Below are 72,089 nucleotides of genomic sequence, written 5' to 3' on the forward strand. Positions count from 1 at the left end.
GGGTCAGAAGGCAGTAAGATAACATATTTAAAGTACTGAAACAAAAAGAATGCCAATCAAGAATTTTATGTACTATAAAACTATCCTTCAAAAATGAAAAAGAAATTAAGACATTACCAGTTATTTTTAAAACTGAAAGAACTCATTGCTAGCACACATTCTCTGAAAAGAAATGCTAAAGGGAGTACTTCAGGCTCAAATGAAAGAATTAGAGACAGAATTTCAAATCTACATGAAGAAATTAAAAGGACTGATAAAAGTAACCACAAAATTTTATGTAAAAACAGTATAAATGTATTTTGTTTTTAACATTTTTTCTTCTAGTTGATCTGAGATAACTACATAAGCAAGAATTATAAAAATGTGTTGATGGACTTATAATGTATAACAATATAATTTGCATAGATAATCACAGCAGAAAGGAGTTGGCTAGGAGCAGAGCAATACTGAATACTAATTTTTGTATATTACTAAAATTAAATTGGTGGCTTTTTATTGAGGTAACATTGATTTATAACATCATATAAGTTTTATGTGTGCAACATTGCAATTTGACTTCTGTATACATGACAGCATGCTCACAGGAAAAGTTGTTTCTGCTGGTCACCACAGAGTTGATCCCCTTTATACATTTCCCTTCTCCATCCTCCTTCCCCTCTGGCAACCACTGCTCTCTTCTCTGAATCTGTGTGCTTGCTTTCGTTTTGTTTTGTTTGCTTGTTTGTTTTCTACATATGAGTAAAATCATATAATATTTGTCTTTCTCCATCTGACTTATTTCACCTAGCAAATACCCTCCAACCCTATCTATATTATCACAAATGGCAAGATTTCATCTTTTCTAAGGCTGAGTAGTATTTTGTTGTGTGTGAATTGATGCTTTTGAACTGTGGTGTTGGAGAAGACTCTTGAGAGTACCTTGGAATGCAAGGAGAGCCAAGCAATCGATCCTAAAGGAAATCAGTCCTGGGTGTTCATTGGAAGGGCTGATGTTGAAGCTGAAACTCCAATACTTTGGTCACCTGACGCGAAGAGCTGACTCACTGGAAAAGACCCTGATGCTGGGAATAGAGGGTAAAAAAGACATAGGCAAATAGAAAGCAATAACAAAATGGCAGACTAAATCCTGCATTATTAGTAATTACATTAAATGTAAATGGATCAAATACCCAATCAAAAGGCCAAGATTAAACATATATCTGTATATTGGTGTTTGTGTATAATACATTCCCTACCAGAGATTCACCTTAGATTTGAACACACACATAGATTAAAGTTAAAAGACAGGAAAAGATACCATGCAAACAATTACAAAAAGAAAGCTGGAGTAATTTTACTAATATCAGACAAAGTAGAATTTGAAACAAAAAACTGTTACTAGAGGTGAAATCCACTTTACAATGATAAAAAGATCAATCCTCTAGGAATACACCATAATTATAAACAGCTATAAACAAATATGCACTTAACAACAGAGCCAAAAACAAACAAAAATAAAGTGAAACCTGGCTGAATTGAAGGGTTAAATAGGTAATTGACCAGTAATAGTCAGAGACTTCAATTTTCCACATTCGATAATGGGCAGAACAACAAGGCAGAAGACTGACAAGGAAATAGAAAACTGAACAACAGTATAAAGCAACCAGATCTAACAGACATCTATAAGCACTTTACCTAACAAAAGCAAAATACATTCTTCTCAAGTGCCCACAGAATATTCTCCCACAGACTATACGTTAGGCATAAAATGAGCTTTACTAAGTTAAAAAATATTGAAATCATTCAAAGTATATTCTCTGACCACAGTGGAATTCAATTCGAAATAAGTAACAGAAGGAAATTTGGGAACATTCATATAGTGTGAAAATTAAACAAATGGCTAAGGAATCCATGTGTCAAACAAGAAATCCCAAGAAAATAAAAAATGCCGGGGAATTTATAAAGTGAAAACACAGTATGTCAAACTTAGATGATGCAGCTAAGGCATGTATCACAATGGGTAATAATTATCTGACAATGTTTTATCTTTTCCAAAGAAATGAAGGTTGAAAAATCCCAGAGATATTAGCTCTCCCTGTCGTTACTTTATGGAATGCAAGTACTGTACTTAAGAGAAAGTAGTCCCATCACTTCATGGCAAATAGATGGGGAAACAGTGGAAACAGTGTCAGACTTTATTTTGGGGGGCTCCAAAATCACTGCAGATGGTGATTGCAGCCATGAAATTAAAAGATGCTTACTCCTTGGAAGAAAAGTTATGCCCAACCTAGATAGTATATTCAAAAGCAGAGACATTACTTTGCCGACTAAGGTCCATCTAATCAAGGCTATGGTTTTTCCTGTGGTCATGTATGGATGTGAGAGTTGGACTGTGAAGAAGGCTGAGCACCGAAGAATTGATGCTTTTTAACTGTGGTGTTGGGGAAGACTCTTGAGAGTCCCTTGGACTGCAAGGAGATCCAACCAGTCCATTCTTAAGGAGATCAGCCCTGGAATTTCTTTGGAAGGAATGATGCTAAAGCTGAAACTCCAGTACTTTGGCCACCTCATGCGAAGAGTTGACTCATTGGAAAAGACTCTAATGCTGGGAGGGATTGGGGGCAGGAGGAGAAGGGGACAACAGAGGATGAGATGGCTGGATGGCATCACTGACTCGATGGCCGTGAGTCTGAGTGAACTCTGGGAGTTGGTGATGGACAGGGAGGCCTGGTGTGCTGCGATTCATGGGGTCGCAAAGAGTTGGACACGACTGAGCGACTGAACTGAACTGAATACTTCTAAGTAGAATTATCTATCATTGTAATAATGTGTTTATATTAATTCTTGAGATAAAATTTAAAAATTTTAAGAGGAAAAAAATATATCTATTTAACCCACAAGTTCAGTTCAGTTCAGTTCAGTCACTCAGTCATGTCCGACTCTTTGTGACCCCATGAATCACAGCACGCCAGGCCTTCCTGTCCATCACCAACTCCCGGAGCTCACTCAGACTCATGTCCATCGAGTCAGTGATGCCATCCAGCCATCTCATCCTCTGTCGTCCCCTTCTCCTCCTGCCCCCAATCCCTCCCAGCATTAGAGTCTTTTCCAATGAGTCAACTCTTCGCATGAGGTGGCCAAAGTACTGGAGTTTCAGCTTTAGCATCATTGCTTCCAAAGAAATTCCAGGGCTTATCTTCTTTAAAATGGACTGGTTGGATCTCCTTGCAGTCCAAGGGACTCTCAAGAGTCTTCTCCAACACCACAGTTCAAACGCATCAATTCTTCGGTGCTCAGCTTTCTTCACAGTTCAACTCTCACATCCATACATGACTACTGGAAAAACCATAGCCTTGACTAGATGAAACTTTGTTGGCAAAGTAATGTCTCTGCTTTTGAATATGCTATCTGGGTTGGGCACAAGAGAAGGTATTAACAAAGGAACAGAGGAGAAAGAAAGATACAAGGCAAATAGAAAACAATAACAAAATGGCAGATGTAAAACATATTATTAGTAATAACATGAAATGTAAATGAATTAAGCATCCAATCAAAAGATCAAAATCAAAATGTATATATGTATATTTGTGTGTATATGAACATAATATCCACAGAAGACCCACTTTAGATTCAAACACATAGATTATAGTGAAAGGACAGAAAAAGATTAAAAAGAAATTTTAACTATAAATGTATATACTAAAAAAAATTGAAAATAAATAACCTGATTTCTAACTTCTTTCTAATTAACAAATTTGAAAAATGCAAGAAAGCTAAATAAGCCCAAAGTAAACAAAAAATAAAGATTAGAGCAGACAGAAATAAAATAGAGATTAGAAAAATAATAGAGAAAATCAAAGAAAAACAAACATTCATTCTTTGAAAAGATCAACAAAATTGACAAACTTTTTGCTACACTGACCAAAAGAAAAGAGAGAGGACTCAAATTACCAAAATCAGAGATGAAAGGAGGACTTTATTATTGATCTTACAAAAATAATTTTAAAAGATCATAAGAGAATACTATAAACAACTGTATGCCAACAAATTGGAAATCTAGATGAAACTGCCAATTTCTTAGTAAAACACAAAATACAAGAACTGGCTGAAGAAGTAGAAAGTCTGACTAGATTCAAAATAATAAAGGAAACTAAATTGATAATCAGAAAACTACACAAAGGGAAAAGCTCAGATCCAGATGATTTCACTGCTGAATTCTACCAAACATGTGAAGAAGAATTTATGTCAATTCTTCTCAACTTCCTGCAAAATATAGATGGGGCCACTTTATACTCATTTGATAAGACCAGCATTGTTGTTGGTGGTGTTCAGTTGCTAAATTGTGTCCAACTCTTTGCAACCCCATGGACTCCAGCATGCCAGGCTTCCTTGTCCTTCCCTGTCCTTCCTGGAGTTTGCTCAAACTCTTGTCCATTGAGTCAGTGATGCTATCTAACCATCTCAGTCTCTGCTGCCCCCTTCTCTTCTTGCCCTCAATCTTTCCTATCATCAGCGTCTTTTCAAATGAGTAGGCTCTTCACATCAGGTGGCCAAAGTATTGGAGCTTCAGCATCAGTTCTTCCAAAGAATATTCAGGGTTGATTTCCATTGGGGTTGACTGGTTTGATCTCCTTGCAGTCCAAGAACTCTCAAGTCTTCTCTAGCACCACGATTTGAAAGTATCTATTCTTTGGAAGTCAGCCTTCTTTATGGTCTAACTCTCACATCCACACATGATTACTGGAAAAACCATAGCTTTGACTAGATGGACCTTTGTCAACAAAGTGATGTCTCTGCTTTTTAATACACTGTCTAGGTTTGCCATAGCTTTTCTTCCAAGGACCTAGCATCTTTTAACTTCGTGGCTGCAGTCACTGTCTGCAGTGATTTTGGAGCTCAAGAAAAGAAAATCTGTCACTGTTTCCACATTTTCCCCACCTATTTGAAGTGATGGGACCAGATGCCATAATTTTCTTTTTTGGAATGTTGAGTTTTAAATCAGTTTTTTCGCTCTCTCTTTCACCTTCATCAAGAGGCTCTTTAGTTTCCCCTCACTTTCTGCCATTAAAGTGGTATCATCTGCATATCTGAGGTTGTTGATATTTCTCTCAGCAATCTTGATACCAGCTTCTGAGTCATTCATTTCCTTCAGTCATGCATTTCACATGATGTACTCTGTATATAAGCTACATAAGCAGGATGACAATATAAAGCCTTGACATAGTCCTTTCCCAATTTTGAATGAGCTCCATGGAAGAGCATAGGGCAGCAGAAGGCACAGGTTTGAAAACAGAGTGAGCTTGGAGAAGCTGTCTGTACATTCTGAACCATCCAAATTGCCAGCTAAAACCCATCAGGACCCTAGAGTCAAGCTTACACAAACATGAGCATCACTGTGCACACGGAGTTTCCTATTCCTTTTTAGAACTACTCTTAAATATGAATATATTTATAAATTAAAAATACATTTATTACTATATAGGAATGTTAGAGGAAAACTTCTGACATGAATATACTAAAATAAACCAAAATGAAGGGGATTTGGAAAAAAATATACATAATGCAGAAAAGAGAGGTAATAGAGACAAAATTTTAAAACTTCAAGATGTTTTTAGGGAACAAAGTAGAGGAATGACACTACACATAAAACAAGAGCAGGAGGAGATATATATATATTTATATATATTAAGAAGCATAACTGATTAAGGAAGTGCTTTTAGAAATTAAATAAATATGATAGACAACATAAAAAATTAAGGAAAAGGGGAGCTAGAGGCTAAATATAAGGAAATTCCCCATAAAACAGAACAAAGAGAAAAGAAAATAGATTGGACAATATGAGAAATTAGAGGATAAATTCTGCAGGTCTAATATCTCATTGGAGTTTCAGAAGGAGATTGAAGGAGAGGAGATTATCAAAGAAATAAGGCAAAAGATCTTCTAAAAGTGAAAGACAGGAATCTCAAGTCTGAAAGCATTCTCAAGAGGCCAAAAAATCAATGACAGGAATTAAGCATGAAATCAGAACAATAGAGATAAAAGATTCTCAAAGCTTATAAACAATACACACAGGGATCTATTCTGAGAATCAGTGTTTCATCAGATTTCTCAGCAGCAGTGCTTGAAGCCAGGGTCTTCCCTGGTGGGCCAGTGATTAAGAATGAAAACTTTCATTGCAGGGAGTACGGGTTTGATTCTTGGTAGAGGAGCTAAGATCCCACATGCCATGAAGCATGGCCAATAAATAAACAAATAATAAATTAGCAGTACTGGAAGCCAGAAGACAATGAGTCAATGCCTCCCAAATCTGAAAGAAAATATTTTTTAATGTAGAAAATAGTACCCAACCAAAATAATCTATCAAGTATGGCAGTAAACAAAAATATTTTAAAGTATGGAAGAACTCATAAAATTTACCTGTCATACGCCGTTTCTTGGGAAGTTACTGGAGTATGTTCTGTACCATTGCAAGGGAGTAAGCCAGTGAAAGAGGCATGAAAATAGACGATCCAACATACAGAAGGTACAAAAGAAAGAACCTGGACAAAAGCCAGGCAACAGGCCTAGAAAACAACCAGCTCAGGCGAGGAAGTGGAAGGGAGGTCTGATGTGTTTGAGAACATTTAAAATACTGCTGCTTTGTATTTGACAGATCTTTTGGAGCATTTGGATAAAACAGCAGTAGGTAAACAGAAAGAAAAGCAAATGGAAAAAAGGAAATCATTGACCCTAGATTTACAAAAAGTTATGTATAAAAGAAAGCATAATCACAGCACACTACTTAGAACAATTGCAGGACATATTTATACCATTATGATACTATAAACGCTAATATTGATTTGACCAAATGCTGTGATGTAACATTAGGACATTAAGAGGATGAAGGAGAGATAGCTAAAAGAGGGCATTAGAAAGCTGATTATCCATCTATCAAAACAGGAGGTTAATAGATAACATCTAGAATTGCTAAATTAATAAATCAGAGTGTATATATATATATATATATATATATATATATATATATATATATATACACACACACACACACACATGTGCAGATGGTCCTTGACTTGCTAATTCAACCTAAAATTTTTCAAAATTAGGAAGGTACAAAAGCAATATGCATTCAGTAGAAATCATACTTTGAATCTGGAATTTTTTTTTTTTTTTTCCCAGCTAGCAACATGGGATATAATACTCTCTTGTGATGTTGGGAGGCAATAGCAGCCATAGCTCCCAGTCAGTCACACAATCACGAAGGTAAACAACTGATATACTTATAACCAATCTGTACCCCAACAACCGTTCTGTTTCCATTTTCAGTATAGTATTCGATAAATTACATGAGATATTCAACATTTGACTATAAAACAGGCTTTGAGTTAGATGACTTTACCCAACTGCGGGCTAATGTAAGTGCTTTGAGCACGTTTAAAGTAGGTAGCATTAAGCTATGATATTCAGTAGATTAGTTGTATTACATGCACTTAGACTTATATTTTCAACTGAGATGGGACATTGCCGCATTGTAAGTTGAGGAAGATCCATATATGGAAATATGGAAGTAAATATCAGAAGAAAAAGCTACAGGAGTTTAAAGTGGTTACTTCTACAGAACAGGACTGAGAAGAAGTTGAATAGAAGTGGGGTAGAGGATTAGTATTGTTTTATTAATCCTTTATATATTATTTAACTTTCTAAACCCAAGATAAGTAACAGATTTAATCTGTGAAGCATCATTTTAGTATTAATAAATTTATCAGATACTTTTTGCAAAAGGGCTTTTTGAGTGAAATCTGGAGAAAGCATGCAAAAATAAAAATTTTTACTAATTTCTTTAATCCATACCATTGGTACTATTTGGGTCCAGGGTCCCATTCTACCCTGCCCTTCCCTGTCTTACTCTATAGTCTCTAACATTTTATCCACATCTAGGCTTCCCTGGTAGCTCAGCTGGTAAAGAATCTGCCTGCAATGCGGGAGACCTGGGTTGGATCCCTGGGTTGCGAAGATCCACTGGAGAAGGAAAAGGCTACCCATGCCAGTATTCTGGCCTAGAGAATGCCATGGACTGTATAGTCCATGGGGTCGCAAAGAGTCAGACACAACCGAGCAACTTTCACTTCACTTCACTTTAGACCTTTAATTGCTCTCAGTAAATTCATGCCCCCAAATCCTAACTCCAGCACAGACCTAGAATCTAGTCTGAACCTTGTTACTAACAAGCTGTGTGACTTTGAGGGAGTCATTCCTTTTTGGCCCTCCGTTCTCTGTAAGTGAAGTACTCATGTAAGTAATCTCAAGTCTTTTGTGATGAAAGTCGTACTGAAAGTGACATGTTTGTGTGGGTCTGGGCGTGGTAGGACTCCTCCTGAAATCTTGATCCAGAGTGGAAAGAGGGATTATGGAACATTTATGCTGGCATTCTGAGATACATATACATATCCTAGTACTCTCAAATGTCAAGTTCCCACCTTTCTCCTAATGGCTAAGCATTTGAAAATGCTACCCTCTACTGCACAGAAATAACCCTACCAGGAAGGCTAAAGAAAGAAAGAATTTTTTCCATACAATACTGGAGTGGCTGGCCATTTCCTTCTCCAGGGGATCTTCCTGATCCAGTGACTGAACCCGGGTCTCCCGCACAGCAGGCAGACTCTACCATTTGAGCTACCAGGGAAGCCCCTCAGGAAGGCTGGGAGGTTTCCAGTAACCAAAGCTAGCCAGGACAATGCCCCCAGGGAAGTAGCTTAGTCACAGGAACTAGCCTAATTCAGTTAGAAAGTAAGTGAAAAATCAAGCCATAAAAATTCGCTTAAGTAAATACATTCTGCTCTAGGACTTCAGATATGACCTCATCATTACCCTCAAGTTTTGCTTACGCAGCCCCCCTGACACCAAGGCAGGTTAAGGTAGGGCAAGCAAAGTAGACCAAGGGCTGCTGCAATATCCGGATGACCCCAAAAATCTCCAGAAACAAGTCCCTGAGAGGGTTATTGTTGGAGGCCAATTAATATGGACACAAGGATAGTGGAAGGCAAAAAAAAAAAAAAAAGCTTTTTCCTAATAGCTGTTAGTTGAAAGAGTATTGAGCCTTTAATTTGATCACCATTTGGATATTTTCATCTCTGACCAAGAACAGGCCAATAAGCAAAGCAGTTAGTCTTACAGCTTTGTTCTCTGCAGGGGTCCAAGGCCCAATTGCAGTTTGTGCTTTTTTCTCCTTACTCCCCAGCAGCAAGCTATGAAGATTCCTATTCCATGTTCCAGTGGCTCACTAAATGCGATTGAATAGAATTTAGTGTCCTGTGGCCTTTTTCTCTACTCAGACAATCCACACAGTGCCAAATTCAGCCTGCCGAATGCACTGCCCCTCAGTATGTCTTGTATAAGCAGTTGGATAGATGTGTGCTGAGAATACCAGAGAGGGAGGGGGGGAAGTATGAGAAAAACTTTTCCACTGAAACAACTACACTTATCTAAATATAGCCCAATTCTACTCTCGAATGTTGATTAGTTATTCCCATAATCTCTCTTTGCTATTCCCTGAAACTACACACACACACACACACACACACACACACACACATACACACACACACACATTTTCCTATGAAGAGGAAACATAGTGTAGACTCAAGAACATTAACTGGCTTGGGACTGGTGTTGCATAATCTTGTTGTGATTCCCCTTATTTCACGTTGACTTGAGCATGGCCCTGGCAGTAGCCATCTGGTCCTGATCATCATATTGTATCTTGTGCTTGAAACCCTTCCTCCTTTGAAACTGCAGGCCAAATCCGTCTCTTAACCAAGTTGCCTTTCACTTGAACTGCTAACTGTGAACTTCACTGAGAGAAACTGCTTTCCCTTCACTATTATTTTTTTTCCATTCCTCCTCAACTCGGGCAGCTTAAGAATTGCAACACACAACGATTACATTCCTTTTCTCTTTCAAAATATAGTTAGTGCATATAGCATTCTTTTTAGAATGTTGTTGGGATTAGGAGAAGGCATGGCAGGCAGCAGACAGATTAGTAATGAAAAACAGGGATTTTAGAGTGAGATAGAATTCCCTACTATTCTACTACATTATGGAATTTTAGGTAGGTTATTTAAACTTTCTCTTTGATCAGTGAATTATTTCTAAATATATTTTAAAACTTCAAAATGCATAGGGCGAAAGATATTTACTTTTTCTTCCTGAGGTACAACTTTGAAGAATAAACCAATGTATTAGTTCTAATGACTTTTACATAGATCCCATAGGATTTTATTGGTAGATGGTCATGTCATCTACAAATACAGGTTTCTTTCACCCTTTCCAAACTGGATGCCTTCTATATCTTTTTCTTGCCTTATCATACTGGCTAAACCTTCCATACAACATTGAGGTGGCAATGACTAACACACTGTCTTGTTCCTGATTTGGAATATATAATCTTTCACCATTGCCATATGAAACTGTAGATTCTACATGCGTGACATTTACCACACTTACCTTTTCTATTCCTACCTAGTGCCGTCACACTTTGCATCAGGAAAAGATGTTATATTTTGTGAAATGCATTTTCTTAATCTATGAAAGTGAAAAGTGGTTCAGTCCTGTCAGGCTCTTTGGGATCCCATGGACTGTAGCCCACCAGGCTACACCAAGAATACTGGAGTAGGTTGCTGTTCCCTTCTCCAGGGGATCTTCCCAACCCAGGGATGGAACCAAGGTCTCCCGCATTGCAGGCTTACTTTTTATCATCTGAGACACCAGGGAAGCCCAAGAAAACTTGTGTGGGTAGCCTATCCCTTCTCCAGAGGATCTTTCTAACCCAGGGATCAAAGTGGGGTCTCCTGCATTGCAGGCAAATTCTTTACCATCTGTGACGTGAAAGTCCCTCAGTCGTGTCTGACTCTTTGAGACCCCATGGAATTCTCCAGGCCAGAATACTGGAGTAGGTAGCCTTTCCTTTCTCCAGGGAAGTCTGCCCAACCCAGGGATCAAACTGAGGCCTTCTGCTTCACAGGTGGATTCTTTACCAGCTGAACCACAAGGGAAGTGTTGCCAAAGGGCACGTTGCCCCCCTGTCGGGGAATTGAACCCCAGTCTCCTGCATGACAGGTGGGGAAACTCACCACTATACTAACAAGGATAGCATTTACCAGCTGAGCTACCATCTATAATTTGTCTTTTTTAGGCCAATATGGTGAATCACATTGATTAATTTTCAAATGTTAAACCAATCATAAATTCCCAAGATAAACCTGTTATAATACATTATCCATTTTATATATCATTGGATTCAACTTGCTAAAGTATTGTTAAGAATTTTATATCTATGTTCATGGTAGTCAGCCTCTAAGATGGCCCCCAATGATCTCGTCCACCTTTAAACAGCCCCTTCCCACGCTGCACAATAAATGACCAGTACAGTATTCTCTAAATGTTGCTATTTCATTCCTGAGATTAGCTTTCAGAAGCTGTGGCTTCCATCTTGCTTGCTCTCTCTTGCTTGGATCACTTGTGCTGAGGAAAGCCAGTTTCCATGTTATAACCAGCCCTCTGGGAGAGGCCCCAAAGCAAAGGAACTGAGGCCTCTTGCCAATGGCCACATGAATGAGTTTAGCATCAGATTCCCCAGCCTTAGGCAAGACTTCAGATGATTTTGACCTTAGATGATGGACTGATTGCAACCTGTTGAGACAACCTTAACCAGAACCATCCAGCTAAATTCTAAGTTCCAAATCCTCAGAAACTCCAAGAAAATATATATGTTTTTGTTAGGCAGCAGTAAAAAATAATACAGACATCTTTATATGGAGACAGTTCGATCCATTCCAGTCTTGCTTTTAAACGTTGTTAGGCTGCATAAGAATTGTAGTTAGTCCAAGCAAGATCTTCCTTAGTACCTTACCCAGTATTCTGTGAATTATAAGGTTTTCCACTTCTTTCTTTCAAGTGGTTCTTTCCTCAGTCTCAGGTAGTTTCTCTGCATACATGTGTGCTGATCATACATAACTGAATACTCACAGGAGTGCCTTTGCAGATCTTGTTTTCTGTGTGCAGTTCTCTTTTCTCCAGTAGTCTGTCCAATGAACTCCAGCTACCTTGGCGTTCCCTAACTCCTAGCTTCATCTCCTCAAATTTCCTGGTTCCTCCTTTCTGCAAATTCCCTTCAGGCAACCAGCTGGGACAATCACTGGACTTACTTATTTGTCTCCTGTCTCCCAGGGATCACTGACGTTCATTGCCTGATGGCCAGTGTTTTCAGTGCCATCGTTTCATTTATTTAATTTGGTTTTCAACTGTTTCAGGTAGGAACGGCCAACCCAATCAGTCTCTCTTAAGCTCCAGAGAAACAGAACCAATAGGATATGTGTATTTAAAGGGAGATTTCTTTTAAGGAATTAGCTCATGCAATTGTAGAGACTGGCAAGTCCAAAATCTATAGGGTAAGCCAGAAGTCTGGAGACTTGAGGGAAGACCCAAGGTTGCAATTCAAGTTCAAAGGCCATCTTCTGGCAGAATTCCTACTTGCCCAGGAGAGATCAGTCTTGTTCTGTCAGGGACTTCAGCTGAGATTGGAGTTGAAACAATTGCCTCTATAATGAAGGGCAATCTCCTTTACTCAAAGTACAACAATGTAAAGGTTAATCTTACCCAGAAACACCTTCACAGAAACATCCAAAATAATGCTTTACCAAATAACTGGGCACCATGGCCCAGACAAGTTGACACATAAAATTAACTATAATAGTAATATAATGAAAATGAATAATTACATTGATTGTTAGGAAGCAAGATTTTCAGCTTAAGAGACACAGAGTCTAAAAAGTACCTGTTTTTTTTAAATTTGGAATTATCAGTATAATTATATTTTTCTTTTTCATAACCAACAAAATATATTTTCTAGCTCAGTGCCCTAAAAAGGTCCAGAACCTCTAGCAATAAATACTACCAGGGCCTATAGTATCTAGACATCATTTCTTATTAAAAGGAAAAAGACTTCTTGAAGAAAAGGCTTCGTTTGACAGGTTGGACCCATTTCCCACTGCTAGGCACCACTGTGTGCCTCTCTTTAAAGGACCTGCAATCTCATTTGAAGGTGACCTCAGTGGCGTCTGTAGGAATCATACAGATTTAACTTGTATTAGGTGAGTCACGGCTCCTAGGAACATGCAGAGAGAGTGCAGGTGCCAAAGCTCCTAGGACTCTGACTCCTGGCCCATCTCTTGACTCTACTCAACTCTCATCCCAGAGAGGATTCAGTCTTTCTAGCATGTAATCTCATCCCTTGGATCAAGAGTATAGGCTTGATTCCATGGATAAACTTAGACTTACAAACCTAAATTTTTGTTACAAGGATTTTTCCAAATTAAAGTCAGGAAAATAAATGTGTCACAATAAATGAGTTAGTAAACATATTTTATAAAACATCTAAAGTGGTATTTTTTAAAAATTTGTCTAGAGTAGGGCTAGAAATAATTAATTTTTGTCCTGAGACACCTTGTGATATCAGAAAGCAAAGAAGCTATCAATACAAAAGAATATTATGAGTTATGTCAGAAGAACATAGGAGACAATTCAAAGGGGCTCACTGGCCAAAACTAATAATGAGTGTAATGGATGGAAACACATCAAGTATTTTTTTTTAAACCCATGAATTCACAATGATATTTAGAGTTGGAGAGGATTTCATTATCTTGGGAGTTTTGCTAAGATATAACTAATTCTGGAAACTAGTAAAGGAAAAAGCAGTTATAACTGCTTTTGTTGTAACTAATCAAATAATTGATGACAATGTTTCTTTACAAATAATCTTGCTAATAAATACAAAAGAAATACTAATGAAATTGCCATTTTTCATCCCTTAATGAAATAATGACTCTAGGAAACAGTCATCAATATCTGCTAAGACATTAAATAAATGCAGAACCACCTACAAAGTATTTTTCATCAAAAGAAAAGAGGAGAGCCTGAATCTGATCAAACTTCCGATTCAATGACAGTTTTTCGGAAATAAGGAAGACAGAGGAAAATGTTAAAGGATACCACGAACATGAATTCCAAAATCTACAAAGTGAAATGGAAAAATAACTGATTTTTTCCAACAAATATTTTTAGAAAGGAGGACATGGATAGGCTAAAAACCATTTAAGAGTCTTAACAAAGAACCTGATTCAGCAGTTCTAATGAGGTGGATGAAACTGGGGCCTATTATACAGACTGAAGTAAGTCAGAAAGAAAAACACCAATACAGTATATTAACACATATATATGGAATTTAGAAAGATGGTAATGATGACCCTATATGCAAGACAGCAAAAAAGACACAGATGTAAAGAACAGACTTTTGGGCTCTGTGGGAGAAGGCGAGGGTGGGATGATTTGAGAGAATAGCACTGAAACATGTATATTACCATATGTGAAACAGATCGCCAGTCCAGGTTGGATGCATGAGACAGGTTGCTCGGGGCTGGTGCACTGGGATGACCCAGAGGGATGGGATGGGGAGGGAGGTGGGATGGGGGTTCAGGATGGGGGACACATGTATACCCATGGCTGATTCATGTCAGTGTATGGCAAAAACCACCACAATATTGTTAAGTAATTAGCCTCTCCAATTAAAATTAAAAAAAAAAAAAAGAACCTGATTCAGATACATCAATATTCGGTTCAGTTCAGTCGCTCAGTCATGTCCAACCCCATGAACCACAGCACGCCAGGCCTCCCTGTCCATCACTAACTCCCGGAGTTTATCCAAACTCATGTCCATTGATTCGGTGATGCCATCCAACCATCTCATACTCTGTTGTTCCTTTCTCCTCCTGCCCTTAATCTTTCCTAACATCAGGGTCTTTTCAAATGAGTCAGCTCTTCACATCAGGTAGCCAAAGTATTGGAGTTTCAGCTTCAACATCAGTCCTTCCAATGAACACCCAGGACTGATCTCCTTTAGGATGGACTGGTTGGATCTCCTCACAGTCCAAAGGACTCTCAAGAGTCTTCTCCAACACCACAGTTCAAAAGCATCAATTCTTCAGTGCTCAACTTTCTTTATAGTCCAACTCTCACATCCATACATGACCACTGGAAAAACCATAGCCTCAACTAGATGGACTTTTGTTGACCAAGTAATGTCTCTGCTTTTTAATATTAGAAAGATGTATATGTGATAGTTGGGGAAATCTGAACATTGGCTGGATATTAGATAACATCTTAGTCTGTTCAGGCTACTATGACAAAAATACCATAGACTATGTGACTTATAAAAAATAGAAATTTCTTTTTCACATTTCTGAAGGTTGGGAAGTCCAAGATCAAAGTGCTGGCAGATTTGGTGTCTGGTGAGTTCCTACTTACTGGTCCATAGATGAATGTCTATCCTTTTTTTCCCTGTATCCTCGCAATATGGCAGGGGCAAGGGAAATCTCTGGGGTCTCTTTTATAAAGGCACTAATCCTACTCATGAGGACTACACCTTCATGACCTAATCACCCCCTAAAGGTCTCATTTCCTGATATTATCACATTGAGGGTTAGCTTTCAAAATATGAATCCTGAGAAGACATAAACATCCCACCGATAGCAGATGACATTAAATAATTATTTTTAAGGTATGGGGTTATATATATATATATATATACACATACATATATCAAAGTGTTAGTCACTCAGTGGTGTCAGACTCTTTGCAACTCCACAGAATGCAGCCCACCAGTCTCCTCTGTCCATGGAATTCTCCAGGCAAGAATACTGGAATGGGTAACCATTCCCTTCTCCAGGGGATCTTCCCAATCCAGAAATTGAACTTGAGTCTCCTGCATTGCAGGCAGACTCTTTGCTGTTGGAGCTACCAGGGAAGCCCATATATAATAGATTGATTATAAACACACACACACACACACACACACACACATATACATATGTATAACAGAAATCTCTCTCAGATATAATCTGAAGTATAACATCCAATATGTAGAATTACTTTTAAAGTAATTCCCTGGAGGCTTGGGAGGTGGGCATTAAATGAAACAGTATCAGCCAATGTTAGTTGTTAGAAACTAAGGAACAGGCTGTCATTATTCTGTTCTCTACTACTGGGTATGTTCGAAAATTTTAAAGAAAAATATTAACAAAAAGAGGTCTCTGGATTCAGACTCTGGGTTCACTTTCCAGCTTTGCCTCTTACTAGTCATATAATCTTAAAAAATTTACTTAACTTCTAAGCCTCAGTTTCCTTAAGGACTGAACAGTAAGAGTTCTCATCTCATAGGAAAGTAACAAGGATTACATGAGACAGTGTACATACAACATGCTTAACACAATGCCTGGCTCACAGGTAAGCCCCATTATAAGATGCTGGGCATAGTCATCATTACTTAATTACTTTTTATGTTCATGAGATTTAATTTCCTTTCTGTCAAATTTCAGATCTTTCAAAAATATATACGTTAGGAGAAATTTTAAACTTTAAAAGGAAATCTATCAAATCTCCTTATAATCTTATTCATACCACCTATATTATATATTTTACCATATAATATATATACATGAAGAGTTCTACACATAATTTTGTCAATTAAAAAAAAAAAACAATGTTGTCCACCAGAACAAAATCTGCAAAGGAACATTTCCTAAGAAGTAGAATCACTGAGATAGAAATAAGAAACTGATGTGGAAACAATGAGTCATGAAGTTATAATGATAGACTTTCCATTCTTACATTGTCCTCATTTTGTGCAGGACTTTGAAAACACTATGCCTATATAAACATCTTTGGTGTCACTACTGACTCACTGAGCTTTTGGCTAGCCTACTAGGCCTCTCATCTTTAAGAGGCCATAATAAAATACTCAATTCATGTATTACATCAGAGGACTCATATTAAGCCTCTTGCAGAAAGGTTTTAACTCCAAGTGTGTTACCCAGAATTCTTACAGCAAATTTGCTTCATACACCCTTCCGAATTAAGACATTATCATTTTCCACAAAGAAGTTCCAAGTAATGCCCAAGCTCAGTTGTTCAGTTAAGTCGTATCTTACTCTGTAACCCCATGGACTGCAGCACTTCAGGCTTCCTTGCCCTGCACTATCTCCCAGAATTTGCTCAAACTCAGGTCCGTCTGAGTCAGTGATGCCATCCAACCATCTCATCCTCTGTTGCTCCCTTCTCCTCATGCCCTCAATCATTCCCAGCAGCAGGGGCTTTTCCAATGAGTCAGTTCTGCACATCAGGTGGCCAAAGTATTGGAGCTTCAGCTTCAGCATCAGTCCTTTCAATGAATATTCAGGGTTGATTTCCTTTAGGAATGACTGATTTGATCTCCTTGCTGTACAAGGGACTCTCAAGAGTCTCCTCCAGCATCGCAATTTGAAAGTATCAATTCTTCAGCCCTCAATCTTCTTTATAGTTCAACTGTAACATCCATACATGACTACTGGAAAAACCATAACTTTGACTACATGGACCTTTGTCCTCAAAGTGATGTCTATACTTTTTAAAACACTGTCTAGGTTTGTCTTAGCTTTTCTTCCAAGGAGCAAGTGTCTTTTAATCTCCTGGCTGAAGTCACCATCTGCAGTGATTTTGGAGCCCAAGAAAATCTGTCACTGTTTCCACTGTTTCCCCATCTATTTGCCATGAAGTGATGGGACTGGATGCCATGACCTTAGTTTTCTGAATGTTGAGTTTTAAGCCAGCTTTTTCACTCTCCTCTTTCACTTTCAAGAGGCTCTTTAGCTCCTCTTCACTTCTGCCATAAGGGTGGTGTCATCTGTATGTCTGAGGTTATTGATATTTCTCCCAGAAAACTTGATTCCAGCTTGTGCTTCATCCACCCTGGCATTTCACATGATGTACTCTGCATCATGTGAAGGCAATGGCAACCCACTCCAGTACTCTTGCCTGGAAAATCCCATGGACAGAGGAGCCTGGCAGGCTGCAGTCCACGGGGTCGCACAGAGTCGGACATGACTGAAACGACTTAGCAGTAGCAGCAACTCTGCATATAAGTTAAATAAACAGGGTGACAATATACAACTTTGATGTACTCCTTTCCCAGTTTTGAACCAGTCTATTGTTCCATGTCTGGTTCTAACTGTTGTTTCTTGTCCTGCATACAGGTTTCTCAGGAGACAGGTAAGGTGGTCTGGTATTCCCATCTCTCAGAATTTTCCAATTTGTGATCCACACAAAGGCTTTAGCGTAGTCAATGAAGCAGATGTTTTTTGGAGTTCCTTGCTTTTTCTATGATCCAATGGATGTTGGCAATTTGATTTGTGGTTTCTGTCTTTTCTAAATCCAACTGGTACATCTGGAAATTCTTCACATATTGTTGAAGCTCAGCTTGAAGGATTCTGAGCATTATCTTGCTAGTAGCATATGAAGATCGTGTTGTCTTACATGACAGTGGTACACTGTCGACATTCTATTATCTGAAAGTATGGTTATATTCCCCTAAGTTTACCACAGCCAATTTTACCTCCAAGTTTTCTCACAGCTGTACCTAACTAGTTAACGTGGATACCCATCGTTTGACTCTTGAGCCTTCATAAGAGGTAAAACTTTTTATCATAAAACTACTAATAATGCATTATCCAAAAATTTATGCAACATTAGAAAAAGAAACCCATCCATTACACCATCACCTTAACACATTATTTTAGTTTTTACTTCTCATTCAGCCTGAAACATATTTTTAACCAAATTATGAAATAACTTTCCCTTGCCCCCTACCATTCCTTGTTTTAGGAAATGCTAAGTCAATGAGGGATAAAATTTAGGAAGAACACTATTTAGGGTGGTTCCTTTCTAGCAGTGTGAGATATCTGCAAAGTCAAATCACCTCCAGAGCACTTGTATCCGGGCCCCATCTGCCCATTCTGTCTGTGCTTTGCACTCTTCGCCCCACCCCTTGTCTATTTTTCCAAAGCCAGAACACATTCAAACTTTTCCCATCTCAGCCTTGGTTGTTGATCTCTGCACTAAGTACACATCTCCAAGTCAGTGATTCTCACTTCTAGCTGCCATTTACAATCGTCAAATGCTTTTTATAATCAGCCACCCAGGCCTTCCACCAGACAGAATCATAACCTCTAGGACTGAAGTATGTTTTTCTTAAGGCCCTCCAAGTAATTCAGAGACTCCACAGGACTTGGAAACCACTATTCTAACAATTATAATTGTCCTGATCAGGTCTTACAAATTCCATCCTCTATTCTTCTGCCAGTATCAGTACATTCCCTTGGCATTTTAAAGAATAAAGCTCACAAAGGACATATCTATTTGGCTTCTGGCTTAACTATTCTAGATCAACTACTCTTGCTCTAGGAACACTGACCTCTGTTTCTCCCCCTAATTTATGTTCTTTATGGTACCATCTGTGAACTTTTGATTAGCTATTCTGAATTCTCTTATGGTAGTTATTCTCTAGGTATACAGCAGAATCACCTGAAGGGTTTGTTAAAACACAAATTTCTGGGCCCCATCCACAAACGTCTACTACGGCAGTGCTCAGAATTTGCATTTCAAACAAGTTTCCAGGGGTACTGGAAACTGATGAACCTCATCAGGGGACTACACTGAGAAAATCACTGTCACAGATTTTCCTATTAACCCTTAACTTGGGCATAACCTGACAACGTAACAAGGCAAGTGACTCCTTCTTCCCATAATAACAATATCCCTTTAATCCATTTCTGAGTCATTTGCATTTTAAGGTAATTAAAATTAATAAATCAGCGTTAACTTACTTGAGTGCTTACTAGGAGCAAAACAGGATTCCAACAACTAAAAACCTCACTGATTTTTCATAACACATGTTGAAATGATTGAAGTACATCTTTTTAGAACACAAACCTCTGCTCCCCAATTTGAGAAGGAAATAGCTCTATTCTCAAAATGATGAGGTTTGTTGGGGAGTTCTGCCACACCAAACTACAGGTCATAATGACCTTTAACTGTTACTGGACTTGATTTCATTCCGAGTATTTTAGTACTAGAGTATCTTCCTATTGTGTTAAGCGAGTTAATTTTACCTCTTTAAGCAGCATTCAAACTTTGTAAGACCCTATGTTACACTTTCTGTCCCCTAGTGGTGCCGGATACACGACAGGCACTCAACCTTTACTAGCTGACTCATTCATTCATCACTTCCCAACCTGCTTTTCCTAAACTGGAGCTCTAAAGAGGGCCATGAATTGTAAAAGCATCAGTCTCAGTCTGAGCAGAAACAGATTTCCAAGCCAACTGAATGATCTGTGTTTTAGTCACTCTCCTGGGTTATGCATGATTCTTCCTTGCCTCTTTTTACCTGAATAATCGAGATCTTACCGCACCATGAAGAATCATCAACAGAAAATGCTGGAGAGAGTAAGTTAGGGTTAGAAGTGAAATCACATATTACCAGCAACAGCCCAAACTTCCAGGAATAGAAGGGCTAGAAATTGAAAATGGAATTCTTTTTGCTCCCCTTCCTATATACTTCACTAGTAATTCCTTTTTAGGCATCAAAACTGGATCGATTTTGAGAAGCAAGAAGGAAATGAAGAAAAAAATCAAGTATTCAAATAACACACTTAGTTGGACTTAGATGTTCATTTGTGACTATCAGCAAAGTTGTTAACACATAGTACGGGTGATTTTGACCAAACTCAGTGGTTACTAACTCTCACATAAATTCTACCATGCTGTTGCCAAGTGATTCCAATATACATTTTAGTAAACATTTTACCTGGTTCTATATTTGCTGAATTAGAACAATAACTTGACAAGGACTCATGAAGATATACAATGCTATTACCTTAAGATTTCATGGCTCAGAGGCTCTTAAACTCTTTAGCCTTACATCCAGTGTTGCCCAACCATTGCTCTTCTATAGTGAAACCACTGCCACAACCCCACACTGCCAGAGCTCCCCTGCCCAGCAGTATTAGTATATGATTTTAAAACAGGGAGACAGAAAATAGGAGATGAAGGTTCAGAAAAAGGAAAAGCAAGCATACCATTCAGAGGCTAAAGACTCTGCAGATCTGTCCTCAACAATCCATTTTAGAGCTTACTCTGATGAAGAATTCAAATCCTACATCCTTTTGAGAAATGGAATGGATAACAACAGCAAAATTAAGCTATTATTTTGAAATAGAACAGAAAATATGCTAGACACACTATTTAAACTTTAGCACAAACACTATGAATAGATATAAATATCATACAGTTTAAAGGAAAAACCACTAGACCATTCAGTTCAGTTCAGTCGCTCAGTCGTGTCCGACTCTTTGCGACCCCATGAATCACGGCACGCCAGGCCTCCCTGTCCATCACCAACTCCCGCAGTTCACTCAGACTCACATCCATCGAATCAGTGATGCCATCCAGCCATCTCATCCTCTGTCGTTCCCTTCTCCTCCTGCCCCTCAGTCCCTCCCAGCATCAGAGTCTTTTCCAATGAGTCAACTCTTTGCATGAGGTGGCCAAAGTACTGGAGTTTCAGCTTTAGCATCATTCCTTCCAAAGAAATCCCAGGGCTGATCTCCTTCAGAATGGACTGGTTGGATCTCCTTGCAGTCCAAGGGACTCTCAAGAGTCTTCTCCAACACCACAGTTCAAAAGCATCAATTCTTCGGTGCTCAGCTTTCTTCACAGTCCAACTCTCACATCCATACATGACCACTGGAAAAACCACACCCTTGACTAGACCTTAATCGGCAAAGTAATGTCTCTGCTTTTCAATATGCTATCTAGGTTGGTCATAACTTTCAGGTATGACCTAGATCAAATCCCTTACGACTATACAGTGGAAGTAACAAATAGATTCAAGGGATTAGATCTGATAGACAGAGTGCCTGAAGAACTATGGACGGAGGTGTGTGACATTGTATAGGAGGCAGTGATCAAATTCATCTCCAAGAAAAAGAAACGCAAAAAGTCAAAGTGGTTGTCTGAGGAGACCTTACAAACAGCTATGAAAAGAGAAGTGAAAGGCAAAGGAGATAACGAAAGACATACTCATTAGAATGCAGAGTTCCAAAGAATAGCAAGGAAAGATAAGAAAGCCTTCCTCAGTGATCAATGCAAAGAAATAGAAGAAAACAACAGAATGGCAGACTAGAGATCTCTTCAAGAAAATTAGAGATACCAAGGGAACATTTCATGCAAAGATAAGGTTGATAAAGGACAGAAATGGTATGGACCTAACAGAAGCAGAAGATATTAAGAGGTTGCAATAATACACAGAACTGTACGAAAAAGATCTTCACAACCCAGATAATCACAATTGTGTGATCACTCACCTAGAGCCAGACATCCTGGAATGCGAAGTCAAGTGGGCCTTAGGAAGCAGCCCTATGAATAAAGCTTGTGGAGGTGATGGAATTCCAGTTGAGCTATTTCAAATCCTGAAAGATGATGTTGTGAAAGTGCTGCACTCAATATGCCAGCAAATTTGGAAAACTCAGCAGTGGCCACAGGACTGGAAAAGGTCAGTTTTCATTCCAATCCCAAAGAAAGGCAATGCCAAAGAATGCTCAAACTACCGCACAGTTGCACTCATCTCACGTGCTAGCAAAGTAATGCTCAAAATTCTCCAAGCCAGGCTTCAACCGTATGTGAACAGTGAACTTCCAGATGTTCAAGATGGATTTAGTAAAGGCAGAGGAACCAGAGATTGCCAACATCTGTTGAATCATTAAAAGAGCAAGAGAGTTCCAGAAAAACTTCTGCTTTATTGACTATGCCAAAGTCTTTGACTGTATGGATCACAACAAACTGTGGAAAATTCTTCAAGAGAAAGGAATACCAGACCACTTGACCTGCCTCCTGAGAAATCTGTATGCAGATCAAGAAGCAACAGTTAGAACTGGACATGGAACAACAGACTGGTTCTAAAGCAAGAAAGGAGTACATCAAGGCTGTATATAGTCACCCTGCTTATTCAACTTATATACAGAGTACATCATAAGAAATGCTGGACTGGATGAAGCACAAGCTGGAATCAAGATTGCCAGGAGAAATATCAAAAAATTACCTCAGATATGCAGATGATACCACCCTTATGGCAGAAAGCCAATAACTAAAGAGTCTCTTGATGAAAGTGAAACAGGAGAGTGAAAAAGTTGGCTTAAAACTCAACATTCAGAAAACTAAGATCATGGCATCTGGTCCCATCACTTCATGGAAAATAGATAGGGAAACAATGGAAACAGTGACAGACTTTAATTTTGGGGGCTCCAAAATCACTGCAGATGGTGACTGCAGCCATGAAATTAAAAGACGCTTATTCCTTGGTAGAAAAGTTACGGCAGCATATTAAAAAGCAGAGACATTACTTTGCCAACAAAGGTCCATCTAGTCAAAGCTATGGTTCTTCCAGTAGTCATGTATGGATGTGAGAGTTGGACCATAAAGAAAGCTGAGCACCGAAAAATTGATGCTTTTTAACTGTGGTGTTGGAGAAGACTCTTGAGAGTCCCTTGGACTGCAAGGAGATCCAAGCAGTCCATCCTAAAGGAGATCAGTCCTGAATATTCATTGGAAGGACTGATGCCTGAAGCTAGAACTCCAGTACTTTGGCTACCTGATGCAAAGAACTGACTCATTTGAAAAAACCCTGATGCTGGGAAAGATTGAAGGCAGGAAGAGAAGGGGACAACAGAAGATGAGATAGTTAGATGGTATCATCAACTTATTGGACATGAGTTTGAACAAGCTCCAGGAGTTGGTGATGGACAGGGAGGCCTGGCGCTCTGCAGTACATGGGGTTGCAAAGAGTCGGACACGACTTCGTGACTGAACTGAGCTGAACCAAAGGAAAAAAGGGATCCTTAAACTTTGTACCTCTAGATAACAGAGGATCAGCCATGACATTCTATCTTGTGATAGCAATAGTAAATGAAATTTATTAATCTCTTCTCTAGACATAATTTTAAAATTTTTTTCATTTATCTAGATATCAATTTTTATGCTTTTGGCCAATACTCAAAGGCTATATAAAATGCATTTATAAAGCTCAATATTTTTATGCAAACTACATTTTAGACATAGAGGACCCTTACTAATATCCAGTGACCTATGGCTTATATTTAGAGAACCACCTTTCTCTTTTTAATCCTCTGTGCTAGTCTACAGGTCAGTCATGTCTGACTCTTTGCAACCCCATGGAGCCCACCAGGCTCCTCTGCACATGGGGATTCTCCTGGCAAGAACACTGAAGTGGGTTGCCATGCCCTCCTCCAGGGGATCTTCCCAATCCAGGGATCGAACTCAAGTTTCCCTCATTGCAGGCAGATGCTAAGCCACCACAGAACCCCTTTAATCCTCTAGCTGAAAGCAAACCAACAAACCAAAAACCTGGATGTTAGTGATTAACTTGCTGAGGAAATGCAAAAATTACAATCTTTTGAAATTCCAAGTGTCACCAAATATTTGAGCAAAAGAGAATAAAGCAGTGATATGAAACAAGGTTTTTCAACCTTTACAGTTTGAGCCAGATTAATTCTTGTTTATAGGGGGTTGTCCTGTGCATTGTAAGATGGGTAAGATTATTCCTGATCTCTATTCATTAGATGCCAGTACTACCATTTCACCCTCTCAGTATGATAACAAAAAATGTCTTAAGATACTGCCAAATATGTCCTGGAGAAGGGCAAAGCCATCTTTAGCTGAGGGCTACTATTGTAAAGTGATAGGAAGATAAAGTCCAAAGTTAGATAATCAATAAAAAGCTGGAAGACTGCAGTCATAGAAGTATTACTTTGGTTTTTCTTGTATTATCTCAAAGTTTCTCCAAAGTTTCATATTTTCCCAATGGAATAATTTCTTCACAGTACAAATGACACTTGAGACAAGAAGAAAAGTTTATTTTACTGTTCAATTATTTTCTTAAAAAAATTTAATTTTTGATAAAATAAAACAAACTTTTTAGTACCATAGAAACCTTTCGACATGTACAATGACATATTATTACTATGTACAACTTCAAAACAAATGCTTCCAGCTCCAAGTAAAGTGATGTTGAACACCCTGACTATACTTAAGTTGTAAGAAATTTCCAAGATGGCCAATGTTTTCCTTAGCTTGGAAAAAAAATACAATTGAAAAATATAAATAAGATCTTCAATCAGCTGTGAATCATAAAAATGCTTTCTGAAGTTCAGTCATCTGGATCTTATGAAATATGTAGTAGTTACAAGAGTTCAACAAGCAAAATGAAAGCCTGTGTATATTCAAACATGAGTATTTCAGGAGAGGCCCTGTAGGTTCACAGTCAGTCTATCAAAAATAAAAGCTATTCTTATTGTGGTGGAACTTATTCAGTATCTGGCTCATATACCATTCTTCACCAGCTCGTGGACTCCATTCTCATCAATGATTAAAGGTGCATGAAATTCTTTATCTGCCACATAACTTTCTAGTCCCTAAAAGAAGGGTTGAAATAAAAACATAGTTAGAACACTGATCAACACAAGTCATGCAGTGCTGGACTTAGTGGCTGTAATAATGACGTACAGCATGAATGCTAAAACTTGGATTGAGATATAGAAACTTAAAAGTCAATAAAAAGCTCTATTTAGTTTACTTTTAAAACTGGGGTAATGGCCTATTTATGGAAGCATAAAACAAATAACAAAAAGAGGGAAAAGTGTTCTGATTATGTGTTCTGATTATAACATAATATTTAAAGTTAATAAAATGAGTCATTCTTCCTATAACCATCATCCAACAGTTAACATTCTAAACAAGGTGGCTATTTCTGATGCTAGAACTAAGCAAGCTGACAAGGATCTCCAGAAACAAAAACAAAACCCTGTACATATTAGAACAAAAGGACCCCTACATCCCCTGGTCTTAAAAGTGAAAGTACTAAGCATATGAACAAAGTAGACCCACTGAAAAAGAATTTTTTTTTAAATTATATTGCACTGAAAAAAGCCAGAAGATTTACCTAAAAAGCAAGGCTTATTTTTCAAAGACCACTGCATTTCGATATACAGGTAAAATGAACTAAACATGAAACATTCTGTTCATGGCAACTAAGGCACTGATACAAAGCCATACCAGGAATTTTCCAAGAGGTTTCTCATTCTCAGGATGAGTTCCTCAGGGGACGCCCACTGGAAAATGCTGTATCTTCTCCAAGGACAACTCTGTGCTGTGCTGTGCTTAGTTGCTCAGTCATGTCCAACTCTTTGGGACCCCAAGGACTGTACCCCACCAGGCTTCTCTGTCCATGGCATTCTCCATGCAAGAATACCTGAGTGGGTTGCCATGCCCTCCTCCAGGGGGTCTTCCCAACCCAGGGATCAAACCCAGGCCTCCTGCATTGTAGGTGGATTCTTTATCAGCTGAGCTACCATGGAAGCCCAAGGACAACTCTACTTCAACATAAAACAGTATCACAATTCTACTTTTAAAAGAATAGGGAAAAGAATAAAGCAGACTTACTTCTCCAGCATAGGAAATAAGAGGAGAGATTTCACACTGGATTGGCACATCATTGGCATCCTTCAAGCTAAGAAAAAAAATCAGACGTGAAGATTTTGCTTCCCATGTTGCTTGCCAGAGTGAAAATACAGATTGTAACTTCCCTCTGAGAAGCCTGCAGGTAACAAAATTTTCCTAAACAATTAGAGTAGCTCCTACCCTCATGATCACTAAATTTCCTGAGGAGTAAGTTAATACAAACTCATTGTGGTTCAAAGGGCACTACTTGGGATATGTGCCAGTAATCACCAGTAGCTCTTCACAATACTTCACCAACCTTGATATACTTATCCCTTAATGTACACACTATTTTTTATCATTTCCAAATTTTAATTTCATAAAGAAAGGACTATTTATTGAGTACACACTGCATTCCAGGCTCACAGCTAGACAATTTGAATCCTTCAAAATTCATTTTAATCTTTGTCACAACCTCGCATGTTAGGTGCTAATGTTGACCAGCATTCTAAAGCTACCCTGTCCAATACAATGACCACTAGCCACATACTGTTATTTAAACTTGGATTAATTAAAATTTTAAAAATTAATTCAAAATTCAGTCTCTCATTCATAATAACCACATTTCAAGTGCTCAGTAGCCATGAACAGGTAGCGACTACCAAACTGGACAGCACAGATATGGAACATTTCCTTCACTGCAGAAAATTCTAATTGGACTAAAAGGTCAGTTAGATTATCTCCCAGTACAGCCTACATCTCCTAGATTAGCTGAGCTGACTTATTCAATGTTTCAAGGAGCTTCACTGTTACTTTTTTACCAAAGTCCCTTCACTGCACCCTAGTGAAAGCAAAGCTGAAGTCACCACTTGCTTCCTCTAGATCACACTCTTAACATTTACATCCACTTGCAATACTGAGTTCCTAAATTACATAACACAAAAGTCAATTAAAAGTGCTTTTAGTATCTTTACAGTCACTAACCTCGAGATTTTTCACCATTTTGAGAATTTAGCCAGTAAGATACAGGGCACACAAAAAATCTAGTCTTTTGCAGCCTCAAACCATTAGCTCTCCTTTGTTTTACCAAATATGTAAGTCTGAGGCCTTGGTGGGGTCAATAAAATCAGAGACCTTCTGAGGTCAGCCACACCCAATCTTTCTCCAAACAACCATTTAGTGAGCCTTCCAGGCACTCTATACCCTACTCCAACTCACTTGCCTGCTATTTCCCAGTCAAACCAGGCTAGATACAGGCACTTTAGATTATTGCAAGTCATTCTAAACTATGGTCCCTTTAACTATCTAAATCATACCCACCCTATAAGACTTAATTTAAGCCCCAACTTTCCTTTGACCACTGCATTGTACAGTGATTGTTCTCATTCATTTACTTATAAAAACAAATAAATTAAACATGTGATACGTCACAGGCTTCCTAGGGTAATTACTATTTATATCACACATTTAACACATAAACAACATCACTGTCTGATGATTTACTTAATTTTAATGTATGTGCATCTTGAATCTCCCAGGAGGTTGTAAGAAATGACTAATTTCTCTTATGTACGTTCCTTCAGCCCCTGGGATTTCAGTACCTGAAGGTCTGTGTGCAGGCCTGCAAATGCTTGTTGGCTGAATGAACAAATGACCTATGAGGGTAGACAGATGGGAGACTAATTCAAGTAAAAGATGAATTAAGAAATGGAGCACTTGTCTCCACAGCCTGAGATGTAGCTATGTGTCAGATTTTATCAAAAGAGCTCAAGAGGTCTGGTCCAGACCCTCTGGGGACAGCTTGGAGTCACATAAAACCAGATGGGAAAATGAGGGCCCATTCCATTGATAAGATGTATATAGCCCCTAAAGGATTTGGTGTGCCAGTAATTAACTGAAGATGTTTCTGAAAACAAGGAACACGTAACCAACTTGAATATAACTTCCCTTCCATACCACAGAAATCTCCCACAAAACTAAGCAAGCTGGGTGCCAGAGAGGAGAAAAGATAGGAGCTACCATTACCAAATGTAAAATCTCAGGGGATAGGCAAATTAACTGTCCCTTATTCTTTAGTCAAGCATCCTTTTGGTAGCTAACACTGCTGAGCAGGTGTAAGGTAAAAAAAAAAAATAATGTCATTTTGTCAAAATTTAGCATCCAGCCTTCCCTTCTTTCAGAATACCTCCAAGCTGCTTCTTCCCACTTTTATAAAAAATACTTCCCTTTCATCTCTCATTTTTAAATAATCTTTTTCTATTCACTGAGGGTATCCTTTAGTGCTAAGAATTTAGGAAGACCTATTTCTAAGTCCATGATCTCATTTGGGGCCAAACTTTGATTTCAGTTTAACTATACAAGAAATGACTACAAATGAAGTAAATGAGGGTGAGGGAGTGTGAAATAAAGAACTCAAACAAGAATTAAATAACGTTTAAAACACTTCGTATCTTAGCTGAGATGCTCCGTGTTGTTTTCAGTTGTATACTTAAGAAGCTATCTCACTTAACATACGGAAAGCTGTGTTTCAATGAAACGGAAATTCAGGATCAAAACTTTATTTTGTCAGATTGTAAAAGCAGCTTGCTTCCACATATTAAAAATGATGGATGGGACAGAAAATGACAAGAGGCTCTATGTCCCAGCTGCCATGGCACAAGGGGCAACAGTCACCTACGGCTGCTCGAAGAACTAGCCAGCTTTGAGTCTACTTCCTCATGTCCAGGGCCACATCCCGGAAACACCTGATACTCACAGGGACTTGTCTCTGCAGGGTCAGGATGAGGGGCTCAGGCAGGAAAAAACACACCAATGAAATGGACATCCCTGCTACTCTATTTCTCAGATAAATGCCATCCTTGGCTCTGTACACATGTCCTAAATTATCCTAAAAATTTTAAATTCAAACTAAACCCAATAACTTTCAAAGTGTTATAAGGACATCAAGCTGTCTCTTTGGCTATAAAGATAATGGCTTTTTCTAACTTAATCAGTACCCAAATAAGAGAGGGTATATGCTACTGCTAGCTAAAAATTATCAACCATTAAGACAAAACCATTAAGATACCAAAAATAGAGCGGTTACTATGAAACTAAATTAAAAGAATAGTTTTTCCACATTAAGAGCAATCCAGTATGTCAGGAGCAGTTAGCCTTTGTACTGAGAGCAGATATCTAATTCAGTAAGACACATCCATAGAATATCATTTTTATCCAGCTGACGCTTATGCTAAAAAGGGTACTCAGACTCACATTTGTTCTTCTTGGCCTGTGATCTGCTCTAGATTTTATCTTTCACTTGTAAACTTGTCAGTACAGGCTAAAATACCTATGGTGAGAGTCTTTAGAAAAGCATGCTCCCCTTTCCAGCATGCACTGAGATTCTGAGTTAGTGCCATCCAGAAAGAGACCTGCCACCAAGTAAGCAATAACCCCACCACAGCTTCAACCCTTCACCCCCAGACCACCAAAAGGCAGAGAGCACTACACTACAATGCCAGTTAGTATGGAGGGAAGCACAGCCCCACCACCATGCACTGCAGGCAGGCTGGTATATTTACTTGTGATTGACATCAGCTGTGATGGCCTCTGACTTTCCATGTGTAGCACTGCTATGTAGGAATAAATAAGCATTAATGGGAATGGAAACAAACCAAACAATAAAAATGAAGTGAAACTGCAAAATATATTTGACTGAAAGGCATGTATTCACGGTAAATTATAAACTTGGCAAAGGAGATCTGAGGGGGAAAAACAAACAAACAAAAAAAAACCCACAACAATAAAAAAAAAAACATCAGTGGTGAAAGATGAAGCGTGAGGACCATCTGACATGCCACAGAGCTAGCCTGTTGACAAGACACAGCCTGAAAGTGGCCTTGGACTGAGACAGTCTACCACTGCTCCTTCTTAATAAAAACAGGTATAACCCCAGCTCCAATACCCAATGTTCGAACATTTAACAAGGCATTCTAGCACTTTGTGCATAGTCTTTTTATCCCTTAAGAATTATAAATTTTATGGCAAAACGTTTTTGACAAAAGTATAGAAACATCAAATGATTTAGAAAGGGGGAATTCTAAGTATCAAGGGAGGTTTTATCATAAAATATAAGACAGCTGAAAAGCACTTTATCTCATATTTGAATAGCTCCAAAGATCTTTTTTTTTAAACTTCTAAAATCCTAAACATTTCAACGGTTTGAATATCAGTGACTGTAAGTAGCGTGCACATCCCTTCCTGGCACCTCCCTTTGCGATCTGAAAGTTCCACAAGCAGAACTGAAGTATGCGTATGTCTCAGAGGCAGCCTGTGGGTGCCAGGTTTTTTGGGGTGGGGGGTTTGTAGATAACACTTGAGGCCACAGATATATGGGCCTAATAATCAATCCTCTTTCCCTGTGGCATAGTGGCTGCTGATAGTCTTTAATCCTGTAGCATAGCAAAAGAACTACCTTCTGACCGTTCTTCAGTAGGAGTCATTTCACTGATATGGTAGAGGGGCATCCAAAAAACGGAGAAGGCAATGGCACCCCACTCCAGCACTCTTGCCTGGAAAATCCCATGGATGGAGGAGCCTGGTGGGCTGCAGTCCATGGAGTCGCTAAGAGTCAGACACGACTGAGCGACTTCACTTTCACTTTTCACTTTCATGCACTGGAGAAGGAAATGGCAACCCACTCCAGTGTTCTTGCCTGGAGAATCCCAGGGATGGGGGAGCCTGGTGGGCTGCCGTCTCTGGGGTCGCAGAGCCGGACACGACTAAAGCGACTTAGCAGCAGCAGCAGCAGCAAAGCTACTGCTCTCCATGTAAAGGGGCCAAGCCGTCATTACTTCACATCATGAACTGCCACAATACTTAGCTCTTTTAAAAGTTCTAGGAATACATCAGAGATAAGAGGACAAGCACAGGAGGCAGCCACACAAAGAAGCAAAGATATCAACCTACCGGGGAATTGCTGGGAGCCGAGAGCCATTTTCATCTATGAAGTGGCCCCCTGCATTGAGGACCCAGCAATGATGGAGGGACATCAAAGCATGCCTTGCAGTAGTAGGGTTGTCCTTCCCATTCTGACTGTCTGCATTCTTTAGCGGGGAAAACTCATCTTCCCGTAATACTTCATATACCACAAACTTCCTAGAGTGAAACCATACAAACACTGCTTTATTATGAAGCAAACTGCATACACAGCTTCTGACTTTTCTCCACGTAGCTAAGCCTTTGGTCTTCAATTACAGCCTCTCTTAAAGCAATTTCAAATGAATGCTGAAAGAAATAACATTCATCCTTGGATGAAATAAATTTGGAATTATCTTCTCCACACAAAATGAGAAATTATTTCCTTCCCCAACAATATACATATAACACAAATCTCAACTCAAGTTAATGTGATCTTTAATCAAGAGAACAAAGAGCAATATAAGTTAAAAACAATCTCACTGAAACATTTACTCATAGGCCAGTAAAGGCCTCCTAACCACAAAATGGGCCAATTCTCTATCTCAACCTTTTTTGTCTCTCAGCCAAAGTAAGAGACTTTAACAAGTTTTCAGGAGAGCCAGATAATATAATAATTGAAAATTTTTAAAAAGCACTCACAGGCAAGTCAAACCATATTCTTGCATTGGTGGTTTCATACTAGAGAATAATAATGAATCTAAACTACATACTCACAGTCAAACACCATGCCTGTCATACCTGCTGTCAACTGTTTTCAACAGTGTCCTGCCTAGAAGAGCAAAAAGCAACATCTCAAGACATACTTAATCTTACTGATGCTATTCGAAACATACTTTGCAAACTGGAAGATATCAAAGACAAATTTTTCCATCTTTATTCCATTTGGTTTGTCTGGCTTAATTAACTGTCCCTGGGAATCCACAAATGGAATCTTCTTTTGAGCCACATGGTGCTGCAACTGAGGTTCATAAATACTATGGAGGAAAAAAAAGAAAAAAAAAAAAAAAAAGACAATCACTTTCCAAATTTAAAATGCCAGAGAATCTGATAATCACACTCAGGAGCTAATGCATCAATAAGTACTAAGACTTTCAAAGGGAAGGGCATTCATTAAATTTTAGTTCATATTTAAATATTAAATATACAGATTTCCCTATTCATTTTTTTAAAAAATCAAATGATCTCTACAAAAAAAAAAAAAAATACACACACACACAGCTCGTAACATCTCTCCCATAATTTCCATGTCTTATATAAAAATGTTCCACTCTCAGCCTCAATTTGCCCAATTGAGATCCTGTGAAGTGTTAGATGAAAAGATGAGTATTTATAGTTACTACGGGTGAATTAGTAACACAGCTACAAAAAGCACAGCAGGAAATATTGTGGAACTGGAGCTGAAATTGTCAGGTAAAGCTTAGTAACTTTTTAAACAGTAGGCAGTCATCTTGAATGTCCAAAAAGCAATCAAGTGAAGAATCAGATACTGAGAATGTCCTTCATTTAAAAATCTGGTGGGATAAAACAACTCTTTATTACTAGCTGACACCACTATGTTGATTTCCATGCTTGGTCTCAAGATCTTTTTCCTTTACTTTCCAATCTACTAGTTCCTAAATGCTAGTGAGAGAACCAGTTAAATTAAATTGCGTGGGCAGCTTTTTAAAAAATACAGATGTCTACATTGACCTTCAGAAATTCTGATTCCATAGATGTAGGGCAGATATGTGTATCTTTTGAGGTTTCCAGTTGTGGTAGAAAGAGGGGGTGTTGCCTTTCTTACTCGTTTCTTCACCAGAACTGAGCACAGTTAGAGGGAAGGAGAAGAAAAGGAAGAAGTGCTTTGGACTCCAGTTAATGCACAGTTAACGCACTTCACATTCTATACAGTGGGTATCTCAGGGCTGCTACAATTTGCACCTGGTGATATAGCTTACTAAAAACAACCACAGTGTCAAGTAAACTTCTATCTGATAAAGGAGATACTCAGGAAGGAAGATGAATTAAGGATTTGAAGTTTCTTCCTACTTCTCAGGTGACTTAGCTTCTGATTAACAATAAATAAAGTTTTTAAAAGCCCCCATCTTGCCCATACTCGACAACATCTCTCAGAAATGGCACAGTGAAGAAATGGTTGGCAATGTTCCCAGCGTTGAACAGCAGTCGTCCATCTGAGCTTCGCTTCTGAGCTGTTGCCAGAGAAATCTCACTATATTCCACCACCTGGTATACTCCATCCACTCTGCAAACCACTCCAACTGGTTCTGTAGGGTTTGTTTTCTCCACCACCTACCCACCAAAGGAAGAAAACAGTAGAGAGAGAAATCTGATCAGGTGCTATGCTGGAGATTTGTCTTTTTCCAAGATCTGCTTACTTTAAGGTATAAAATCAAGAGGAATCTTTAGATAATCATCTATCTTTACATTTGATAGACTACTTTTCAGAAAGAGGTCACTTATCTCCCTCCTATTTATCAACTAACTAAACTGCAGAGTAGAAATTCCATCACACACATAGGGCCCAGAAGAAATCACACTGGAGTGTGAATAACTGCATCCCCCCATCTAATATATTTTCACTATTGAATTGATCCTCAGTCAGACTCAACTACTTTGAGAATAAATGAAACAAAATCTATCTGAGATTCACAAGACAAAAGAAGTAAGGCATTTTGCCTCTCATTTTATATTGCACAAGTCATTATTTCATTTGAAAATGGTGTTCCTTTCATTTTCATTCATGAATAGAGCAAATTCCTTATTTTTCAGGCACTTGGCTAGCTGGTAGCAGGGTTAGAGCAGGCAGGTCACAGGGCTCCCACTCCAACTTGAACCAGAAAAGTCCACTCACATTTATGTCTTGCAGGTTTGGTTTTATTTGAAGTAAGAGAGTCTATGCTTTTTTAAAGTCTGAAAACCAGTGATTTGATAATCTAGCAAAGGTTCTAGGATAGTGAGGGAGCTGAGAGAAAAGTGTTTAGTCAAAATCAGAGGGAAAACATAAGAGTATGTAATTTTTAAAAAAAATCTCCCAGGTGATTCTGACACCCCACCACCCTATTTACATATCACTGACCTAAATTAAGTATACAATTATAAAGGAACCCTATGTAATGCACTAATAGAAAACTCAAGCCTCAGACAAGATGAATATCCAGCAGAAGAATCAAACAATTAAAAGATTTGAAAATATTTGTTTTGCCTTGTTCTATTAACAATTCAGTATACTCCAGAGTATTTTGAAAAACTGTCCCCAACTTGAAAAGTCTATCCAAAGTATACATGAAATTATTCCAACGAAATTAAAGCTTTTCTTCAGCAACTGATTTCATAAAATAAATACAGCCAGTCAGGCCCTTGCAGACAACTGAAGTCACTACTGAGTGCTTTGTTTACACTGCAATTAGAGACACAGGCACTGAGTGTACCTCAGTGAGGCTGGGCTACTGCATACGCAGGCCTGCTGTGCAGTTTCACTGTTTGCCACCCTGAAAGGAGTACAGTATTCAATGAAAAGGATCCTTCTACCACCGAAGTGGATAAAACTGAGAGAAACATACAGCAAAAGGATTTAAACCAATCATGAGCCCATTTCCAATTCCAGTCTATCAAGCCATCACCACCTCTCACTTCACATTCTATACAGTGGGTATCTCAGTAGACAGGGCATCTAGAACAGATTCCTCCTATCCACATAAACACACACACACATACACACACACACACACACACACGAGGTTAGTTTTCCAATCACTTCTATATAACCGTACTCCTGACCAGCCATGGAAAATAAAAATAAGCATATTCATACTTTACTTTCCAAGTGTTAATCTGCCAGTGAAAGGTTTGCTTTTATAACAACATGAACCTCCAAATGCTGTAAAAGTCTAGACTACAAAAGAAAGCATTTGTAAAATACATATGTATTTGTAAAATACATATGCAGCATAGAATTAAGAGATCTCTTAATTTCCTACAAGTTAAATCCTGAAAAGCTGAGCTCAAAATAACTTTAACCTCAAAGTTACTATAAGTGTTTTACAAAATTATCTTTAATTAACAATCATTCCTACTCTCTCAGCTGTGGACTTTTGTAAACCACTCCACTAAGTCTTTTCTCAAGGCTCTCACTTCATTAAAAATACTTCATTCCCCAAGGCAGGAGACTGTTAAATAAGAACTAAAGAGAATTCTCTGCAAAGAATTCTACTACCCTCTATGAATCACTCCCTAATTTAGGTGTTTTTTAAAGTATATTTTAACATCTATGATTTTTAAATTAAAAGGGTGGGAAGACAGATTAAATAAATGGTTTCTAACATCTCTAAATTTTTTTAACATATACCAATCTCTTAATATTTCAGTTGCATCCGAATATTTATTTATTCATTCATTGAGAGACCACTAGATTATATACTAGACACAGAACAAGCAGGAAGACTGAGAACGGATTTGTCCTAGAGGACCCACCGGCAGTAAAGAGAGAATGGTTATATTTACATCCCAGTATGATTAGAATACTCAAAAAAGTTAGCAGACCAATTCAAAGGTTTTTGAGCTGCCAGCAAAAACATAATTAAAGAACTGCTTTATTAAAGTGATATAATACTAAAACTAAGAGTTGGGAAACATTTCTAATTCTGCCTCTGCTAATGTGATGATGGACCTAGAGCCTGGAACTTATTTAGTACTGGAACTCACTTCTAGATCAAAGGGGTTGACCAGATGATCTCTGAGGTCCCTCCCAGGTTCAGCATTCTCTAATCGTTTAGAATTAAAATTGATTCTGAAGCTGAGTCGGAGAAGGAAATGGCAACCCACTCCAGTACTCTTGCCCGGAAAATTCCATGGACAGAGGAGACTGGCAGGCTACAGACCATGGGGTCACAAAGAGTCAGACACGCCTGAGCGACTGAGCACGCACATGCTGAAGCTCAGCGCAGTAAAATTTTAAGCTTCTATCTTAGAAAGAAGAGTGACACCAAGTGGAACAAAGTCAGAAATACAGTTTTGTTTTGCTTTTCAAAGCTGAGTAGCTTTAAAAAGTTAATCTACTATTCCTGTTAGGGGAGGGGAGGGCGCCCCTGCCAGGGCACAGCTGAGTACAGTTTCTCATCTTCCCCATTCTCCTCTCCAAAGTGGAGAGCTCCCTGAAACCACTCAGAGCTGAGCCCCACCCCAGACCAGGCAGGAGGACTGAAAGCCAAACCTAGAATCTTCTGAGGTGGAGCAAACCTCAGCAAGTACAATCCAATGCACTATTACAGTTCAACAGCTATTTACAGTAGGGCACAGACACTCATAGAGTACTGAAAGGGACAGAGATCTTCAATCAGTGAACTAAGCCCTTTATTTTCAGAGTCAGGAGGAGTCTTATTAGGCCTCTCAGCTTAATCTCTCAAAACTTATACTGGCAAATTTAAGACTTTAGCTTCTATGACTTTGCATTGATTTGTAGATTAATTTTGAAATGGCATCTTTATAACAGAAAATCTCCAAACAAAGATACATCTCTTATGGCAGCACTTCTTTTCTCTCTTTCATTTATTTTTTATTGAAGGATAATTGCTTTACAGAATTTTGCTGTTTTCTGTCAAACCTCAACATGAATCAGCCATAGGTATACATATATCCCCTCCCTTTTGAACCTCCCTCCCATCTCCTGCCCCATCCCACCCCTCTAGGTTGATACAGAGCCCCTGTCTGACTTTCCTGAGCCATACAGAAAATTCCCATTGGCTATCTATTTTACATATGGTAATGTAAGTTTCCATGTTACTTTCCATACATCTCACCCTCTCCTCCCCTCTCCCCATCTCCGTAAGTCTATTCTCTATGTCTGTTTCTCCACTGCTGCCCCGTAAATAAATTCTTCAGCACCATTTTTCTAAATTCCGTATATATGTGTTAGAATACGATATTTATCTTTCTCTTTCTGACCTACTTCACTCTGTGTAATAAGTTCTAGGTTCATCCATCTCACTAAAACTGACTCAAAGGTGTTCCTTTTTCTGGCTGAGTAATACTCCACTGTGTATATGTACCACAATTTCTTTATCCATTCACCTGTCGATGGACATCTACGTTGCTTCCATGTTCTAGCTATTGTAAATAGTGCTGCAATGAACAATGGGATACATGTGTCTTTTTCAATTTTGGTTTCATCAGGGTATATGCCTAGGAATGGGACTGCTGGGTCATATGGTGGTTTTATTCCTAGTTTTTTAAGAAATCTCCATACCGTCTTCCATAGTGGCTGTATCAATTTACATTCCCACCAACAGGGCAGCACTTCTTTTTAAATTCATATATTTAAAATTTATATGTAACTTAACTTGCTTTTGTCAGAAACCTATACATGGCTTTCGCTTTTGGCAGAAAGGTTCCCCCTTCATGTTGATTACAAAATTATTCCAACAATACTGTAAAATCAACTAACTGCAGTAAATAAATAAAATTATTTTTAACTTTCTTCTATGTTTTTTCACTGTTTTATGTTTTTTCATTTTGTAATCCATTTGAAATCAATTTTGATATGAGCACCTTAGTTTATTTTAAGCCAGTTCCCCATTAATCTCCCTGCAATGATTTGAAATGCCATCTTTGTATACAGTACATTCTTATATATGTGAGTTTGTTTCTGATTATCTGTTCCATTATTCTGTCATTCTATTCTGGTTTCAGGACTACACTCCTAGTTACTTTTTATTTACAACCCATTTTAATAGCTGATAGATTGTTAACACTCTTCCTTCCTAATTATCATTTTTTCAACATTTTCCTGGTCGTCTTTATATGTTTCTTCTAAACTTTACAACAATTTTTTCAAATGTCCCCAGTATAGTCTCATTGGAACTTTGATGAGAACTGTGTTATACTTTAATTCAGTGAGACCTGATACCTTTACAGATTTCCAGGAAAAGTAATATTTACATTAGCATTTTAAAATCTTCCAAAAGTATTATTAAGGCCTTTCATGTCACAAAGTCAAGTCTCTTATATTATCATCTATGCAACTAAGGAAAAAAATGCTAAAAATTACTATGGCAAGGACAGTCTTGTTATATGGCATTACAAACCTCACTCTATTTCAGTATCAGTATGTTTGTCGTCACTCAAGCAGTTATTTAATCTCTGCAACCTCCCTTCGCCCCAGTCTGCATATTTCCATCTTTACGCGCAGGACTGTCATGAGTTACCTTGTCAAATGCCTTGCTGAAGTCTTCATGTGCCATTTCTACCATATTTCTTTTACTTACTACTCCAGTAACTTTGCCATAGGAAGAAACTTGATATTAATGAATCCAACAACTTGGTATTATTAAGTCCATCCCAGACCCAGTGATGACCATTCACTTTCCCAGGTACTTACAAATCATCCTCACATACTGTAAACTCTTACTTGTGATAAACTAAGCATACACCATTATTTATAGAATCAAACACTGCAAATTAAAGAAGTAGGTATGGGACATTTCAGCTACTTTAGAAGATGAATGGTCCTAAAATATCCACATCACCCTAAAAAGTCTAGCTTGACTCCTGGAACATATATACTGACAAGAGAAAGACGACAAAACGCCTCATTACAGTTGAGAAAGGCATTACCTTTGCTCCACAGTCTGCTCCTTTCTGAATGCAAAATCCAATAAACCGTGGGTCTGCCACTTTTACTAATATGTTGTCAACACAATAGACATGAATGCTCCAAATGCCTCTTCGTTCCATATCCTCCACAATATTCTGGGCTGCAAGAGCCCGATAAAGACCACCATTCCCATCTGGAAAAAAAAAAAAATTGCCTGTTAGTAGCAAACCAAAACTCATTATGAAGGTAACTCAAAGATAGCTCAATGTTTCTAAACAGAGCAGAAGCTCTCTAAAAACCAGTTTTACATGACAGGGCCAACAAAAACTGAGTATCCATAAGAAAGGATTCAGCGGTCAAAAGTTATACTATGTGATTTTGAGATAATTTACCATAAGAATACAGAGAATAACATTATTAATATAAGACTAGGCAATCCTTAAGAACATACTTCTAACTCAGTCCTTTTAACAATCTGTCCCACAATACACAGTGAACCATAAAATTCTTTACCAGGCAATGATTATTTTATAACATTTCTAGTTTTATTTGCATGATTCAAATTAGCTCTGTATTTACAGCCCGAACACTGCCGATTTCATACACCTCAATAATAAAAATATATGACCATCTATACCAAATGATTCGTTAAGAAAGCAGATTAATATGAAGGTCTGTGGTGATTTAAATTAAATACAGGTCAAAGCCTCTTCTTTCTCCATCTATTTTTAGTGCTGCTTTAATATACTTCTTCCATAACAGCCTCAGTTACAGCCTAAATGATGACAAAAAAAATTAGACAGCTGCACAAAACTAACCTAAAAATAGTAAACTCTTCCATTAATTAAAAAGAATTAAGTAGGGGTAAAAAAAAAAAAAAAACAGTTGAGATGAAATAAAAGTCTACATCTGCAGACCATCACTGTAAATACTATTTTTTATTTCCTTTCACCCTTTTCTCCAAGAAGTGAGTCACACAGATGAGAATCTGTGAGTTCTGTATTTTCCATTCTCTTACTTAACCTACTGAAACTATTTCACTTTGTCTTTTGATATCTACAAATGATTATTTTAATACTGTTTAAGAATGAATGCTACAGATAAACTATAATCTAGCCTCATTTTTTAAACAGCAGATGCTTTCCAATTTTTCACTATGATAAGTAATGAGGCTATGAACAATACTGTATATAAAATACTGAGTAAAGAGAATAAATACTCTGAATGATGCTCAAATTGCTGTCAAGAGCACAGGAAGTATAAAAGCATATTCATTTCACCCATGGGCATTTCCGTTTTTTTAAATCACTGACAAATTTAATTATATTAAGCAAAATATTAATTTTTGACATCAAAATCACCATAGTGAAAAAATTCAAAACTTAATGAGCTACACTGTGTAAATCAACCATACTTCAAAAACAAAAAACGTTAATGAATTGTGTTAAGTCTATTTCTATTCACAATTAAGCACAGTTACAAACCTGGAGCCATAGAAACCTTATTCTTCTCTTCCAAAATAATTTTCCCATCAAAACTCATAGCAGGCAGCATTCCCTGCTGGAAAAAGATTACATTCTCTTTCTTTAAACCAAAGTACTTGTGCTTTGTGAAGAACTCCTTTGTAGATTCCATTGTTCTCCCACTGGTCATTATATACCTTGCAAGAGAAAAGCAGATCTTCTAAGCAATAATGCTATGTGAATTAGGGGAAAATAGTTTATCTCCTAAGAAAAAGAAAATTTTTGAGAGCACTGTTTATTGTTTTCACTTCCTTCATCCCTTTCCTGAATAAGGCAGTATTAGTTGCTACCCAATGGGAATTTCTTCTAGCAACTTCATTAATCTTTATGCATAAAATAAATCTGTGGCCTCTCCTTGGGGGCTGGCCTGCTCCCATGTCTCCGGAGTATACTATCTGCTGCCTGTTTTAATAAAGTCCTGCTGCTTGAGCTGTAAAATAACTCTGTTATTTTACAATATTTAAACACATCTCCTGTAACAGAGAACCTGCAACAGAGAGGCTCAAGAAAACATTTCAGAACTCTGTGAAAAGTAAAGTCTAAGTCAAAATCTCTCCTATTCTAATAAAAGGGATAAAGGCATAAATGCAATACATTCTAATTACCTCTTATGGTTCTTTTTACTAAAATTTTGAAATGACATCTGGGCTCTGCACACCCTTTATTTACAATCATAAAAGTATAAGTATACACTCTGTTGTCACAAAAATCCAACCCATGCCAATGTAGTAAAAGAGAAAAAAATTCTATCTAAAATTGTAATTATTGACTACAATAGCTAAATGTAAACTATGTGTAAGTAGGGATTTTTATCTGTTTTGGTTACTGATATATTCCCAGCACCTAGAGGCAGGTACTCACGTAATACCTGTTAAATGCAAAAATGAAGAAAACTGTAAAATTTCCCAGGACAGTCAGTATCTGCCTGATTAACAAATTATCCTGGATATTTGAACCCTGGGCACAGAAACTTTGGGCATCATGATTCAAATGAAAAGGGACTAAACTGTTTCACATAAGAAAAATAAACTCTGAGTTGTGAGGAGAAAGAAAGAGAAGAAAATCCAACATGAAAGTTGGGAGACTAAGGCTTGTAAGTAGAATTTTGGCCACTTAAAACACAGATGTCCCTCAAAAGTCCCCAAGGGAACCAAGATGAAAAAAAAACACACAAAAAAGTTCACAACTGGCCAATACCCTTCTTAAGAACTAGAAAAGCTGAGGCAATTATAAAAAGCCTATTTTTAAAGGCATCAGAGAGCTACAAAAGCAACATGGATTAGAACTTAAAATTTAAGATAGTGAGAATCTTTCAAAGGAGACCTTCAGATATGCCTTTTCCTGGGGGTATTTGCTGATCTGGGGCAAAGGCCAGTGGCAAGGAATCTGAGCTTGGACCAGGCAGGACAGAGAAACCAGCAGAGCTTTTGTTAGTCTCCTGGGGCTAAAATAACAAGATTAGTGACTTCAGGTTCCAAACAAACAGCTGGTTTCCCCCTCAAAACAGGACAACTTCCAAAGCTGCTCTGAGAAACAGATTCAAGAGCTAAATCAAAACCTTTTAAAAAACAGAGCAGAATTCTCATAATCTCCTGGTGTCCAGAAGATGAACAATGGCTGAGATAGGCCCTGGGGAGTTGGCATACAAGCAGAGACAGAATCCAAGTTTGGCCCACAGCAGAGAAATCAGTGAGGCTTTCAGGTTTGGTTTGGTTTTGTTTGGGGTGAGGGAGGGGGCGGGGGCAAAAGGGTGGGGTTTCAGGAGGACAAGATAACCCAATATTTAAGGACATGAGTTTCTAGAGTGAGAGAACCCACTGAGTACCCACAGCAGTGACTGGAAACAGATCCATACATCATCATGAAATTTCAATTACTAAAGATAAGAAGAGACTCCAAATGCTTTCAGAGGAAAAAGGGAGAAAAAAAGACTGAGAATCAGAATGGCAACAGATCTCTCAAAAGCAACACTGGAACAATAGACCAATGCCTCCAAATTTCAGAGGGAAACTGATTTTCAATCAAACTCTGTACACAGACAAACTACCTATCAGTATGAAGTTTACAGACTGAGAGAACCCTCTGAGGATCCAAAAGCACTCAGGTAGGGGTTAAAGTTCGAAATAAATATATACTGCTCATTAAGGCTATAGTGATTATCTACCTAGCTATAATACATATTGATTTTAACATATAAAGTACAGCTCCCAAGAAAACCTGTAGTAACAGGAAATACCTCTGCTTATGAATAAAGTATATATGCATTTTAAATATTATAAGCCACTATATGTTCAGACACTCTCCCATAATGAGAGATATCTTACCATGGAATGATGCATTTGTTGCTATGAATAATGAGAGATATCTTACCATGGAATGATGCATTTGTTGCCATGATATTTTTCAGCTAACTGCTGAAGCTTCAGGATACGCTCTGCTTGAATCTGAAAAAGTGTCTTATGGGATGGCAAACCAACATCATACATCCCCTTGGGATATGCAACACCAAGTCTTGTCCCCTGCCCACCAGCTAGAAGAAGAACTGCCACTTTGTTCTGAGAAATCTGGAAAAGTCCTAAAAAAGAAAACACTTGTATCATTCTATAATTCAACACTTTAGGGTTACACATAGAAAGGTAGCTGCAAAGGGTCACCCTAACTGCATAAGCCATAAAGAACAAGGAATTCACAAGTAATCATGGATGACTACATTGTTAATAAAAACATTTTATTATTAAAAAATGAAGTTTATATAATCCAAACAAACACCAGATAATTAATAATATACTGTAATGAACCAATAATTGTTATTCTGATAAGGTTGGAAGGCAAAGACCAAGAGACGCTGCAAATGTTTTATAAGCACCTGACAACTTACTAGTTGCGGCAGGTAAAGAAAAAGGATAGAAGATCCCCAGACTTCAGGATGAATGATGATGCTATTAAGTTACCCCCCAGCCTATAAATCAATCAATAATAACTGATTAATCAATTGGCATGTAAATATACTAGACAAACTGCCATCCAGTAAATGGAAAGACAAGAAATCCTGAGTTGGGGAAGCAGTGCAGAACAATGGTTAAGAAGCTAGGCTCTGATGTCAGGATACCCAGGTATGAAACCAAACTCAACTGAATGAGCTTAGGGAACGTGCCTGCCAAAGGGCATTAGGACACTCTGTGGGATGATGGAAATATTATATATTTTGATTGGGGCGGTAGTTTTAAGGATGTATAAATTTTTTAAAAACTCATAAAACTAGTGCATTTTATTGCATGTAATTATACTTCAATAAAATTGTTTAAAATGCCTTTTTTTTAAATGGGCAGCTCAGAAGGATGTGAAACACAGAGTTCTTGTGAAACTGCAAGTGAAACAATAAAACTAAAAATGGTATTAAAAGACAGAGGCTCTCAGTTTAGATTTGAAAAAAAAAACAAAAATAAAATCTTGCCATATACCATTTCTAGGAACTACCTCATCTCTCTAGGTGGACAGTTTCAGCACCAGAAGGTAGAATAACCTGTGGGAAGAGGTAAAATATAGAGCGGATCTCTCAGAAGCTAGAAAAGCTGTAAAAGGTCAAATGTGATAAAGCTATGCTTGATAGGTTTTGTTCTTTTTTCTGAATTTCACACTTTTATTAAACTTCTCAGAAATTCTATGAATAAGGCAGGTCACTATCCATAACTAGATCAAGCCAGAGGGAGCAGTGGTGGCCAGTATCAATTTTTTTTGTCTAAATTACCAACTTTATGCTTTATGTGTGTGTGTGGGGGGGGGTTTTTTGGTCTTACATGTTTTTGATACACTGTGTGTCTGTGTCAGTTGCTCAGTCATGTCTGACACTTTGCAACTCCATAGACTGTAGCCCACCAGGCTTCTCAGTCCATGGAATCTTCCAGGCAAGAATGCTGGAGTGGGTAGCCATTCCCTTCTTCCAGGGGATCTTCCCAACAGAGGGATCAAATCCCAGTCTCCTGCACTGCAGACAGATTCTTTACCATCCTGAGCCACCAGGGAAGCCCTAGGCTTTCCTACAGCTAATATACTAGTACACTGTGAACTCAGAAAAATATTCTTAATAAACCTAATATAAAATCAAAACTATCCTGATTCTACAACCTGTTTTCACTAGTAACTAAGCATAGCCAAGGATATTATGCAGGAACTTTCTGGCAATTTTTTCAATCAAAAAGTTTAAAAACACATTAGATATTTCCATAGTTTTCCCCTCTGATATGAAGCAGAGAGCTTAGCTACCTGAGAACTAATCTTCTCTCTTTCTTCCTTGCTTATGATGAGACTGTCCTTGTTTTCTCCACAGCATTTCACTGTACCTTATTAAAGTTTGAAAATAAAATATCAAGAGTAATGCTAGACTCCAGTAATTATTACAGTAACTGTAATCTAAGAGGTAAGTATAATTTTCCCCTTTTTAGACGTAATAGGCTCATATGAGGATCTCATTAAGCTCATAGGCTCATAGGCTCATTAAGGATCTTGCCCAAGGTCATACAGCTAAACAGTGTGAATCAGGATTAGAACTTGACTCCAAGGCCTATTCACCAACACTGCACTGACTCCAGCAGTCTCTCCAAACATTAAACAGATATATTATACAGCACCATAAATTTTAGGTGTTGTATAACAGTCATTCCTATTGCCTTCTTGACCCTTCTTCTCTTTTCCACTGAATTAATGAGAAGTTGTGCTGCCTTTTCTTAAATCTTACCCATCACCCTACATGAAAAAGCTACTGAGGTGGCCAAGAGCCCACATTCTCCAAAATTTGTCAAAGACTGAATTTCTAACAGCATTCAAGCTCTGTGTTGCCCTTAAAACAGGCCCTACAACCACCATGTAACAAAGACTGGGTGAGATGAAGCAATCTGAAGGGAACAGGAACCATATAAAGCAGCTCTGAAAACCATTTTCCATTTGGTTATGTCTTCAGTTACCAAAGAAACCATGGTTTCTAGGAAATAAATTTAACTCTGCCGTCGCTGACCCAAAAAGCATTATTTAAAATTACAGGTCCACAAACCCTTACCTAAACTAGATTTATTTAAGAAGCTTACTTCAGAATGCAGAACTCTTCAAAATTTAGAAAACAGATATAATACATATATAATATGTTCATATTTTAACCCAGCAGATCTAAGACAGTTTCTTCTAATCACATTAAGTGAGACAAAAAAAAAGTTTTTCAATACTATCTCAGGCTTCCCTGGTCTCTCATTAGGTAAAGAATCTGCCTGCAATGCAGGAGACCCAGGTTTCATCCCAGGGTCAGAAAGATCCCCTGGAGAAGGAAATGGCTACCCACTCCAGTACTCTTGCCTGGAGAGTCCTGTGGACAGAGGAGCCTGGTGGGCTACGGTCCATGCGGCTGCAAAGAATCAGACACGACTGAGTGACTAACACTACTGCTGCTACTACTTGCTCAACCCTCATATACCACCGAAGGTGCTGGAATCAAAAATATTGCTAAATGTGTTCCCCCAAAGTCCCAGATAAATATTCTGGACACAAAGCTCTTTGTTCTTTTTGTACTATTTATTTTCTTTATAGAGCACATGTGTTTTAAGTTGTTGTACTATTAATGTGGCTTTCCTGGTGGCTCAGTGGTAAAGAATCTGCCTGCCAAGGTAGGAGACACAGGTTTGATCCCTGGGTCAGGAAGATCCCCTGGAGAAGGAAATGGTAACCCACTCCAGTATTCTTGCCTGGAGAATCCATATAGACAGAGGAGCCTGTCTATATGAGCTACAGTCCATGGTGTCACAAAAGAAACGGGCATGACTTAGCAACTAAACAACGAACTGTTACTGTGGTTCTAGTCATCCTTCCTGATTTTTCACTTTTACCTTCAGTCCAAAGTTACATTATTTCTCTCAGCTTCCTTTAAGAGCCACACTTCCAGAGTCACTTCCATGTCTCAGCTCTGGCTCGCCTCATGGCCACCCAACATCAGGCGGCACTTTCGCTAGGTTCTAACGAGTTGTCAAAATTATCACTGTATAACCTTTTCTCTTCCTTGGACCAGTTCCCTAAACCACTGCTTCATTCCAAATGGTTTCCAAATGGTTCTGCTTTAAAGCTTTGCAAACCAACAGCTGGTAGTGGCCTCTTCCTTCATTCAAATAAATGGCATGTGTTTGTTTCCTAAGCCCTCCAATGCCACACTTTCTCCAATTCTTTTTTTTTTCCTAATTTTTTCATCTATTTATTTTTTTTAATTAAGTAATTTTTTATTTAAGGATAATTGCTTTACATCTCCAATTCTTTTTCCATACTTTCTCCAATTCTTCTTTCCACCTGTGGACCTGATAACGCATATAATCACTATGTCTTAAAAACAGCACTGACGCCATGCTTGCCAGGTGTACATTTACAGGCAGATCTACATTTACAACTAATCTCCAGCTAGCCACAACTGTTATAATGAATTATAACACAATTCATAAATATTTGTGAGAAAAAGGTGTCTGCATTAACTTCTTCCTGCTTATACGTCTGACTCATGAGCAGACAGAGAAAAATAAGAAGAAGGCAAGCAGTCCCTAGAGTATTAAAGCCAGCTGCAACTCAAGAACTAAATGCAGCTATAGCTGTTGTTAACAATATCAAACCCTGCCGAGCTGAAGTATTCATCTACTTGATCCATGTTACTGCAATAAAACTGCATTGTTTATCGAAAGCGTGTAATGCATAAATTAGTATCTGCTTTATGACAGACCAAATATTTCTTGAAATTAAGTAGGCCAATAAAATTCTGTAAGCCTCATAGTTACATGGCCATACACATGATTTCAAACTGTATAATTCTACACAGGCAGCACTGCACCTATCTGAAAAATGTTGACTGTTTTTATAAACAGGCTTAAAACATACTTAACCTATGCGACACTTAGGAAATTATGAACTTTTATTTCAAAACTTCCACAAAAATATGGGAAAAAAAAACGTGAAAAGTTTAGTACTATATCATCCTTCCCATCTTTTCATTATATGACACGAGAGTTAATTACCTTCCCACAGAGGTCAGGACCTAACACACATCAAATCACAGGTTTAAAAAAGAGAGAGAAAAGAAATCAAGCCAGAGTGAGCGATTTCCAGGACACGGGTAGAGCTCTCTCCTCAGAGTCAGGCATGTAGGCCCAACAGAGTCTGAACAGTTTTCCTAGTAACACTTATAGAAAACAGAGAGGAGTTTACAGTAGCCTCTCCCAGGTCAACTGCTTCCTGGATAACTTCCTGCTTGGACTAGTTCCTCTCAAACATACTCTTTGATTTGGGCATGTGCCTGAAACAAAGAGGCTAGCAGAGGTGCTATTGAAATACAGCATCGTCAGAATTTTCTGTCTAAACTGTCAGCACTACTGGACAAGCAGTGGGGTAAATAGGCTAATCAACTGGTGCAAACAAAGGAAGACTATACAAGAAAGAGGAGGTATTCTAAGAGTTTAATTTTTAATCACATTTCACAGATTAAACAATTATTTTATAGATTAACTACTTCCCTAAACTATTAAGAATGAAAAGTAGACTAATAAGGGAAATCTCTATTTGGAATGGTTTCAGATACTGGGACATTATTATAAATTTCATTAAGTATAATGATGGCATTGTAATTAGGGGAAGAAAATGTCCTTGTACTTAAGAGATGCATACTAAACTTTATGAGGATAAAAATAACATAACGTTTGCAATTTGCCTTAAATACTATAGCAGAGAAAAATAAGAGGGATATATGAAGCAGAATTTTGAAAATTATGTAATTAAGGTGATATATATGTGGAATTTCATTATACTATTTTTTGTCCCAAATATCTGTTTCCAAATAAGCTTGAAATTTCTTTGTAATAACAAATTCTTAGGCAGGCTACATGACTATACATAAACTATGAACCTAATGCATGTGTGTGTATATAAGAAAATACTATAAAATATTAGTAGTGAGTATCTCTGGATTGTGAGACAGCAGAGATTTATCTTTTTTCTCTTATAATTCTTAGTATTTTACAACCTCTCCAAAATATATGTGACTTTTAAAATAAAACAAATCTATTAAAAATATCAGAGCACTAGATTTCAGAAAATGTAGAGGACATAATGTTATTAATACATTTTTTCTAAACAATCCATTTACTTTTCTACCATAATGCTATATAAATTAATTTTTTAAATGCCTCATAGGCAAAAAAAAAGGCTAACACTGACTACTAATTTATTATAACATAAAGTTAAAAGATTGTTTTGTGTTCAGTTCAAGCATGGGTTGCTTTTATAAAGAATGGAATTTTTTAAGCAAATATATTTTTCCAGAGTAAGTATCCTTTCTAAAATAATATTCTCATCAAAGCTTCTAAATTACTTCTTTCAAGATCTGAGTTTTATAAGACAGAGATTTTTCAGACTCCTCTACCTTTCATTTTCTGTGCTTCAAGAATTAAATTAAAACAAGAACTCTCTTCAGGAAGGACCACAGTGGTCACTTACGTATTCATCCTTCAGCAATAATTTTCCACCCTAGGTATTAAAATGTCTGATGTCAATAGTCACCAGACACTCTGAAATTACTGTAGAATGCTTTTACTTTCCCTCTCCTGGGGCACTGGGATCGGGCAGGGGCAGCAAGGGTGCGGGGGTTGGGGCCCAGTTGTCTTTGATACAATTATCAGTAATCTCCTATTGTCTGAAATAAAGCATCCTAATCTTTGCAATGGAACTCTCTTTCCTTAGATAACTTACTGAAGACTTCATTTTGTTACAAACTTTGCACACATATGGTAGTTTCTAAGCGAAAAGGATGTAAAGTCTGTTCCAAAGTCTCCTTCTCCACCCCTACTGCTAAAGCCACAATTGGCTATTGCTTCCTTGACCGTAAGCCAAAAGGAAGTTTGCTTTGTACTTTCTTATACTAGACTTGCTTGTAACCGTTCTGGATTTTAATTTAAATGAAAGGTCACTGGGCTTGTTCCATAGATTCCAACCTAAGAAGAATTGAATTATACATAGATTCCATGTATAAGAAGTCTTCATTGCTGCTCATGGTCCCCATTATACAAGGTCAAAGTTTTATCTTTCCAAAGAGTTAATTCTAAGACTTTATCCCCATAGAACCACAAGGAGAAATATAGGCAGTTGGCATACCAGAGGATTAGAAAGGCCTTGTGTGGCTTTTGGTCTGAAGTAGAAGCCTTTCTGAAACCCAGGGAGGGAGAGAAGGATTAATGAATCCAAAGTTAGTGAGGGTCAGAGTGTCACCACAGTCCTCCATTCAGAAGGATCTGCCTGCAAGTCCCTCTCACATCTTAGTGCCAGGGCCCTGTTCTAAGTGAGAAGTTACATTAGACACTAACAAACATTTTAAAATCTGAAAGGGCCCTCCCTGAAGATCATCCAATTATTTCAATGTTTTTAATTTCCAAGCCCTTTTAAATAAAACCTCAGGTATCAAGCTTTATGTATGTATCAAAATAAGTCAAAGTAGAACTGCTCCTGGAGTGGGGACGTGAAGGGGTTGGAGACCTACTGTTTAGCATCTGTTTCTGCCCTTCCCACATGAAACAGCCTCACCAGCAGTCAAAACCCTAGAGGTCTTTGGAATACAGTTTGAAAAAGAGTAAATCTGTAAGCCCAGAGAAAGATATGAAGATAATGGTACAGAAGAAGGTTGATAATGGTAGTTATGCTTCTTTTCTGGGAAGATGCAGAGAGTGCCAAAGAGCAAAAGACAAAATAAAAATAGCCACAGTGTAGTGTGAATACAGGCTATAAATCATATCCATAAAAGTAAATATGTATATTACCAACTACTAGGTGGCAATGCGGGCAAATGAAAACACAAATATGATGAGGTTATCAGCAACTTCACTACAGTTATTTCTGTTACTTTGATATTATTAATATTTTTTTGCCATAAAGTAATGTTTTTTTAAAAAGAAAAGAAAAGTATTAGTCCAGCCTGTTCTTTCTACAGCTGAGGAAATAAGGTCCAGATTTGCCAAGAAGCATGGACAAATACTCAAGGGCCTGAGCTGCAATATTTAGTCACTTGTACTTACAGAGTAGAAGATTATAAAAACCACAGAATAGTAGATTATAAAAACCACAGTTCTTAACCCCACCAAAAGAAAAACTAAATTTTAGTTATTTTACCATTTTCAAAAGCATTCATTAGTACTCATTAGTACTCATTATCGGGTTAGAGTTAGATTTTATGATATGCTTTAGAGGAAAAAGCACTGGAGTAATTCAGGAAACATTTATCAATCAACTTATAACTGCAAAATACTGTTCTAAAACTATGGATATACATAGAAACTAGGACATGGGCTGCTCTTTAAAAGTTTACATTGTGACAATGAAGATAGACATAAACAACCCTTATTATAAGAAAGAATGAAAGAAAACCGTGCACAAATAACTCCAGCCTGGGACACTGAAAAAGAGGTGATGAACCCTGGAGAATGAACCACTGCACTACACAGCTCCAGGAGACGGGCAGCCTCACAAGGAGATCCAGTCACATAGAGAAGGTGCAAAGGCCAGACGCAGCTAAGGACAAGCACCAGCAAAGGCAGGAAAGGCGTAACAGAATGTTCAGAGAAAGATGAATTATGGGTTCCAGCTGAAATGTGTGAGGCAGTAGAATCGGAGAGAAACATAAAAGACAGGACTAGATACGCAAGCTAGGGCTGGGTTACGGAAGGTTTTTGGAGTAAGCCAGCATGAACTGAAACATTTAGCTTGTGCTCCAGGAAGGGAAATCTAATAGTAGTACAGATAATGGAAAGGAAAGAGACTGGAGTTAATTTTGGACTTGAAGGAGAAAAGCCATGAACTAGGCACATGAGTCGGGGTAAACTCCAGGAGTTGGTGATGGACAGGGAGGCCTGGATGCTATGGTTCACGGGGTCGCAAAGAGTCGGACACAACTGAGCGACTGAACTGAGGCACCAGAAACGAAAAGAGAATGGAGGGACTGGCAACAGGAGCTACCACAGTGTCCTGGCCACACAATCTGTCACTTCTGGATCAGTCACCTGGTTTAAGGTCTTAGGGAAGTCAAAATATTAATGATGTCACTCAAGTTACTTTAGTGGATTTAAATCCATTAAATGGTATATCTCATAAAAAACCTTACAGCAAATCTTTCCAAGCTCAGTACCTTCACTTTCCCAGGCCTGCAGCTGATCTTGATCCCTGGTAGCACTGCCCAGCACCTCTCGAGGAACAGGTTCCATCCGTGCATCCACTTTCTCTGGTTGGGAGGAATGGTTAAAGCCTTCAATGGCCTTTTGGAAAAATAAGTTCAGCTCCTGGAAGTTCATGGCCTGGAGCTCCGCATAAAGTTCTACCTGTTGGGCCTCCTCCAACTCATTCCAGAAGTCCAGCAGGTGTTCCTGCCCAGCTTTGGACAACCTGAGTTTGAGGTCATTAACATTCATAATGCTCTAATAGCCAAGTTTTGTGATAACAGAGGTGTAATTTCTGCACCTGTAAACCTGAAAGAGAAAAGGAATCAACAGCAGGTCAAAGTCCAACATTGAAACCTAAAGAAATTTTTCCTGCTAAAAATGAGTACATTAAAAAGGAAAAAACCTTGAGAATTCCCTGGTGGTTACGACTCAGTGCTTCACTGCTAGGGCTCAGGTTCAATCCCTACTTGGGGAAGTAAGATCCCACAAGCAGCACAACACAGCCAAAAAATATTTTTTTAGTAGAATTAAAACAAATAATAATTAAACACTTGATGTTAAGGAAATATTGCTTTTCCATCATGATCATACTCATAAGAGACCAAACTTGTAAGACAATGTTAATTATTCTTATATACCAGTACTGCACCAAGTACTTTGCTTACATGGTCTCATTTTACTTTCAACAACTCTATTCCTAGGTGGTGCAGTATTAAAGGATCCACCTGGTGATGCAGAAGATGCAAGAGACACAGGTTCGATCCCTGTGTCAGGAACATCCCCTGCAGAAGAAAATGGCAACCCACTCCAGGATTCTTGCCTGGAAAATCCCATGGACAAAGGAGCCTGGTGGGCTTCAGTCCATGGGATTGCAAAAAGTCAGACACGACTGAGCAACTAAGCACAGCACACATGGCCCTTTATCTTTGCCTGCTATATAGCAATTTATTCTTGGCTATCCTGGGGCCCTGGCCAACTTGAAAACTGAACATAAATATTTACTGGGGTAGAAAACAAGACATAAACCAAAGAAAGACATAACTTAAATTTTACGCAAACCTAATGAAGTGTTTCAGAGAAGGCAATGGCAACCCACTCCAGTACTCTTGCCTGGAAAATCCCATGGACAGAGGAGCCTGGTGGGCTGCCGTCTCTGGGGTCGCACAGAGTTGGCCACGACTGAAGCGACTTAGCAGCAGCAGCAATGAAGTGTTTTACCCTGTTTACGGGAATAGGAAACGGCAACCCACTCCAGTATTCTTGCCTGGAAAACAGCATGGACAGAGGAGTGTGGCAGGCAACAGTCCATGGGGTAGCAAAAGAGTCGGACGTGACTGAGCAACTGAGCACACACATGTGACAGAAATACTACTATTATCATTACTTTACAGGTGAGAAGACCAAGGCACAGAGAAGCAAAGCAACCCAGCTGACTCGTGCAGCATACGGCAGTCTGATTCCCAGGCTCTAGCTGCCTCTTTACACTCCACTAAACTACTACTGAAAGAATAACTAACTGCTTAATATTTTCAACCTTTCTCCTTTTATCTCTAAGAACAGAAATAGAGAATTCAGAATACAACAATATCAAGGAGACAGAAATACCTACAGTCATAAAAAATATGGTTTTATCTCAAAGGCAACTCCTGCAAAGAAGGAATAAAATAAGTCCACCATCTTTACTAAGAATTAAACCCTAAAGGACAAGCAATCTACACAAAACAATCCAGGGATAAGACAATGCTTTTTAAGAATATTCCATAATAATCCAGCAAAATGTTAAATTGCATACAATAAAAAGAGAATGAGGAAATATTTAGTCTACTTACCTAATACAGATAAATGCAAAAGATAGGCATTGTCCAGAAAGGGTTCACAAAGGAAGCATGATCTAGCTGTGCCTCAAGGGTTGAGCACATTATATAGATAAGATTAGGAAATAAGTGGGCTTCTCAAGTGGCTCAGTGGTAAAAATCCATCTGCCAAGCAGGAGACATGGGTTCAAAACCTAGGCCGGGAAGATTCCCTAGAGAAGGAAATGGCAACCCACTCCAGTATTCTGCGTAGGAAATCCCATGGATAGAAAAGCCTGGTGGGCTACAGTACCCAGGGTCCAAAAAAGTTGGACAAGACTTAGTGACTAAAAACAACAACAGAAATAAGCAGAGCCTGTTGTCCACGAGAAGTACACATGAACAGGACAGAGAGCGGCAAGAAAGTTAGTTTTATGCAGAATGATGGGAAATGATTTCAGGTAGGGCTAACGTGTGAACAGCAAGCCCTGAAAACTAAGCAAAGGAATTTATATCTAACCAAGTAAGTAACAGGAAGCCAACACAGCTTATTAACAGGGCCGGGCCACCATGCTTTAGAGACATGAGAGAAAAGAGCATTGCACAAAAGAGACTGTAAGGAGAGACAACTAGAAGCAGGAAAACGAGTTAAAACACATCTGCAGGTATGAAAAACCAAAAAGGAACCAGATTAGTTGCAGAGGAAATAAAACTGAGATGGATAATTTGAGACATACTGTAAAGAATCATCATTGCATTATAATTATTTAACTGAGATATAAAAGACGGAGGAAAAGTAGTTACCAAAGAAAAACCCAACTATCTTCTCCTCTAAGAATAGTAAAAGGTAGTTCAGAGCAAAATTCTGCAGCTCAGTTAAATTGCTTATTTTCCCTGTTTCTTTTTGCTGGTAAAGTGGGATTAATAATCCTCACTACCTGATGAAGACTATTAAGCATCAAACACCATTTACGAACTCAGGTTAAGAAAACCTACATCTGGGTGTCTCCTGAAGGGGCAATAACAACAAACACTAAGATATATAGAAACACAGTTCTAACTGCTTTATAGACAGCTGTTCGCTTAATCCTCAAAACAACCCTTAGGTCCTGTTATTGCGATTACTTTACAGAGGAAGAAACTGAGCCACAGAGATAACTTGCTGACAGTCCAAAACCAGGAGGGTGATAAAGAGTTAGGATTCAAATCCTGACAGCCTGACTCCTAACTGCATGCTCTTAACCATCATGCTGTATTGCCTCTCAGGAGAAAAAAGGACTCTGTTATCTTCGTGTAGATGTCTTTGCGTGTATGTGTGTGTATGTGTGTGTGTGTGTGTGTGTGTGTGTGTGTGTGTAAAACAGAGAGAGGGCAAGAAAAAGAATTTGGACTTTCTTTATTCAGAAATATAGACACATTTGATGTTCTTATACCTGACTCACTGTGCAAAACTGATTTCATATGCCATCATGGAAAAGGAAGGAAATGTGCAGGACAGCGGGAGAGGAACTTCACAGGATGAACCAGATATAACTACCTCTATCCCACAAAAAGAACAGCACTTCCTCCATTGATTCTGATAAGAGGTGTGTGCCTGTGTGTAATGGTAAGCAGTAGTGAATAAGAGACTAGGTTAGGATTTTTATTTTGACAGCCAAAGTCTGAAAAAGTTGAAGATCTATAAATTATGACAAAATTCCTGATATGCCCACACCAATGCACCTGCATCAACAACAATGACATATTTGTAGTAGTCCACCATTATCAAATATACCTTTGGTGGTGGTGGTTTGGTGGGGGTTTAGTCACCAAGTTGTGTCAGATTCTTGCAACCCCATGGACTGTAGCCCGCCAGGCTCCTCTGTCCATGGGATTCTCCAGGCAAGCATAGTGGAGTGGGTTGCCATTTCCTTCTCCAGGGGATCTTCCCGACCCAGGAATCAAACCTGGGTCTCCTGCAGTGCAGGCAGATGATTTACCAACTGAGTTATAAGGGAAGTAAATATACCTTTATTGGAATTTAAACCCTAGCATAAAAGATATCTGGCCTTCCCAGGTGGCTCAGGGGTGAAAAAGGAGGCACAGGTTCAATCCCTGGGTTGGGAAGAATCCCTGGAGTAGGAAATGGCAACTCACTCCAGTATTCTTGCCTGGAAAATTCCATGGACAGAAGAGCCTGGTGGGCTACAGTCCCTGGGGTCCCAAAGAGTCTGACAGACTGAACACATGCAGACAGGAATAAAAGATACCTAGCACTTCACGCTCCTTTTCTGCTTTCCTTATGCCTCCCAAATTGGTAAGTAAACCTCTCAAACCTTTAGAAAAACACAGGGGCCATAACCATCGAATCCTATAAACACTTCACAGCATAGTATATTAAATCTTTTTTTAGCCTTAGCTAAGGGAGCCAGCTCAGCAACAGTGAAGGAATAGAAACTGCCTTCATTTTCCTAATTTCACCACAAAGACCTTAAACTAAAGGCACTACGTAATAACATACATATAGTATCATAATCACTATTACCTGGTTTCAGATATCATAAGCCACGTACAAATAAATATTAACATAGGGTCGGGCCAAACTTAATAAAATCTTCAGGAAACCATATGTTCAGCACATGTGTGCTCTAAACCCTCCAATCTCATCTTTCTGCTTGGCCAAGCCAGGGGAAAGCCAGACATTTCAACCCTCTCCCATTACCAGTATTAAAACAAAAGCGGCAAGTAAGGCTCTGTTCCACTCTCACTCAGGTCCTCCACAGATAACTCGAATCCTTACTGTACTGTCAACGCTTCCAGAGTCTTTCCCTCATATATTCAAGACACCCCAACTCGCTCCCATGGGACAGTGGCAACGACTTCTCCCCACTGTAGGATCCCACCCCAAGCTTGGCCTAAGTCCCCTGCCTGAGAACCTCAAGGCCCCCGTCCAGGTCCAGGTGAGGCTCCACTCTCAACCGCACGACAAGCAGACCCTGCCCTTCTGAGGCCCCCTCACGCCAGAGCTCCCGGCCAGGTAGCCGAGGCTGAGAGGCGCCGCAGGGCACGGGAGGCGGTGTGGGTGTGAGGCGGGCTCTTCCGCGTGTGCCCAGACGCCGGCTCTGTGCACGTACGTGCACCGCGTGTCCACGTCGCGCGCGAGGCCTCGCAAGCGTGTGCGTGGCGGCACCGGCCCCCCACCGCCCCAGCTCCCGAATCCCGCCGTCTACTCCAGGATGGCGGGAGGAGACAGCGACTGCCTTGGGCGCCCCTCACCTTTCTCGGCGCGACAGCAGCTCCTCCCGGCTCCGACTCCTTCGGCGCGGCCACTCATCTGCGTCCAGCGCCAGCTCCTGATATATACCTTCATCCGGGGGGCCGGGGCGGCGGGGCGGGCCGGGAGCTGGGGCCAGGGGGAGCGCCGGCCCCGGCCACCCCGCCCCTCCGTCTCTGCAACGAGTGGCTGCCGCGAGGGGAGGAGCCGCAACCCGCCTCCCCGACGCGTCAGCTCCCTGAGCGCAAGCGACTCGGCGGTCGCGGGGAGGAGCGCCGGGAGAGGCGGGGCGGGGCGGCGCCTCCGCGTCACTCATCCTCCGGCCCAATGGGGACGGCGCGGGGGTCCTGTCAGCAAGCGGCCCCGCCCCCCAGGGCCCTGAGGCCAGGAGGGGTGTCTTTTGCGTCCGATGGAGGGGGCGAGGCCCGAAGCCCGCGATGGTATAGCGACCAGGTTCTAAGCGCCCTGATTTCACCGCGTTGTCCCTCGAGGGCCCCTCCCGTGGCACCTAGTCAGCCCAGTGGCCCCGCGGCTCGGGGCGTTCCCCCCCTTTCCCGAAATGGACCGCAGAGTTAGTCGGGGAGCTGTGTCATCGGGTGGCGGATTTCCGACCGCCCACACGGAGGATTGCGAAAGCGCGTCGGCCAACGTCTTGGCGCGGAACACCAGGGCGTGCCCTCTGACCTGGGGCTGCTGTTTCGTCTTGAGTTGGCCAAATAGGCAGGGCCCTGACCGTCTTTTCTGTTTTATCGTGGTTTACGTCCCAAGCACGTGAAGCAGGCCCATTTACTTTTGCATAAATAAGCACACACACACACATACACACACACGCACACAAATAGGAAATCCAAGCAAATGTATTAGGTAGCCCGAGGAAATGAAAAGCGCGCCATTGAGACTGAGCCCGCACATCAGCTTTGTGTGACTGTGGTCTTAACCTCCCTGGGCTTCCATATATGACAGGAAAATGGTCTTTGGGCTGGCTGACCTCCAAGGCCCTCCAAGGCAGTGCAACTGTTTATAATTTGGTGTGTACCATATATCTTTGTGTGGATGTGCCCTGCAGATTATATGCTTGACATATAAAAGCTGTGTTTACCTGTAGCACAGCTTTTGCAAGAAGTTCAATATGTTGAAATATCAAAACATCTAGATTTAACAAAACACCTGACAGAAATTCAGCTACTTAGGTGCCTTTTTTCTGCTTTCTTGAGTAAAAATGCCTTTTAATTTTCTTTATCAATTTCAAAATTATCCACTGCATTAAGTAACAGAAAAATTTACACCAGATAAGTACTCCTGGTAGTAATACATTCAGGAGGTTGAATATTCTATCTTTCATCATCCCAGAATGTCATCCATTTGTTTGAAAGATTTATAGTATAGTGGTTACCAACATGACATCTACAGACAGAATTCCAACTTCTTTATTGCTTGGAATCTTTGGCAAGTTGATTAACTCTTGCTCATCAGTTTTCTTATCTATAAAATATAGAAAATAATAAAAATGCCCCTTAAGGTTGTTGTGAGAACTAAATAAGTCAATACAATAACAGAATGTAGAACAGAGTAAACACTAAATAAATTGTAATTGTTTTTTCTATGAGTGTGCATGCTGTCAGGTCCTGGAGACCTTGATATACTTCTCATCATTTGGAAAACCTTCCATTGTTTGGTCCCTGATACTACAAAGAACATTTCTCTTAAACCTTTCATAACTAAGAACAAAATTGTTCCCATTAATGTTTATAATAGTTCATTTGAAACACTTGTGTTGGGACTAATTCTACCTTTTTTAAAAAAATAAATGAACTCTTTACTAATGATTTTCCTCTTTATTCATTCATTCATCTAAAATTAATAGAATGCCTATAATACTCCAGACACTACTACAGAGTCTTGTTTAAAGATATTTTTCTTTTAAAAAAGTTATTTATTTTTATTTATTTATTTGTTTGGCTGCCCTCGGTTCTGGTTGGGCACGCAGAATCTTTCATTGCAGCACACGGCATCTTTTTGAAAAATTTTGGCTTTGCTGGGTCTTCGTTGTGGTGCGAGGGCTCTTCATTGGTTGATGCAGGCTTCTTAGAACAGAGGCTCTAGAGTTTGAGGGCTCACTACTTGAGGCATGCAGGTTTCTCTCTAGTCGTCCCGCAGCACGTAAGATCTGAGTTCCCCAACCAGGTATCAAACCCACATCCCCTGCGTTGGAAGGTGGATCCTTAACCACTGGATCACCAAAGAAGCCCGATAAAGTCTTTATCTTTTCATTTTTACCATACTCATGTGAGCTAATTACAAATATGGAAAGGGAGTGAGACTAGAATAACCTCTTAAGATTGGAATTGAAGTTAGCATGAACTCATGATTATTCATACAAATACAGAATTGGCATAGATACATGTGCATATGTCGTAGTACTGAATATTTGGGGTGGGGGGTGAACTATCAGTTAATGAATTTGGGTAACAGGTATATGAAACTTTATACTGCTCAACAATTTCTCCATAAGGCTGAATTTACATACAAATTTTAAAGTTCAAAAAATTGAAATACAACTAATGCTGGGTCGTCATTGTCAGTCCAAAAGAAAATCTTTATCCCGTGGAGCACTCAACCCTGGAAGAAAGGACCGAGGATGAGAGACTCTATCACAAGCCCTCCTCCACCAGGTTAGAAAGCCACATCACTTGGGAAGCTGTAAATACCACCCAGTGCTGTTTTGGGTGGCAGTTGTGCTCCCCTGGGACAGGAATAATGCTAGGAAAGTGTTTTTCTCTAATGCTCAACCTTCCAGTTGAAAACAGTGAGGCTTAGATGAGGGGTGTGGGAACCTGTTGTGCAGAGTAGGGAATGGCCTGGAACCTCTGGATATTTATATGCCTGAACCTGAGGTTGAACTATTCTCTTAAGAACAAACTGACACATTTTTTTCAGCATTCAATCAAGAACGAACAGGTGCTTATTCAGAATATGTTTATTAAGTAGTTCTGTGCGGGTCCTTGTGATGGAAACCATGGGGAATCAAAAGCTAGGGTGTCTGGGTCTCCAGGGAATATATACTGCAAAAGTAAATGTGGGGGAGAGGTGCCTTTCCAGGCCAGAGGCCGTAAGTGCCATGGTGAATGCAAACATGAAGGATTTCAGAGCTCAGAGGAGGGAGAGAATAAAGAAACGAAGACATTTCTTAAAAGGACATGCATTCAGTAGAGTTTGAGAGAGAGCTAGGAGGTGAGACAGAGAAGGCAATGGCAACCCATTCCGATACTCTTGCTTGGAAAATCCCATGGACGGAGGAGCCTGATAGGCTGCGGTCCATGGGGTCTCGAAGAGTCGGACACGACTGAGTGACTTCACTTTCACTTTTCACTTTCATGCATTGGAGAAGGAAATGGCAACCCACTCCAGTGTTCTTTCCTGGAGAATCGCAGGGATAGCAGAGCCTGGTGGGCTGCCGTCTATGGGGTAGCACAGAGTTGGACATGACTGAAGCAACTTAGCAGCAGCAGCAGCAGCAGCAGGAGGTGAGAAGCTTCACTCTCCACAAAGGCTACCCCTAGGTTTTCAGCCTAGGCTGAAGATGAGATGGTTATTTGTGTTCATACTGGCAACACCTGATGCCTCCTCAGCAGAAGAAACCAAGGAATTTGTACTCAGAGAACTTAGCAGGCAAGAGATCTACATAGAAAATGGTACTAAATAAACCGTGAAATCAGAGGAGAGGTGTTTTAAATGGGCTATTATCAGTTCAGTTCAGTTGCTCAGTCGTGTCCAACTCTTTGCGACCCCATAAATCGCAGCACGCCAGGCCTCCCTGTCCATCACCAACTCCCGGAGTTCACTCAGACTCACGTCCATCGAGTCAGTGATGCCATCCAGCCATCTCATCCTCGGTCGTCCTCTTCTCCTCCTGCCCCAATCCCTCCCAGCATCAGAGTCTTTTCCAATGAGTCAACTCTTCGCATGAGGTAGCCAAAGTACTGGAGTTTCAGCTTCAGCATCATTCCCTCCCAAGAAATCCCAGGGCTGATCTCCCTCAGAATGGATTGGCTGGATCTCCTTGCAGTCCAAGGGACTCTCAAGAGTCTTCTCCAACACCACAGTTCAAAACCATCAATTCTTCGGCGCTCAGCTTTCTTCACAGTCCAACTCTCACATCCATACATGACCACTGGAAAAACCATAGCCTTGACTAGATGGACTTTTGTTGGCAAAGTAATGTCTCTGCTTTTCAATATGCTATCTAGGTTGGTCATAACTTTTCTTCCAAGGAGCAAGTGTCTTTTAATCTCCTGGCTGAAGTCACCATCTGCAGTGATTTTGGAGTCCCAAAAAATAAAGTCTGACACTGTTTCTACTGTTTCCCCATTTTTTTCCCATGAAGTGATGGGACAAGATGCCTTGATCTTCGTTTTCTGAATGTTGAGTTTTAAGCCAACTTTATCACTCTCCACTTTCATTTTCATCAAGAGGCTTTTTAGTTCCTCTTCACTTTCTGCCATAAGGGTGGTGTCATCTGCATATCTGAGGTTATTGATATTTCTCCCAGCAATATTGATTCCAGCTTGTGCTTCTTCCAGTCCAGCATTTCTCATGATGTACTCTGCATATAAGTTAAATAAGCAGGGTGACAATATACAGCCTTGGTGTACTCCTTTTCCTATTTGGAACCAGTCTGTTGTTCTATGTCCAGTTCTAACTGTTGCTTCCTGACCTGCATACAGATTTCTCAAGAGGCAGGTTAGGTGGTCTGGTATTCCCATTTCTTTCAGAATTCTCCACAGTTTCTTGTGATCCACACAGTCAAAGGCTTTGGCATAGTCAATAAAGCAGAAATAGATGTTTTTCTGGAACTCTCTTGCTTTTTCCATGATCCAGCAGATGTTGGCAATTTGATCTCTGGTTCCTCTGCCTTTTCTAAAACCAGCTTGAACATCAGGAAGTTCACACTTCACGTATTGCTGAAGCCTGGCTTGGAGAATTTTGAACATTACTTTACTAGCGTGTGAGATGAGTGCAATTGTGCAGGAGTTTGAGCATTCTTTAGCATTGCCTTTCTTTGGAATTGGAATGAAAACTGACATTTCCCAGTCCTGTGGCCACTGCTGAGTTGTCCAAATTTGCTGGCATATTGAGTGCAGCACTTTCACAACATCATCTTTCAGGATTTGAAATTGGACTCAACTAGAATTCCATCACCTCCACTAGCTTTGTTCATAGTGATGCTTTCTAAGGCCCACTTAACTTCACATTCCAGGATGTCTGGCTCTAGGTGAGTGATCACACTATCATGATTATCTTGGTCGTGAAGATCTTTTTTGTATAGTTCTTCTATGTATTCTTGCCACCTCTTCTTAATATCCTCTGCTTCTGTTAGGTCCATACCATTTCTGTCCTTTATCGAGCCCATCTTTGCATGAAATGTTCCCTTGGTATCTCTAATTTTCTTGAAGAGATCCTAGTCTTTCCCATCCTGTTGTTTTCCTCTATTTCTTTGCATTGATCGCTGAAGAAGGCTTTCTTATCTCTTCTTGCTATTCTCTGGAACTCTGCATTCAGATGCTTGTATCTTTCCTTTTCTCCTTAGCTTTTCACTTCTCTTCTTCTACAGCTATTTGTAAGGCCTCCTCAGACAGCCATTTTACTTTTTTGCATTTCTTTCCCATGGGGATAGTCTTGATTCCTGTCTCCTGTTCAATGTCACAAAACTCATTCCATAGTTCATCAAGCACTCTATTTATCAGATCTAGTCCCTTAAATCTATTTCTCACTTCCATTATATAATCATAAGGGATTTGATTTAGGTCATACCTGAATGGTCTAATGGTTTTCCCTACTGTCTTCAATTTAAGTCTGAATTTGGCAATAAGGAGTTCAGCTGACTGAGCCACAGTCAGCTCCTGGTCTTGTTTTTGTTGACTGTATAAAGCTTCTCCATCTTTGGCTGCAAAGAATATAATCAATCTGATATCGGTGTTGACCATCTGGTGATGTCCATGTGTAGAGTCTTCTCTTGTGTTGTTGGAAGAGGGTGTTTGCTATGACCAGTGCATTTTCTTGGCAAAACTCTATTAGTCTTTGCCCTGATTCATTCCATATTCCAAGGCCAAATTTGTCTGTTACTCCAGGTGTTTCTTGACTTCCTACTTTTGCATTCCAGTCCCCTATAATGAAAAAGACATCTTTTTTGGGTGTTAGTTCTAAAACGTCTTGTAGGTCTTCATAGAACCGTTCAACTTCAGCTTCTTCAGCATTACTCGTTGGGGCATAGACTTGGATTACCATGATATTGAATGGTTTGCCTTGGAGATGAACAGAGATCATTCTGTCGTTTTTGAGATTGCATCCAAGTACTGCATTTTGGACTCTTTTGTTGATCATGATGGCTACTCCGTTTCTTCTAAGGGATTCCTGCCCACAGTAGTAGACACAATGGTCATCTGAGTTAAATTCACCCATTCCAGTCCATTTTAGTTCGCTGATTCCTAGAATGTGGATGTTCACTCTTGCCATCTCCTGTCTGACCACTTCCAATTTGCCTTGATTCATGGACCTGACATTCCAGGTTCCTATGCAATATTGCTCTTTACAGAATTGGATCTTGCTTCAGTCACATCCATAACTGGGTATTGTTTTTGCTTTGGCTCCATCCCTTCAATCTTTCTGGAGTTATTTCTCCACTGATCTCCAGTAGCATATTGGGCACCTAATGACCTGGGGAGTTCCTCTTTTGGTATCCTATCATTTTGCCTTTTCATACTGTTCATGGGGTTCTCAAGACAAGAATACTGAAGTGGTTTGCCATTCCCTTCTCCAGTAGACCACATTGTGTCAGACCTCTCCGCCATGCCCGCCCATCTTGGCCCCACAGGGTATGGCTGTGACGAGAGGAGCTACCCCAAGTCCAAGGTCAGGGGTGGCAGCCGAAAGGAGTTATCCCACGTCTGAGGTCAGGGGAGGCAACCTAGAGGACCTACGCCGCGTCCGAGGTCAGGGGCAGCGGCCAGGAGGTGCGACCCCACGCCCAAGGAGCAGTGGCTGCATGGGCGCTGGAGGGCCTAGAGGAGCTATGCCTCGTTCAAGGTCGGGAGGGGCAGCGTTGAGGAGATACCCCACGTCCAAGGTAAGAGAAACCCAAGTAAGATGGTAGGTGTTGCAAGAGGGCTATTATCACTCACATTCAAAAATTCAGAAGTCAAAAGGTCTTATGTTTTGCCTTTCAGGGACAATGGGATTTTGGTGACTATGGGGTGCTTTTTTTCTAAATTTACTAAAGTGAAAATTGTTTGACATTTAAGAGAATATATATTTTTAATTTTAGAAAAGCAGATATGTTACTTAATAACTAAAGAGGCTATTTGCTTGCTTGTCTTTCCCTGCAGTCGCGTCAGATATGTGCCAGCCTGTCCATACTTCCTATTGTTGTACAGTGAGTGAGGACCCACACAGACTTTTCAGACAGTAGGCTGGTATTAGCGAGCAAACACCAGAGTCCTCCCTTCACTGTCCTGAATGTGATGGCCTCAGCAAGGCTGCTGAACAACTAAAAGGACCAAGGTTATTTCCCAGCAGTTTATCAGCACTAAGAGCCTCTTGCTTAGCTCAAGGCTCAGTTTGAAGACAAGCCTGAGCATATCATTAGATCACTATTTCCAAGAGACAAACAAATGAGCAGTGGAGGAGTTAGGACTCTAACTTTCCTATTGACAGTTTCCTAGCACTTGAACACTTCATTCTCACTTGGAATCATCCTGACTTAGCTCATCACTCCTCCCACTCTCTAAATTTTCTGTAGTTCAGGGTGTGTTTTGAAATATTGTGAAATAACAAATACACCCTGTTAAACGTTTTTGGTTGTCGGTCTTTTTTACTCAAAGTATAGCCCCTCTAAACTGACTATAATCTAGGAATAAATAACAGAAAAAAATGAACCTGGAGAGAGTAGATGAGAGTGTTGGTGTGTAATACTTACAGAGATACACAGCCTCAGGACTCCAAATTGACTAGGCTGTTATGGTGTGGGAGAATGGAGTTTAAATTCCCTTTCAGTGCTGTTAGCCAGAGATTGTCTGGTCCATCTCCCTTAATTCATAGAAAAGGAAAAAATGAGACCTCCCTGGCAGTCCAGTGGAAGACTCCATGCTTCCACTACAAGGGGCACAGTTTCAATCCCTGGTCAGGGAACTAAGACACTGCGTGCCATGCAGCACAGCCAAAAAAATGAATGAATGAATGAATGAATAAATAAATCCCCCCTAGCGTTAAGAACCGGAATCAGTATTAGAAGCCTATCACTGTATAACAGGGGTTTTCTGGATTTAATGAATGGAAAAATAATCCAGTCACTAAAAACATCAATCACCCTAATAAATGTTTGGAGTATCTCTTCAAGCCAAATGGCTCTCTACCATTCTGAGTGGTCAATTTAATGCCTACTCTTGGAAGGCCACTTGACTGATATTTCTAATGCAAAGCAGGGCTGTCCCCAGGGGAAATTCCACAGAAACTTAGCCTAGAATGGCATCTGGCCGGCACTAAAACCAGAACTGTAACATATTTTGTTCTAAACCTGTCCCACCACCTATCTGGTCATTGTTTTCTTATGCGTCTCAACTCAATGTAAATGACAAACACAAGGGACAGTATTATTCTTGTAGGAGGTATCTCCTAGTCATCTGTTCTTTCCTTATGAACCTACTATAGCTGAAATTTACCTTATTATCTTCCAGGTAATTTCTTTAAGGAAAAGATAAAAATGGCATGTCACCTCCAGGAAATCTCAGGCACAGTAGAAGTTCCTCACATTTTTTTTGTTCCAGGCTTCACATCTCCACTTGTGTTCCTTAATAGAAAAAAAGGCCTAAAATCATAAAACTCTCTGATAGTATCAACTGGCACGGCATCAAAATTAAACTACAAAATGCAGTGTCAAAACTTATTTGGTTCTCAGAGCTGCTGGGTAACTATTTCTTGTATCTCTCAATAGCATTCATTTATTCATTCACTTTGTTTTTGGTCACTTAGCATAATAGGTAAGAATACGGACTCTGAAGCCAATGAGCATGAGTTTGAGACCTATTTAGTTACTTAATTAAATGACCTTAAACTGAGTTAGTTGATGTCTCTGTCCCTTACCCCCCAATCTGTAAAATGGGGATAATGTTAACACCTACCTACTAGGGTTGCTATGGGGATTAATATTTTTAAAGTGCTTAGAGCAGTTTCTGACTCAGAATAAGAGCTCGGTAAGTTTTGTTTAAAAAATAATATTTACTCAGGGTGGCTTACTGCATACCGAGTATCAGGACAAGAACGCTGCAGCGGGCAGACTCTAAAGTGACTCTGTGACCCCTGCCTCCGGGATGTGTAATCCCCTCCCTTTCAGGGTGGGCGGAACCTGTGACTCACTTCTAACAGAATATGGAAAAGGTGATGAGATGATCATTCCCATGAATACACTATGCTATATGACAAAAGTGTTGGGATGTCACACCAATTATGAGGCTATACTATTTAAGGCGTTTTGCTAGCAGACGTACTTTCACTTTCCTACTGGCCTTGAAGAAACAAACTATGTTGACAGCTGCCTACAGAGATAGCCACATGGCAGGGAGCGTCACACATGTTCTTGGACCTGGGAGCGGCCTCCAGCCAGCAAAGATACAAACACAAAAATCCAGAAATGTGCAGTCCTATAGCCATAAGGAAATAAATTCTGCTAAAAATTGACAGCTTGGAAGTGGACTCTACTCCAATTGAGCATCCAGAATGCAGCCCATCTGACACCTTGATTGCAGTCCAGTGAGACCCTGAAGCATAAAGATAACCCTTGGCCAACATCACAGCCTTTTGAGAGACGTTGAACCAGATGCCCCAAGGTGCTGAACAAGTTGGAGAAAAACACACAACCATTCTGACTGGAGTCACTTTAAATTCATAGTGAAAGTCACTCAGTAATGTCCAACTCTCTGCAACCCCATAGACTATAGACTGCCAGGCTTCTCTGTTCATGGAATTCTCCAGGCAAGAATACTGGAGCTGGTGGCCATTTCCTAATCCAGGGGCTCTTCGTGACCCAGGGATCAAGCCTACGTGTCCTATACTGCAGCAGAGTCTTTCCTAATCGAGGGGATCTTTGTGACCCAGGGATCAAGCCTACATGTCCTATACTGCAGCAGATTCTTTACCGCTAAGCCACCAGGGAAGCCCAACTATGCAAACACCATACACTATACTTCTTTAGTCTTTGCAGTTCTTCCAGATAACTGTTTCACTTTGCAATTCTTCTTGATAACCATTAATTCCAAAGAAGCTGAAGTTGAATGGTTCTTTGAAGACCTACAACAACTTCTAAAACTAACACCAAAAACTTTATCATAGGGACTGGAATGCAAAAGTAGAAAGTCAAGAGATACCTAGAGTAACAGGCAAATTTGGTCTTGGAGTACAAAATGAAGCAATGTACTGGTCATAGCAAACACCCTCTTCCTAAACAAGAGACAGCTCTACACATGGACATCACCAGATGGTCAATACCAAAATCAGATTGATTATATTCTTTGCAGCCAAAGATGGAGAAGCTCTCTACAGTCAGCAAAAACAAGACTGGGAACAGAATATGGCTCAGATCGTGAACTCCTTGTTTCAAAATTTGGATATAAATTGAAGAATATAGGGAAAATCACTAGACCATTCAGGTATGACCTAAATCAAATCCCTTACGATTACACAGTGGAAGTGACAAATAGATTCAAGGTATTAGACCTGAGAAACAGAGTGCCTAAAGAACTATGGGCAGAGGTTCATGACATGGTACAGGAGGCAGTGACCAAGACCATTACCAAGAAAAAGAAATGAAAAAGGAAAAATGGTTGTCTAAGGAGCCCTTACAAATAGCTGAGAAAAGAAGAGAAGCTAAAGGCAAAGGAGAAAAGGAAAGATATACCCATCTGAATGCAGAGTTCCAAAGAATAGCAAGGAGAGATAAGAAAGCCTTCCTCAGTGGTCAATGCAAAAATATAGAGAAATATAATAGAATGGGAAAGACTAGAGATCTCTTCAAGAAAATTAAGAGATACCAAGGGAACATTTCATGCAAAGATGGGCACAATAAAGGACAGAAATGGTATGGACCTAACAGAAGCAGATGAAATAAAGAAGTAAGTGAAAGTCATGTCTGACTTTTCGCAACACCATGGATTGTAGCCCACCAGGCTGCTCTGTCCATGTAATTTTCCAAGTAAGAATACTGGAGTGGTTTGCTATTCCATTCTTCAGGGGAGCATCCTGACCCCAGTATCGAACCCAGGTCTCCTGCATTGCAAGCAGATTTTTTACTGTCTGAGCCACCAGGGGAGCCCATATTAAGAAGAGGTGGCAAGAACACACAGAAGAACTATACAAAAAAGATCTTCATGAGCCAGATAATTACAATGGTGTGATCATTCACCTAGAGCCAGACATCCTGGAGTGCAAAGTAAAGTAGGCCTTAAGAATCACTAAGAACAAAGCTAGTGAAGATGATGGAATTCCAGTTGAGCTATTCAAAATCCTAAAAGATGATGCTGTGAAAGTGCTGCACTCAATATTCCAGCAAATTTGGAAAACTCAGCCATGGCCACAGGACTGGAAATGGTCAGTTTTCATTGTTCATTATAGCAGCCAGAATGATCTCTGGAATTACATCACTCTTATGCATGAAACCCTCTAACAGCTTTTTATCTCACTGGGAATAAAAGGCAAAATCATCAAAAGACCCACAAAGTTATACAAGGTCTCAGCTACTCAACCCTGGCCCCTGCATACAATCCTTCTCTAACTTCCTCCCTTCCCCCATTTATGTTCTCCTTACTCTGCCCTAGTTCACCAGACTCCAGCCACACTGCAGCTTAGAATTTGTCCTGAGGGCATTGGGAAGCCCCTGACATGTTTTATAAGCCATCTTTCTATCTGCTCTGCCTATAACATAGGGCAAATGATAGACATTAATATCACAGACTGCACTATTATGAAGTTGTTGTAATGGGCCTTACTGCTCCCAGCAAGGAAATAAAAGGATCCCTTTGTGGGGCTTGAGATTCATTTTTTAATTTTCCTTTTTGTCCAAAAGAAAGATTAAAAGCAGAAAATTTAAAGACTGAAATTTTCAGTGTTTTTAAAAGTTTTTTCTTAATTTTTTTGTATTATATGAGTATCATAAATATTAAAATTTGGAACATACAGAAGAGATATGGAAGGAAGGAGGGAGAAAGGAAGCAAGGAGGGAGAAAGGAAGCAAGGAGAGAGGGAAGGAGGAGAAAAGGGGGAGAAAGAAAAAGTGATAGAAAGGAAGAAAAGCAAGAAAGGAAGGGAGGGAGGGAGGAAGCGAAAGAAAAGACAGAGATAGAAAGAGAAAAGGGAAAGAAAATCATCCCAAGAGCCTGCCACACAGAACAAGTCCTATTAGTAATTATGTTAAAGTATTTTTTAAGCCACCACCCCGGTTATTCTCCCCAGGGAAGTGAGAGGAACAGTGTCTTCTCCTCTAAAGTCCTGGCTTCATTTAGGATGCCACACCCTGCCCTAGTTGAGCTCACTTCTCATGCGCAAGTTTTGGAAAAGACTTACTGGGGTTTAAGAGTCCATGACCTGTTTATCTTTCAATTTGTTAACGTAGTGTATCACACTGATTGATTTGTGAATATTGAAGAATCCTTGCATCCCTGGGATAAAGCCCACTTTGTCATGATGTATGATCTTTTTAATATATTGTTGGATTCTGTTTGCTAGAATTTTGTTAAGGATTTTTGCATCTATGTTCATCAGTGATATTGGCCTGTAGTTTTCTGTTTTGTGGCATCATTGTCTGCTTTTGGTATTACGGTGATGGTGGCCTCATAGAATAAGTTTGGGAGTTTACCTTCCTCTGTGATTTTCTGGAAGGTGTTTGCTCTTCTCTAAATTTTTGGTAGAATTCACCTGTGAAGCCATCTGGTCCTGGGCTTTTTTTTGCTGGAAGATTTCTGATTACAGTTTCAATTTCTGTGCTTGTGATGGGTCTGTTAAGATTGTCTATGTCTTCCTGGTTCAGTTTTGAAGAGTTATACTTTTCTAAGAATTTGTCCATTTCTTCCAAGTTGTCCATTTTATTGGCATATAGTTGCTGATAGTAGTATCTTATGATCCTTTCTGTGTTGTATTTCTGTGTTGTCTATTGTGATTTCTCTATTTTCATTTCTAATTTTGTTGATTTGATTCTTCTCCCTTTTTTTTTCTCCATAAGTCTGGCTAATTGTTTGTCTATTTTATTTATCTTCTCAAAGAACAAGCTTTTTTAGTTTTGTTGATTTTTGCTAGAGTCTCCTTTCTTTTTCATTTATTTGTGCTCTAATTTTTATGATTTCTTTCCTTCTACTCACCCTGGGGTTCTCCATTTCTTATTTTTCTAGTTGCTTTAGGTGTAGAGTTAGGTTATTTATTTGATTTTTCTCTTGTTTCTTGAGGTAAGCATGTATTGCTATGAACCTTCTCCTTAGCACTGCTTTTACTGAATCCCATAGGTTTTGTGTTATGTTTTCATTTTCATTTGCTTCTATGCATATTTTGATTTCTTCCATGATCTGTTGGCTATTCAGAAACGTGTTGTTTAGCCCCCAAATGTTTGTATTTTTAATAGTTTTTTTTCCCCCCTGTAGTTGATATCTAATCTTCCTGCATTGTGACCAGAAAAGATGTAGACAACAGTTAGGTTTATCTGGTCTATTGTATCAAATAAAGTTTGTGCTTCCTTGTTAATTTTCTATTTGGTTGATCTAACCATAGGTGTGAGTGGGGTAGTAAAGTCTCCCACTATTATTTTGTTACTGTTAATTTCCCCTTTCATACTTGTTAGCATTTCCTGTATGTATTGAGGTGCTCCTATGTTGGGTACATATATAATTGTTATATCTTCTTCTTGGATTGATCCTTTTATTATTATGTAGTGTCATTATTTGTCTCTTTTTGCAGTCTTTATTTCAAAGTCTATTTTATCTGATATGATTATCTCAATAGATGCAGAGAAAGCTTTTGACAAAATTCAACATCTATTTATGATAAAAAAAAAACTCTCTAGAAAACAGGCATAGAAGGAACATACCTCAACATAAGAAAAGCCATATATGATAAACCCACAGCAAACATTATCCTCAATGGTGAAAAATCAAAAGCATTTCCCCTAAAGTCAGGAAAAAGACAAGGGTGCCCACTCTCACCACTACTATTCAACATAGTTTTGGAAGTTTCAGCCACAGCAATCAGAGAAGAAAAAGAAATAAAAGGAATCCAGATTGGAAAAGAAGTGAAACTCTCACTATTTGCAGATGACATGATCCTCTACATAGAAAACCTTAAAGACACCACCAGAAAATTACTAGAGCTAATCAATGAATATAGTAAAGTTGCAGGATATAAAATTAATCCAGAAATAGAGAAATCCCTTGCATTCCTATACACTAGCCATGAGAAAACAGAAAGAGAAATTAAAGAAACAATCCCATTCACCATTGTGATGAAAACAATGAAATACTTAAGAAGAACTCTACCTAAAGAAACAAAAGACCTATATATAGAAAACTATAAAACACTGATGAAAGAAATCAAAGACGACACAAATAGATGGAGAAATATACCATGTTCGTGAATCGGAAAAATCATAGTGAAAATGATTATACTATCCAAAGCAATCTATAGATTCCATGCAATCCCTATCAAGCTACCAAGGTATTTTTCAGAGAACTAGAACAAGTAATCTCACAGTTTGTATGGAAATACAAAAAACCTCAAGTAGCCAAAGCAATCTTGAGAAAGAAGAGTGGAACTGGAGGAATCAACCTACCTGACTTCAGACTATACTACAAAGCTACTGTCATCAAGACAGTATGGTACTGACACAAAGACAGATATATAGATCAATGGAACAAAATAGAAAGCCCAGAGATAAATCTACGCACCTCTGGACAACTTATCTTTGACAAAGGAGGCAAGAATATACAATGGAGAAAAGACAATCTCTTTAACAAGTAGTGCTGGGATAACTGGTCAACTACCTGTAAAAGAATGAAAGTAGAACACTTTCTAACACCATAGACAAAAATAAACTCAAAATGGATTAAAGATTTAAATGTAAAACCAGAAACTATAAAACTCCTAGAGGAAAACAGGCAGAACACTCTCTGACATAAATCACAGCAAGAACTTTTATGACCCACCTCCCAGAATAATGGAAATAAAAGCAAAAATAAACAAATGGGACCTAATTAAACTTAAAAGCTTTTGCACAATGAAGGAAATTATAAGCAAGGTGAAAAAGCCTTCAGAAAGGGAGAAAATAAT

At 39.2% G+C, this 72,089-nt stretch overlaps 1 protein-coding gene across 4 annotated transcripts; it reads right to left on the minus strand.

Moving 5' to 3' along the window:
• Positions 1-24,833: 24,833 nt before the first annotated feature.
• Positions 24,834-56,836, minus strand: UAP1 (UDP-N-acetylglucosamine pyrophosphorylase 1). Of its 4 annotated transcripts, none has more exons than XM_068963658.1 (11): positions 56,741-56,836; positions 51,662-51,998; positions 42,850-43,054; positions 40,441-40,616; positions 38,977-39,149; positions 33,464-33,657; positions 32,202-32,342; positions 31,357-31,545; positions 29,970-30,017; positions 26,413-26,479; positions 24,834-25,385 (listed from the first exon to the last, which is right to left on the minus strand). In XM_068963658.1, exons 2-11 carry the CDS (start codon positions 51,939-51,941, stop codon positions 25,293-25,295), a joined length of 1,566 nt encoding a protein of 521 aa, XP_068819759.1. In that variant the 5' UTR covers positions 51,942-51,998; positions 56,741-56,836; the 3' UTR covers positions 24,834-25,292. The 4 variants fall into 4 exon arrangements, with proteins under 4 accessions (XP_068819759.1, XP_068819758.1, XP_068819760.1 ...); XM_068963657.1 differs by having other exon boundaries at positions 29,970-30,020; XM_068963659.1 differs by lacking the exon at positions 29,970-30,017.
• Positions 56,837-72,089: the final 15,253 nt, after the last annotated feature.

This window comes from Capricornis sumatraensis, chromosome 2, assembly GCF_032405125.1.
Source record: "Capricornis sumatraensis isolate serow.1 chromosome 2, serow.2, whole genome shotgun sequence".
In the NCBI taxonomy this organism is placed as follows: Eukaryota; Metazoa; Chordata; class Mammalia; order Artiodactyla; family Bovidae; genus Capricornis; species Capricornis sumatraensis.

What these genes read in the sequence shown, in the direction of transcription:
- UAP1 (XM_068963657.1), bottom strand. Translation starts at nt 51,941, where the DNA reads ATGAATGTTAATGACCTCAAACTCAGGTTGTCCAAAGCTGGGCAGGAA. An exon ending in GAGCAGACTGTGGAGCAAAG is followed by an intron (nt 33,658 to 38,976) that starts GTAATGCCTTTC and finishes TTTGGTGGGTAG; the next exon opens with GTGGTGGAGAAAACAAACCC. An exon ending in TTTCTGAGAGATGTTGTCGA is followed by an intron (nt 32,343 to 33,463) that starts GTATGGGCAAGA and finishes TTTCCTCCATAG; the next exon opens with TATTTATGAACCTCAGTTGC.